Source organism: Perca fluviatilis, chromosome 20, assembly GCF_010015445.1.
Source record: "Perca fluviatilis chromosome 20, GENO_Pfluv_1.0, whole genome shotgun sequence".
NCBI lineage: Eukaryota > Metazoa > Chordata > Actinopteri > Perciformes > Percidae > Perca > Perca fluviatilis.
In genome coordinates this window covers 987304-1059392 of record NC_053131.1, presented here as the reverse complement: position 1 = coordinate 1059392, position 72089 = coordinate 987304, and the positions used below count along the sequence as shown (strand labels likewise).

Sequence of the window (72089 nt, the reverse complement as noted above, 5' to 3'; positions counted from 1 at the left end):
TTGTCAATCATGAGAAATTTTGCGCAGATACGACAACGTACACTCAAGTTATAAGAACTTCTTTGTTCATCGCTAAACACTCAAAATGGCCGCCACGCTACGCCCACACCGTCTGACGAAAAGTTTTTCTTTTAAGGCGAGACACTACAGGTGAATAGGGTAAAAATTTAAAATAATAGATATCACCATGAAACTTCCTCAGTTGATTACTTACATAAGTATATATAAAAAATGTATTACAAGTTATGCAAATTAGGCATTATCTCATTAAATATGCATGATTTTGCATATATTTTCGGTAGATGGATCTGAACATATGATAAAGCCAGGTGCAAAATTATTTTTTCATTTTGTTTCAACACAAGATGAAAACAAAATTACAGAGGGATTTCAAGATATCTGCTTTCATTACCTAGAAAATCCAAATATACTGTCCATAGCCTTAAAAAATCGATTTTTTGCTTAAAATGTCACATAAATCAGGCCAGGAATGATTTATTAACAAATCCCTCTGTAAATATCTTCAGAATACTGCTAAGTGTATAACTGGAAAGTTTGGTGTACATAGGTGCTACATAGGCTGAGATGTTTATACTGGAAAATGACAAAAAACTCATTTTGAGAAAACGGCATTTAAAGATTTAAATAGGGAAATTTAATACATTTCTATTGGAAAAATTGCTCATAAACAGAATAAATGCCCATGCCCTTAGTAATAATAATAATATAGAATATTTCAAGCTCATGAAAATTGACTACTTAATAAAATGACAGGCATATAAGGCCTACAACTGCAGTAACTCAATGAATTAACATTGGCGTATCATGCACAAAGTTGCCGACAAAACCCACGCTAGACAGTTGTATGGACACAGAACAAGACCAACAGTAGATGTCACAGCTTTCTAAAGTCTAATTGTCCATTTCAGCACCATATGTAGGCTATTTTAGCTATTCTTAGACTCTTGTGGCTGTGTTTTACACTGGCAGTTGTGACAGCTTTCGAGATCCTGAGCATATCAGTTTCTCTTATTGAATTGACCATCACAACTGTGCTCTGAAGCCACAACTTCTCCATAACAGAACGCATGGCAGAGGCACCTTCATCAAGATGAAGATGGCCATATTGCTGCTGCCTCAAGCTTACTTTCCCCACAAAACAGTCCCCTCAATCAGCTAATGGTGAAACTAACTAACCAGTCCCTTCAGTCAGCTGATGGTGAAGCTAACTAACCAGGCTCCCATCAGCACTGGTTCATAACAACACAACAGAACAACACTAATTATGAATCATTCAAAAGATCAATATTTAGAACATTGGAGAAAGCAAACAAAGTAGACTAAATTGTTATTTGAACACCAACTAAGTCAGACAGACCGGTCAGTGAGAGAGAAAAAGAGAGAGAGAGAGAGAGACAAAGAGAGAGAGATTTTTTTTAGATTTTTACAAAACACTTTATTTACATAATTATAATTTGTGCAGGTTCACAATTAAATAAAGTGCTAATGCATTAAAATCTCAGTAGTTGTATTTAAAAGAAAATATTATCCGATAAAAACTTGTGTAAAAACCAGCTTATCATCAACCACAGAACAAACAATAAAAAACAATTAAAAGCATCCATGTCTCCGATATGTTTGTAGAACCTGAACTCTAACCAGAGTCTGGCCCTGATGTTACACTCTCAGAAATAAAGGTACAGTGAGGGTACAATTAAGTACTTGCAGGTACAAATTTCACAAATGTGCCAGCAAAGGTACAAACATGTCTCCAGCTGAGTACCAAAAAGTACCTTTCCAAAGAAAAGGGTACACAATGAAATATGCATGCTGAAAGGTACATATAGGTACCCTTTGAAAAGGTACATTGTCATAAATAAAGTAATAGTAAAGGTACAATCTAGTTCTTTAAGGTACAACATTCACAAATGTACCATTAAAGGTCCTATCGTGTTCCCATGGGGTACTAAGAAGTACCTTTCGGGTACACATCCTGTAGGGTACAAAAAAGTACCTTATTCAAGTCAAAGGGTACACTTCCTGTGGAGTACTCAGAAGTACCTTTCAAGTGACAGGGTACACAATCCTCTGGGGTAGCAGCTACTTATACATGCCTTTTCTAAGACTAAATACTAAATCCAATGTATATAGGCTAGATTAGATTTAGATAGAGCCTATGTCATAATTTGTAAACAAGTCTGCCGAATCGAAACGGGTATCTCTCTCCCCTGCCTGTGTGTGTGTGTGTGTGTGTGTGTGTGTGTGTGTGTGTGTGTGTGTGTGTGTGTGTGTGATCGGCCAGCTTGTGGAGTTTAATATAACTCCGAAAAGACAGTTACCCACAGGTTCCCATTAATCTTATGATGGACATGTGTTGTGATATTGAAACAAATGAACCATCAACGGCGAAATAAAATACTCTTATTAACGAGAGCGGTCTGAGAGACCTCCGGCCTACAGCGGTATCTCTGAGCAGGACATGGCCGAGTGACAAGCTAGCGGCCCCGGCATGCGCCTGCCGGCTGTCCCCTCACGTCATGGAGCTTCTCAACTCCGAAAACTTTGAAGCAAATTGTCAATTCGGCATCAATTTTCACAAGACTGCCTATATTCGAAATCTAAACAGTTCATTTCTCGCCTAAAACGTTGTCAGAAGTGAATTTGGTGATGAATAAGATGGCGAAAATTGTTAAAATTGTCCCGTTGTTGGTCTGTCTAATATTACAGACCAATATTATATTGTTTTTTCGCGCCGGTATTCGCGTTCTAGGTCAGTGGCCACGCCTCTTTCTTTCATTCGGATTGGCGGCAGTCTCTGGAACCTGCAGGACGCTTGGCAGCTCAACAATGTCCCTGCCAACTTTACCCTCAGATGAGCGGATCCAAACGTTGATAGAAGGTGGTTTAACTATGACAGATGGAGAAGCGCAGAAATTCAGAGGTGAGTAATACTGTCGTTAGCTAATGTACATTTGAAAGTGACACTTGCGGCCGCTGATTAAAGTTGGCTGATCAGCATTTGCTAACGTATTAGCTTACGCTTTACGCCGGCCGTTACTTAACGTTAACGTTACGCTAACGCTAATTACGCTAACGTTAGCTACAGTTAGATCAAGCTAACATTATATCGGGACTCATTTGTAAGTTACCACTAACGTTCGTTACATGTAGCTAGTTGGAAAGATTGTAAAGAAGAAAGCTTAACATTAGCTGACCTTAGCTAGCTAACGTTTGCCAGTCAATTCGGCTAGCTAGCTAGCTAGCTTACAGTTGGCTACAGCTATCGTTGGCTAGCTCGTGTCCTTCGTACAGCCAACGTACTCAACTGAAAAGTTGAGTTAAAGTTAAGTTGATGCCCAAATAGTGCTGCAGCTATGTAGATAATACATTATGTAAGTGTTTAGTGTACGGGTGTTGTATATTTATAAGTTGAAGATGTTAGATGATGTTCGATTCCATTTGTGCACGTGGAGCTGTGTAACACAGTTTAAGTTAGAAGATGGCGTCTGTGTTGTGTGGAATTCCCGCGTCTTGTTCTCTATGGCAGTGTTTCTCAAACCTTTTTTTAATATTGTACCCCCTTTGAATTGCTTTCTAAGCCAAGTACCCCTGACCAGCGCAAAACATTTTTGGTAGCAAAAAAAGTCTCTATAAAGAGGAAGAATACAGCGGCAGTGATAGATTCCCTAAACTACAACCTTATTTCAACAAACATTTAAATGCTACATTTCAATTGTTTAGAATATATCGCTTAATGTATTCATTACTATAGTATAATTATTTTAGGAATTATTCATGACATTTTTAAATTAGCATTTTTGCTAAAAAGTCATGTACTCCCTGCAGTACTCCAAAGTACCCCTAATGGTACACGTACCCCCATTTGAGAAACACTGCTCTATGGTACCAATTAAATCTGTGGGAATTTATAAATGTGGACAACCAATTACTGTTTATATACCCATAATGCATGTGTAATGATCAAATTCAATGTGCTATTTATTCCATAGAAAATGAAGTGGATGGAGAGACGGTACACCTGGGCTTAACTGACTCAATGCTAGACCATCTATTCAAAGACTCGTTCAAAAAGCTGGCCAAGTTCCTTCAAATAGTACGACAGATGCAGGAGCCTGGACACGGAGAGGCCTGTTCCACTCAAAGCAACACACAACCCAACACAGGTAGGTCTGTCGCACTCACATCCATCTACACACTGTCCCGCGCGCGGCTACTCACCGCACAGGTAGTCTTAGGTCTCCCACCTTCCTTCCACCTTGTTACCCTCTCCTTCACCATGTCACTAGCTGATATGTGCTGTGACCATTAGTGCCCTGTAGTTGCTAAATACTCTGTAATCCCTCTTTCCCTCCGGGGTCAATTCCTTAATTGTCTTTCTGCAGCTGTTGGAGGAGGTGGGTCGTGTACACTCCACAGCGAGCATTGGTGTCACTGATGGCTTTAACCAGATAGTTCCCAGTGTTTGCCCTGGCTCAAGGAAAATCTCCACTAGCTAAACAGTACTTGGAGGCCAGAGAAGAAGCGCTCACCGAGGATCTACCAGGTACTTACAAAAAGCTTATTATAAGAGTACTCACACTTTGATAAGCGCATGCAAGGAAAAATCAGACAATTCAAAGTGCATAATCAGATTTTTTTTGTGTGTGTGTAAACTACTGGATGCCTAAAATTTCCTTCTGGGTGAATTAAGTATCTATCTTGATTCTCTTCTAGGAATGGACTTCAGAGCGGTGTTCATCCTCCGTTCAATCAATTTTAAAATGTGTGGATCATCACATCATGATGGGAGAGGTATGCATCTCTAGCACTCTAGTGTTTCGATTTCTTTTTTTTTGGGGGTGTCTGTCGACTATCTCTCTCTTTTTTGACCAAACGTGTTTGCATCCCTGTCTGCTTTGTTGTATTCTTCAGGGTGAACCCAACACACCATAACCAATTGTCCAGGTGACCCAAGAAGACTGGAAGTCCATATTTGGGGGACGTAGCTCTTGTTCCCTGAAGGTAGACGGGGTCGAGGTGTATGAAGGTAGAGGAAGCAACGATCTCATTGTTTTATTCATATTTTGTTTTCAATCTTGAATACCAACCCAAAAACAAGAACACTCTGACCTTCCTTCAGCGATGTATTGCGGGAGTGTATTTCACTTTGAAAAACGAGGAATTCTCACCATGCAACACATCCACAACAAAAACATCTTGTGTGGCATACTTGACATTGTTAACGGTTACTTCTGAAACACGTATAACTTTATCTTCACTTAAAGAAACATCAGTGAAATATTGAGGAAGCACATTAAATGGACAACTACACTGTACCCCATAGGTTGCTCTACTGTCAGGATTTTGCCAGATACATTCCAGGTGATACTGGTGAACGTCAGATGTTCTTAAAACATAACTATCTTCCTGAAATGTGTCTTTAATATCTGTATATGTTCCCATACAATGTCTACAAACTCTTCCTGAGTTAAATGACATACTGAATCCACCAATCATGTGAGCTGAAAGGTTATCCCCTGAAATGGTAGCTAGGGCTGCATGGACATTCTGATCAACCCCACCAACAGTGAGAGTGAGCCTATCTGTTGAGAGCACTTTAAGATCATCTAGCAGTGGCTTTAGGATAACTTCTAAGCCACACTCCTTTAAATAGGAATAGCGCACCAGTAACGCTAAATGAATATGCTTCACTTGAGACCTGTACTTTCCATGTACATTACCTACAGTTTAGTAGAAGGCGCACAGTTTGTTTTGTTTGAACCCAAAGGACTTACTACCTCAAATTCATCCTCATAAAAATGCAGTCATAATGCATTTGGATATTCTCTGAAGAAAGGATGCTCTTTATAGTACAATCCATCACAAAAGTCAGTTAAGACCTGTTCATCTTCAATATTTACAGAGACTGTCATCCCATACATCCTCATGGGAACAATATTTTTTTTTAAACCTCAGAAATGGGAACATAGGAGAAGCTACCTATTTTATGTCCTGTAGACCCTCTTAAAGTGTATTGAACTGGTTCAGTCAAGTCTAACCTCGACTTACAGTATTCTTTCAATTTGAACTGAGAAGAGAACTCTTTTGATGCTTCCTCAAAAAAATCATTGGACTGTAAAACCTGCTGAAGTTCAGGACATCCTTTGACATTAAAACCATTTTCTTTAAGATGATAAGATAAAAACTCATCGTAATTCTCCTTAAAAAAACAAAATAGAAAGTTTACATCACTAAGTATTTCTTGCTGAACAGATTCTGGTAAATTGTTTTTTCCCCTGCATTTTAGGATGAAGCTACAAAGATTATTTTTAAAGTTATATAAAAGTGTATCCATACAAGGGGGGGTTGGACATCTGCATCATTATCGCACATAACACGCTCATGTTCATCTTCAGAAGCAGGTTCCTCACTAGCAGGATCACCAGTAGGTAAAATGCAAGCTCTGTTTTTTATAAACGTGACATCTGAAAGATGGGTAATTGGAAAAAGTGGATTGGCAGTCATTGAGTCCACATGTGATCGAGAAGCCTGCCTCAGGGGCACGAGTTAGTCCCACATGTTGGACCAACTTCATGAGAGTTCAAGTTTTTCTTTGGCACTTGGGTCACTGTTATACACGAGGGTGTAAACAAGGCATTTAGAAAAAAAGATTTAGTAGATGAGGTTTATCGCTCTGGTTACAGTCGTCGGCAGATGTTTTTGTTGATGTGTTGCATGGTGAGAGAATTCCTCTTTTATTTTTTTTATTTTTTTCCAGAGTGAAATACATTTTTAATGTGGACACTACGTGGGTTCTCTGTGGAAAACTGATATTTCCAAAGTATTTTAGCCAGCACTTTTATGCTTATTCAGTCAAATATTACCAGGAATGGACTGATACGGCCTGGGGCAGAGCTAGATTGTAATGCTCTTGATATACAGTGCCTTGCGAAAGTATTCGGCCCCCTTGAACGTTTCGACCTTTTGCCACATTTCAGGCCTCAAACATAAAGATATAAAACTGTAATTTTTTGTGAAGAATCAACAACAAGTGGGTCCCAATTATGAAGTGGAACGAAATTCATTGGCTATTTCAAACTTTTTTAACAAATAAAAAACTGAAAAAGTGGGCGTGCAAAATTATTCAGCCCCTTTACTTTCAGTGCAGCAAACTCTCTCCAGAAGTTCAGTGAGGATCTCTGAATGATCCAATGTTGACCTAAATGACTAATAATGATAAATAGAATCCACCTGTGTGTAATCAAGTCTCCGTATAAATGCACCTGCTCTGTGATAGTCTCAGAGGTCCGTGTAAAGCGCAGAGAGCATCATGAAGAACAAGGAACATACCAGGCAGGTCCGAGATACTGTTGTGGAGAAGTTTAAAGCCGGATTTGGATACAAAAAGATTTCCCAAGCTTTAAACATCCCAAGGAGCACTGTGCAAGCGATAATATTGAAATGGAAGGAGTATCAGAAACAAAACTAAAAAGACGCCCGGCCGTCCCTCTAAACTTTCAGCTCATACAATGAGAAGACTGATCAGAGATGCAGCCAAGAGGCCCATGATCACTCTGGATGAACTGCAGAGATCTACAGCTGAGGTGGGAGACTCTGTCCATAGGACAACAATCAGTCGTATACTGCACAAATCTGGCCTTTATGGAAGAGTGGCAAGAAGAAAGCCATTTCTTAAAGATATCCATAAAAGTGTCGTTTAAAGTTTGCCAAAAGCCACCTGGGAGACACACCAAACATGTGGAAGAAGGTGCTGTGGTCAGATGAAACCAAAATCGAACTTTTTGGCAACAATGCAAAACGTTATGTTTGGCGTAAAAGCAACACAGCTCATCACCCTGAACCCACCATCCCCACTGTCAAACATGGTGGTGGCAGCATCATGGTTTGGGCTTGGCGTTCTTCTTCAGCAGGGACAGGGAAGATGGTTAAAAATTGATGGGAAGATGGATGGAGCCAAATACAGGACCATTCTGGAAGAAAACCTGATGGAGTCTGCAAAAGACCTGAGACTGGGACGGAGATTTGTCTTCCAACAAGACAATGATCCAAAACATAAAAGCAAAATCTACAATGGAATGGTTCACAAATAAACATATCCAGGTGTTAGAATGGCCAAGTCAAAGTCCAGACCTGAATCCAATCGAGAATCTGTGGAAAGAACGGAAAACTGCTGTTCACAAACGCTCTCCATCCAACCTCACTGAGCTCGAGCTGTTTTGCAAGGAGGAATGGGCAAAAATGTCAGTCTCCGATGTGCCAAAACTGATAGAGACATACCTGCGCCTTACAGCTGTAATCGCAGCAAAAGGTGGCGCTACAAAGTATTAACTTAAGGGGGCTGAATAATTTTGCACGCCCAATATTTCAGTTTTTTATTTGTTTAAAAGGTTTGAAATATCCAATAAATTTCGTTCCACTTCATGATTGTGTCCCACTTGTTGTTGATTCTTCACAAAAAATTACAGTTTTATATCTTTATGTTTGAGGCCTGAAATGTGGCAAAAGGTCGAAACGTTCAAGGGGGCGGAATACTTTCGCAAGGCACTGTATATACAATTGATGGTGATGTCTTTGTGACAATGAAATACTGTGTGTAAGAATATTTAAAAATTACACTTTCAGATTGTACAAATATTTTAGCACTGGTGTGTATCAACTAATCTTTAGATGTTGTATCTTTCTTTCTAACTTTGGTCATTAAAGTGTATTGCAAATGAAGATTGTGGTGTGCGGGAGTTATTCACTTTCTAGTATTTGAATTTGTACAATTTAACTTCTTTTAAATCATTGATTGTGGGGAAAGAACAAAACATTGCCTCCTTTTGCTCTCATTCTTTTCTATTTAACAAGGACATTTTTGCCACTTAATAGGTACAATGGCATCGTTGGCGGGGATGTCCTAACGAGAACAAATTGGTACCATCTAATGGGGTACGTTTTTGTACCAGTGGATTAAGGTACAAATGTATTGCTAAGGTACAAAATTGTCTCTCAAAGGGTACAGTATAAAAGGGTACAACTCTGTACCTATGGTAAGGGTACAATTGCTGTACCTCGGGGGGTACCACCCCAGCGACGAGCCATTTGTACCTTTGAAGGAACATATTCAAGGGTACATATTTGTACCTAAAAGGCACAAACTGTAGGGGTACTTCTTTGTACCCATTAATATGGTACAAGTTTGTTCCCCTTGGGGGTACTGCCCCAGCGACGAGCATTTGTACCTTTTTTTTAACTTTTCTGTACCTTTATTTCTGAGAGTGTACAGAGCCAGACTGCCCTGGTCTCCTGCCCCTCTCTGTTCTCCACCCTGTTATTTCTGCTGATATAAATCGCCATTTTGGCTTCACCTGAAAGGCAATTCAGGAGCTGCCATTTTTCTTTTTGTGCTCCCATAATAAAAACCCTCTCAGTAAAAACTACGTTAAAAAGACTAAAAACCAATGTTAAAAGAGAGAAGAAACCAGTGAGTCTCTTACACCCAGTAAACATGTGGTACACAGTCTCTCGGAGGTTACAGAACAGGCACTGGCTAAGAACAGCTGGGTTAAGAACAGAGATAAAAGCATTGGAGGCGACAGCACCATGTAAAGTCCTCCACTGGAGGTCAGCGGTCCGTTTTTTGAGGGGAGGCTTGTATAAAACCCTCCACTGGGGACAAGGATGTCCCCACCTGTCATTCCAGACAGTGGGGGGTCTGCCACTCAGTCCTTTTTTATTGATGGCTTTCACACAGTTCTGGTAGAGTGTCACTTTGTCTGCTCCGTGCAGGGTAAGCTTGCCCGGGCTACTGACAGCTAGCAGGGGGCCGGTCTCCTCTCCAAACTCTGGGCTCATGTAGACTAGGGAACGGGTCTGTGGGGTCTGGCATAGTCTCTCCCCGGCTGTACTCTATGAGGAGCATCCTCTCTCTCCCACTCAGCTTCTGGGTCCATAGGTTGAGGATTCTTGTGTGACCCGGATGGAGGTCAGACCCAGGAGAGAGCCCAGAGCCCCGGCCCCCGATAGTCCAGGCCCTACTGCCTCCACCAGCTGCTGCAGGCTCAGGGTCCTGGATCGGTTCAGGGCTGCCAGCAGCCCGGGCACCCAGCTGCAGATGTCCAGTCTGCTCCCGTTGACCAGCGGCTCCTTCAACAACCAGTGCAGAGAGTCAGACCTATCATTCAACGTACAGTTAAAAAGGGCCCACGATTTAAAAACGCCCTGATAAAAAGGAGGAAACCTACTTAACTTTAAAAATGTAGGATCAGTTAAGAACAGAGCAGCATCCAGCCCCAGTTTACTCACATGTCTGAGGGTACAGCTGGTCACGTTCCTCCACACCAAGTCAGGCGGCTGTCCCCCCTCCTCTCTTGGTAAAAACAGCACCCCCTGTGGCACCCAGTGTAGACCTCCCCAAAAAAAATCTACCATTTTTCGCTGTATCTGAGCTAGTAGACCTGACGGGGGGTCCACACAAGCTAAACGGTGCCACAACAGGGATGCAACCAGATTATTTAAAACCAAAACTCTACCTGTATAAGACATCTGAGGGAGTAGCCACTTCCATTTGTTCATTTTATTTTCAATTTTTTCCATGACGGTCTCCCAGTTTCTCCGCACCATGACCTCATTTCTGAGGAATAGACCGAGGTACTTCAGGCCGTCTCGTTTCCAGACCAGGTTTTGGGGGAGAACCGGTAGACCGTCATGCCATTCACCAACAGCGAGGGCTTCACTTTTTTGCCAGTTCACCCTCGCTGCAGATAAAATATTAAAACCGGAAACAGTGTTTTCTAAAATATCCAACTCATGCTGGCTCTTAATAAAAACAATGACGTCATCAGCATAAGCCGATAAAACCATGTTCCCACTAAAACCAGGTAAAATCAGACCTTCAATGTAGTGGCGTAGTCTGCAGAGGAGAGGTTCTAGGGAGAGTGTGTAGAGCATCCCGGACAGAGCACAGCCCTGCCGGACGCCTCTACACACTCTAAAAGGAGCACACAGACTGCCGTTAAACTTCAGCACACTCTCAACCTCACTGTACAACACCTGGATCTTGGCTATGAAACCAGCGCTGAACCCAAACTTCCCCATTACTTTCCAGAGGAAGTTGTGTTCAACGCGGTCAAAAGCCTTTTCCTGGTCCAGAGAAATCAGACCAGTGTTAAACCCCAACGAGCTGGAGACCTCCAAAACATCCCGAATGAGGTGGACATTGTCCACCATGGACCTGCCGGGCACACAGTAGGTCTGGTCCCGATGGATGACCTGCTCCATAGCTCTCCCCAGCCTGGAGGCAAAGACTTTGGACAGAAGCTTGTAATCCACACACAGCAAAGACACAGGGCGCCAGTTTTTTATGTCCTGCAGGTTTCCTTTTTTTGGTAGCAGCGTAACAACTGCCCTGCGGCAGGACATGGGCATGGAGCCCGAGGCCAGACTTTCATTAAAAACTTCTAAAATATAGTGTGAAAAGATGTCCCAGAAGGCTTTAAAAAAGTCAACAGTGAGGCCATCAATGGGGCACGTGTCCCCTGCATACTCTGCAGGGCAGTGTGGACCTCCTGCAGTTGTATGGGCGCCTCAAGACAGGAGTTGGTCTCCGCAGAGACCTGAGGTAGCCCACTCAGGAACTCCTCGTGTAGAGCCTCCTGCTCCTCGTACTCACTAGAGTACAGAGAGGAGTAAAACTCTACAGCTCACCTTCTTATCTGCCTCGGCTCCTGATCTCCTGCCCTGTGTCTGAGAGCAGCGTGTGGATTACCCGCCCCTGCCCATTCTTCCTCTCCAGGCCGAAGAAGAAGCTAGAGGGTGCATCCATCTCCGAGATGGTCTGGAATCGGGACCTGACCAGTGCACCCTGTACTTTAACGTCCAGCAGGTCTGCTAAAGCTAGCTTTTTGATTTTGAGGACTTCAGAATGTCCTCGATCTCCTGTGGACTCACTTAACTTCTCTAGTTCCACTATATCACTCTCCAGGTCCTGCATAGATCTGGTGATGTCACGTGTGACGTTGAGGGTGTGCTGTTGACATAAAAGTTTGATTTCTGTCTTACCATGGTCCCACCACTGCCTAAGCCTGCTAAAATCACCCTTTCTCTGTCTAAAAATATTTCAAAAAAATAAATAAGGACCTCTCTAAAATTTTTGTCAAAAGTTAAAACCGAGTTAAAATGCCAATAGGCACTTTTCAGTTTCACATCTCTTATAAAAACATGACATAAAACCAAAGAGTGATCAGTAAAAACAGCAGGAACAGTATTACACACTTTAAAAATATTAAAATGTTGTTTAAAACAATAAATACGATCAAGTCTGGCTGAGGAGATCCTACTCTCTCTGAGGTGGGACCATGTGTACTGTCGGCAGTCTGCATGCATCCTTCTCCATACATCCACCAGGCCATGGGCGGAGACCAGCCGCCCCAGAGCATGCTGGGAAGCTGGATGCGGCTCTGCATGGTTACGATCTAAAAGAGCATTTGCAGTACAGTTAAAATCCCCACCCAAGAATAAAAAAAAACCCACCTACCTTTTCTAAAAAGATCTTTCTCTCTGCACCAGTTGTTGGGGCATACAGGTTAATAAAAACAGCCGTAAAATGATCAAACTGAGCTTTGACTAAAAGCAGCCTCCCCTCGATAAAATGCTTGACCTCCAGTGAGACCGGAGAGAAAGCACTGGAGAAGAGGAAGCCCACTCCTCCACTCAGAGAGGAGCCATGGCTCAGGATGGCTTCCCCTTCCCATTCTCTCCTCCAGTCGGCCTCGTTGCTGCTGTCAGTATGAGTTTCTTGTAAAAATAAAACATCAATGTGCTTCATTCTCATGGTTTCATAAATGCTGGCTCTTTTTGTTACACTCCTTGAATTTACATTCAAACTCCCAACTTTAAAAACATCCAGAGATGTTAAAAGCAACAACAATAAACAATAAATTAATCAACATTGGAGCGTATTTCATCATCTAGACGTATTTGTTTTTTTACTTTAAGCACATGTTTTTTCAATCTAAAACCCTCTTGGACTGTGATTTCAGAAACCTCCTTTCGGCTGTTGTGAAATCTAACAGAGGAGCAGAAAAGAACCAAGTCGGGAAAAAACTCTTCAATTTTTACACCTTGCTGATTTTTTGTTTGTTTTAGGAAACATTTAATTTCATCAGCAGCATATAACTTCCTCTGTTGACTGTTACTGTAATAGGGAACTTCACTCTCATCAGACACACATTCATCACTCTCACTACCATCCGTACAAACCTTCCTCACACTCTCCTCACTCACTCGGCTCGCCTTAGGCCAGTTACACACTGCACGCGTCTCGCGAGCGTGGCGTTTCTGTTGCGTCTCAGCTGTGTCCTACATACCAGAAGCGTGTCTGACGCGGCGCTGCTCCTGCTGCTAGGTACAGGGAGGGCTGATCTCGGGACATAGCGCCGACAGATTCAAACTCTGATAAATGGGTAAGTGGGCTGTCTGAACAACTTAGTGTAGCTGTAAAGAGCCTATATAGCCTATCTGATGTTGGACCGTCACTCAGAACACACACTACGTTGTTATCGTAGCCTATCCTACCATTTATATATCGTAGCCTATCCTACCATTTATATATAGACTACTGATTTGATTACAGCAAGACAACGTCGGCAGTATTGACTGCAAAATATGTTACAGAATATTTCGTTCTGTATGACAGGTGCAATATTTGAAAATCTTTTCTCTGAAATTTTGTATTACATTTATATCTACATTGATGTCAAAACCTAGACTTTCAAACATCAATATGTCATTTATTAATATGCATTTGTGTCTAAATGACATATAAACATATTTTCCTATTCTATTTTGCCTGGAAACGCTTCCAACACACTCGCGTCTCGCGTGAAAAATAGGCGTCGGTTCTATTTCTAGCAGGCACGCGTCTCAGGCCGGCAGTGTGTAAGCTCTAACCTGTTACCATGGCAGCCGAAATATAAACGGACACGCCACGCAGCTGACACGCTCGCGTGACGCTTCCAGTGTGTAACCGGCCTTAGCGTCACTGGAGGCACTGTTTGTTTTCCGTCTGCGTTTAGCAGGTAGTTTGGATTTAACTGCAGCCTTTACCTCCTCCATCACCACCTCCTCCATCCCCACCTCCTCTACCTGTTCACTCTACCTAACACTTTGCTCACCTACCGTTTCATTTCCCTCCTCAGTCTGTACCTCCCAGATCTCCCCAGACTGTCCCCCCTGTGTGTCCCTGAGCTCACCTGTCCGTTCCCCAGACACCCCTTCACCTCTTTGTTTTTTGTCTTTTTCTTTTTCTTTCTCCTCACCCACCAAACTACTCTCATCTTCACGCACACTCTCACTCACAACATTCACACTAACACCCGGTGTATTTACAATACTACTCACCCGGTGCATCCGGTCAGACACGGCATCGCCACGCCGCTGTGCAGTGACAAAACCACCCAAATAAACCTAAACTAACCACCAAAAAGTACTACAAATGAAAGATAAAGTGACCTACACCGTTAAACTAAACAATACTAAATTAAATTATCAACAAAGGAAAAAAAAAGAAAAGTAAGAAAAACGTACAAATCCCTACAGCTCACTCACACACGCTCTCAACTCAGAGAGAGAGAGAGTGAGACAAGACATGTTTTATTGAAGCTCCTACAGAAATGACAATAAAATAATTTTTAACTGAGATAAACCTACTAAAGTCTCAAATGGGTGCTCACAGGCACAAGCCCTTTAAAAAAAAAGTAGTCAAAAATTGTTTGTATTTCAGAACCTTAGGAAACGGACAGCGTCCGATGCACACACATGCCTATTAAAGTTGATCACATTAGTGTAAGTGGTCAATCTAGACTTGGGTCCCCTTGGGTCCAATACGCCCACTTTGACCCCTCAGTACCCCATTCTAGGGTGTGCCTCAGGATTGGCCCTAGATGGTACCCATCAAATTTTGTATGAATCGGATGAGCCGTTCATGAGATATAAACGCGTGGGGGACCTCCAGAGGGTCATGGCAAAGAAGAATTTAAGTTTGGCGTTGATAGCATTTGTTTTGGCCGAGATAAGGCAAAGTTGGCGTTTTCATAGTTTCATAGTTAGCTACACAAATTAGTTTATGCACAATTTTTATCGTATAAAAATTCTTTTTGCACCTTTTTTCAGGTCCATCTGCAGATGCTACGGTCCAAGTTTTGTGCAGATCGGTCGCACGGTCTAGGAGGAGTTCGAAAAAGTAGGTTTAAATCGCGATTTTTCACGCATAAAGGTCTAGGCGGAAATGGGCGTGGCCTATATCACGTGATTCAGCTGGATCCAGGGAACGCGTAGATGTATGGTTTTTGAATGTCGGGTGTACGGTGTGGGAGTTATAGGGCCAACCCTTTTTTTCTGCTATAGCGCCACCTAGTGGTGGAAGTGGGTCAATTTTTGCGCCTGAGGTCCTTGCGGAGTTTTGGACCAGTCCTCAAAATACTAACCCACTGCCATGTACAGTTTAGGCTGTAGTCGGAGTTTTAGGCGGAGAAGAATAACACGTGGATGTAACAATTTCTAATGTGGGATGTGTATTGTGGGAGTTACTGACATAAAACCATTATAGCGCCACCTAGTGGTCCACATGTGTAATTTTTGGTAGGTGTGGTCCATGGCCCATTGTCCATCTACCCTGTAAATTTAAAGTTGTTAACATTAGTTTAAGTGGTAAATTTAGACATGGGTCCCATAGGCCAGGCCCACTTTGACCCTTCAGTACCCCACTCTAGGGTTGGCCTCAAGATTGGCCCTAGATGGTACCCATCGAATTTTCTATAAATCGGATGAGCCGTTCATGAGATATAAACTTTATGTACTTGTAGCGCCCCCTAGTGGCCAAATTTCATAAAACGCGCGGGGGCCCTCCAGAGGGTCATGGCAAAAAATAATCTAAAGTTTTGCGTTGATAGCATTTATTTTGGCCAAGATATGGCAAAGTTGCTGTTTTCAAAGTTAGCTTCACAAATTAGTTTGTGCGTTTATATGCGCAATTTTTATAAAAATTATTTTTACAACTTTTTGTCAGGTCAATCTGGAGATGCAACGGTCCACGTTTCGTGCAGTTCGGTCGCACGGTCTAGGAGGAGTTCGAAAAAGTAGGTTTTTGATAAATCACGATTTTTCACGCATAAAAGTCAGGTATACGGTGTGGGAGTTATAGGGCCAAACACGTTTTTTCTGCTATAGCGCCACCTAGTGGTGGAAGTCTGTAGATTTTTGCGCCTGAGGTCCTTGCGGAGTTTGGGACCAGTCCTGAAAACCGCAACCCCCGACCATGTACGGTTTAGGCTGTAGTCAGAGTTTTAGCCGGAGAAAAATAGAAAAACAATAGGGTTCCACAGCCCTGCTGTGCAAACAGCGTAGCCTTGCTACCGGCGGTTCTTACAGACTCGGGCTTGGACCCCTAATTAAAGCTGCAAGCAGCGATGGACGGGTCCTCGCACCTCTGTGCACATCGGGGTTACTGGCGGACTCCGCTCCTTGCGACTGTGCATTTGCGGGGCACTCAGACACCGCAAATCGTCAACAATGAAAAGGGAACTCCCTGCCAAGTTCAACGATACCTCACACAAGACTCTACGTCATACGGTTCATTAGCTGTGAAAATGGGCGTGGCTAATACATAGGGGGCGGTCCAAACCATCACCAATGAAGAAGGAAGTCTGTGCTGAGTTCAATGACAAATCACACAAGGGTCTACCTTAAACAGTTCAAATGTTGGGGCGTAGCCTGATGAAGTGGGCATGGTTAAAGCATAGGGGCCGGCTCAGTATCACATGTAGACCACACATTCTAAGTTTCAAGTAAATCGGATGATGTTTGTCATATAAGGCGCATTTCCTGTTGCCAGCGGGTGGCGCTATGACCAAAAGTCAATTTTTGTCCTCAGGCCTGGACCCTTGTCAAGAAATTCCGGGCAGATACGACAATGTACACTCAAGTTACAACAACTTCTTTGTTCATCGCTAAACACTCAAAATGGCCGCCACACCACACCAACACCGTCTAACAAAAAGTTTTTCTTTTAATAACTTTTCATCGTTAAGGTGTTGGGATGGTACAGACCAAGTTTGAAGTCCATCGGATGAAATCTCTAGGAGGAGTTCGTTAAAGTATAGCACCTTGACTTTTAGGCCTACTTCCTGTTGCCACTAGGGGGCGCTATGACTTTATTTGTCCTCAGGGTTGGACTCTTATGAATCCCGAAAAGTTTCGAGCCAGTTGGACACATAGAAAGTATATAATGGACCAACAGACCCTGTGTCTCTGGACGGAGACCAGTGAAGGCTATTAGAAGCACTTTTCCGGTGACTGTGTTAGGTTGTAAAAAGTTAAAACCATGCTTATTTTTAGAAAACAATGTTTAATGGGGCCTGCAGCTTAATCTAATCAAGTAACTACACTAATCAGCATTTGTCTGGCTCACACCTTCTCTAGCTTCTAGAGAATCATCAGGTCATATCAGTCATTTAGCATACAGGAGAAAGCTCCTTGTCTCCACACATGGAGATCTATTGTTTCTGCTTTTGGGGGGCCACTCCCTGCTAGGCCAGACGTGATTAGAACAAAGAATGTGTATTCCTATAGTTTGGATTGATTGGGAACGTACACCTTTTCTTTTGAGAGATATCGGACCAATAGGGGAAGATTTCATTTGAGGAAACACCCAGGTGTAGGGAATATAATTCGGATCCTGAGAAAGATTCGGAGCTTCAATCTGTGACCCCGCAAGGGGAAGCATTTTGAAGACCGCTGTTTACAGTGTATTGTTTTGTCATGTCGCATGGCTGCTAACTGTGACCCGACAGAGGAAGCATATTTGCAGTCTGCTGCTGGCAGTGTTTCATGTTTTATGTTTAATTGTGTTTTGACTGTCGTTTTCATCGTGTTGTTTTATTAAACCTTTTTGCTTAATCTTTCAATTCGACCCAGCCTCTCCTTCCTCCTTAGAAATCAAACGAACACGTCTTTTAGAGAATTTCCTACAATGGCCAGCTTTACTGCACAGCCTCCAACTGACCGGCAATTTCCACTGTATGCGGAACGTCTCCGGAGTCATTAGGTTTCCATTAAAGTCAATCTGTGTGTTTCCACAGACTGCGGAACGTCTGCGTCCCGACTCCGTCCCAGTTCCGTCAGTCCCCAGCCCTCCGCAGCAGATACGCAGAGCTTCTATTTTTGACGGACGACGGAGAGCTCCGCAGCAATTCAGCACACGGCAGATAGTGCGGGACAGGAAGTCGAGCACAGAAACAAAATAAATATCCGGTTAATTTTCAAAATAAAATACACTGTGCTCATGGCGGATCATATTTCCCTGCACTACACCTCTATAACACAGCACATAGTTGTTTCCCCTCTACTCCTCTGAATGGAAACAATCTGTTGTTGGTTTTGTGATTCTATTCTACCTGAATTCACGAGAACTTGTGGGTCCTCCTGACTACAGCTGTCAGTCACGGCCGCAGCCATTCCGCAACAAATCCGGACCTGGTGGGTATTGACGGACGGCGGAGCACGCAGTGGAGCCGGTCCGCAGCCGTTACGCATCCAGTGGAAATCCAGTGGAAATCCCCGGTGAGAGAGACAACGTAAATGTGACGTGAGCAACGTGTCTGAAAGTGTGAAGTCTTCTGGTAGCTGTGCCAAGAGAAATCTCAATCATTCCCAATCTTACAGAGAAGGAGAGCATAGGTATATGTAAGGACATAACATAGACACAGGATAATTACTGCTAACTAACATGCTAGTTAGGCCCCGAGCGCCGAAAGCGAAACTGAAGGAATTATTATTTTCTGCAAGTAAATTGGCTTTTTGAGGGGCTTAACATATTCAAAAACTCACCACAATTGGCAGTCGCATCAAGGCTGGTGAAAATGTATGTATTTTAAGGGTTTCGGGAATAGGCGCACAAAAATGGCTCGCTAGCGCCCCCTAGAAAGTTAATAAAATTGAGCCCCTGCAGTGCGTTTAACGTAGACTCACAAAACTTGGTAGACATATGTAGCATGTCAGGACGTACAATAAACTTCATTAGAGCCATACCCTAAACCCAACAGGACGTCAGCCATTTTGATTTCAAAGTTCGAAATTAGTGCGATTTTGGCCATTTCCACATGATTTGATCAACTTCAAACTCGGTCTGTGCCATCTTAAGGCGAGACACGGCAGGCAAAAACATCGTTTTTTTTCACTGGTCAATTTTGCGATTTTTGGCTATTTGTCTTCAATAACATATATTCTTTCAGACTTGTGGTGAAAAAACGTCAAAAATACACATTTAGGTCTTTATTTTACTACACTTTTTTTGCGTCGGTAGATTTCTCCTAAATTCAACAAAAGTTGGCGTTCTAAATCATCCCGCTGCTCCGCGATCGCTGTCTGCACCCTGTCATCTCATATACCGTTGGAAAGCTCGCTCTCTCCTCCACAATGCTGTCGGATCCAAATATGGTCATTTCCTTTTCATCAGCAACCAATCGTGAAAGTAAAAGGGGGGATTTAACTCTAAGTGCGCAATCTCATTGGCTGATGTCAATTTCTGACAACGTGATACGCTTAGTATCGTCACGTGACGCGCTCTGACATTTCCACGGTAGTTCAGAATGTCGAAAGAAGTGCGTCGAAAACGGTCGAAAATCACCTCAGAGAAGACGAAACAGTTGTTATCAGCAAGAAGACCCAGCAGGGGATTACACACTAAGACAGCAGAGGATGAAATGTCTTCACATAGTACGCCGATGTTTAAACTGTCGTTCAGAAAACAGGAGTTTTCAGACAGCGGAGGTAATCAGACTGACTCTCTCTCCCTCTCTCAGCAGTTTACGGATATTCATGGCCGACAATATATATATATATTAAATATGTAGGTGTCACATATATACTATTCTAATATAATTACTATACAATACTAAACAAATCTGTAATTTTGGGATCCTAAAGTGGTTGTGAGTCCCTCAGGCTGTGGCAGGCAGATCCATATGTAGCTGTCAGTAGAGCTGCTGTCCCCTCTCCTAGGAGAACTACCAGCTTCTTCTCTGGTGTTAACTTTGGGAAGGCTTTGGCTATTTTTCCAAGGTGTAAATCTCTTAGTGAAGATATGTTTTCCCAGTGGAGGAGGAAGAGTATCTCTGTCTGACCCAGTTGGTGGTCACTGAGCCTGTATTTAGTCAGGATCTGTCTCTTCTTCATATCTCTGACAGTGTGAAGATGATTGTTCTAAATATTGGTCTTTTGAATGATCACCATAAGAAGCTCATCCCTGTGTATCACCGGATGTCCAGTGACAGTGCAGCATGGAGGCACTCAGAATGCCAACGCATGCGTCAACTTGGTCATATGGGCCCAATGTCCAAAAACTGCAGCCATGAAGGCTATTTCTACATTCAATGAGGATGCCTCTGCCATGCTGGCTGTGATGGAGAAATTGTGGCTTCAGAGCACAGACTGTTAATGCAATGAAGGATGACGACATGGTTAGGATCTCAAAAGCCAATAGTGTCCATTCCACCAGTGCAAAGTGGAGCCTTAAAAGTGTAAGCACAGCCAAACAAATGAAAAGACACCAGCAGGAGATGGAGCAGGGCCCTACATATGGTGCTGGCATGGATATGTAGACTGTAAACTAACTTGGGGGAACTAGGCTGTGTAATGGTTGTGTTGTGGCCATGTTGATGTGTTGTTTTGGATGTTATGATCAGTGATGGATGAAGCAATAATGAGTTTTGGATGTTAAACACTGTAATACATGGATTTTACTTGGACCTAAAGTATATGTTGTCTGTAATTCATGGCTTTCAATAGAAATTAGTGGAATTTTGCCATAAAAATCTTTAAAGGCCGTTTTCTCAAAATTAGTTTTTTCTCACACTCGGCGTGACGTTTTTTCACTTCTGTAGCACCTATATACACCAAACTTTACAGTTGTATTCCTAACTATATTGTGAAGGTTTGTCCAGAGGGATTTGTTGATATGTCATTCTTGGCCTGATTTATGTGACATTTTATGCCTAAAAATAGGGCGAAAATCATTTTTTTAAGGCTATTAGCAGTATTTTGTGATTTACTGGGTAACAAAAGGAGATATTCATAATCCCCTCTGGTTAAGTCTTTTCATTGAGTATATCAACAAAATGCAAAAATACTTTTGAACCTAGTTTTTTTCAATGGTCAAATTCATCACGTCAAAATATATGCAAATTAGTGCATATTTAATTATATATAGCCTGATTAGCATATTTAAACATAAAATTACAGAAAACTTGCAATACATATTTTTCTCCTATTCATGTGAGTAATCAACTGGTAAAGTTTCATGGTGATATCTGTTAGTTAAAAATGTTACCCTATTCACCTGTAGTGTCTCGCCTTAAGACGTTAAAGATAAAACATTGTTAAAAGAAAAACTTTTCGTCAAAGGGCGTGGCCGTGGCGGGGCGGCCATTTTGTGCGTTTCGCCACCGAAACAGGAAGTGGGTGTAACTTTAGTGTACATTGTCCAATTGGCTCAAAACTTTTCAGGATTCATAAGAGTCCAACCCTGAGGACAAATAAAGGCCGATATTTACTTAAAGTCATAGCGTCCCCTAGTGGCAACAGGAAGTAGGCCTAAAAGTCAAGGTGCTATACTTTAACGAACTCCTCCTAGAGATTTCATCCGATGGACTTCAAACTTGGTCTGTACCATCCCAACACCTTAACGATGAAAAGTTATTAAAAGAAAAACTTTTCGTCAGACGGTGTGGGCGTGGCGTGGCGGCCATTTTGAGTGTTTAGCGATGACCAAAGAAGTTGTTGTAACTTGAGTGTACGTTGTCGTATCTGCCCGAAATTTCTCATGATTGACAAGGGTCCAGGCCTGAGGACACCTACAGGCCAAAATTGACTTTTGGTCATAGGGCCCCCCTGCTAAGGAAAAGTGCCTTATATGACAAACATCATCCGATTTGCATGAAACTCAGAATGTGTGGTCTACATGTGATACTGAGCTGACCCTTATAATATGACCACGCCCACTTACTCAGGCCACGCCCCCTTTCATAACATTTGAAACATTTAAGGTAGAGTCTTGTGTGAGGTGTCATTGAACTCAGCATAGACTGCCTTATTCATTGATGATGGTTTGGCCCGCCCCCTATGCATAACCCACGCCCCCTTTCATAACATTTCAACCGTTTAAGGTATACCCTTGTGTGAGGTATCATTGAACTCAGCAAAGAATTCATTCTTTTATGGGTGATGGTTTGACCGGCCCCCTAAGTTTTAGCCACGCCCCCTTTTATAACTAATGACCCGTTTGATGTAGACCCTTGTGTGAGGTATCATTGAACTCAGCAGAGACTTCCTTCTTCTTTGGTGATGGTTTGGCCCGCCCCCTATGTTTAAGCCACGCCCCCTTTTATAATTAATGATCCGTTTGATGTAGACCCATGTGTGAGATATCATTGAACTCAGCAGAGACTTGCTTCTTCATTGGGGATGGTTTGGCACGCCCCCTATGTTTAAGCCACGCCCCCTTTCATAAATGCTGACCCATCCAAGGTAGAGTATTGTGGATGATATCATTGAACTCAGCAGAGTTTCTTTTTAGTTGGTGATTGTTTGACCCACCCCCTATACTTTAGCCACGCCCCTTTTCACAGCTAATGAACTGTATGAGTCTTCAGTGAGGGAGTTCCCTTATCATTGGTGACGATTTGCGGTGTCTGAGTGCCGCGCAAATGCACGGTTGCAAGGAGCGGCATCTGCCGGTAACCCCGACTTGCGCAGAGGCGCGTGGGCCCGTCCATCGCTGCTCGCAGCTTTAATTAACATTAGTAATTAAACTTAAGCAGCTCATGTAAGTCGAAAATGCCTGCAAGCTTATCCTGTACTATACGGTATTTTGTCTACTATGTGACACAATCGTTAGCCTATTTTTACAAAAGCGTCTGCTACGGAGCCATAATGTGAGGTACAAGGTAATGGAGCCTTTTATACATTGTTGTGTTTCTTTAGAACTAAACAATGGACAAATAGAGTCTTTAAACGCTTCAGATGTAAAGTTATTCGCTGTCAAGTGACGTCAATAGGAGGTTCGAGTTCTGAAGCGAAGCTTACCCCCTTGGTTGGACAATGTACACTCAAGTTACACCCACTTCCTGTTTCGGCGGCGAAACACACAAAACAGCCACGCCCTACGACGAAAAGTTTTTCTTTTAACAACTTTTCATCTTTAACATCTTAAGTTACATATGTATACCAAGTTTCGTGAGTCTACAATAAACGCACTGCAGGGACTACATTTTTTAAGTTTTGTAGGGGGCGCTAGCGAGCCATTTTTGTGCGCCTATTCCCGAAACCCTGAAAATACGTATATTTTCACCAGACTTGATGTGCCTGCCAATTTTGGTGAGTTTTTGAATATGTTAAGCCCCTCAAAAAGCCAATTTACTTGCATGAAATAATTCCTTCAGTTTCAATAGGGCCTTCGCCGCTGTCGGCGCTCGGGCCATAATAAAAATAAAAATCCTTAGAAAAACAATAGGGTTCCACGCTCCGCTGGAGATGTGAACCGCGATGCCTTGCATTACGAGGTTCCCATTAGGGGTGGTACGGTTCACAAAACCCACGGTTCGGTTTGTATCACGGTTTTAGGGTCACGGTTTTCGGTTCTGTACGGTTCTTGTTATTTTTTCTTTTAATCTTTAACGCTCCAGAATATACTTCAGCATATGATATATAGCTAAAATTAGCATATTGAATGCATGTTGCACAAAACATGCACACAGTGGCAGTTCTATATATTGTTTTATTTCATCATAGGTACCATGAAATCCAAAATGTTCCCACACACCAGACTATAAACGACGCTGGCGCATCCTCCAGCTCTGGGCAGCCTCTCTCCCACTTGACATTTCTGCACGTGACGTGACCTGCAGCGGCACCCCACTCCACTTGAGGAGCGGTCGGCTCGGTGTCTCTCAAAATCTGACGAAAATCTTTTAAACTGACCTTTGTCGATCTGAAATGAAGACAGATTCAGCAACTGCATGGCCTATTTCTCGCTTAAAATGTTTTCAGAAACACGTTTCGGTGAACTATTTTAGTACAATATGAGATCGTATTCTGAACGAGCCGCCATGACAGTCTATTTTGAAATTAGGGACCAGCCAGACCCATGTGACGCGATCGTCCAATCAGCTGCCATGGGTTGCGTTTGTCACGCCCATCCCGCTCGTCATTTCCAGTTAGTGTTTTAACATAGGTGTATAAAGTGGGCACTACGGCAGTAAGAGGTTAGTGCAGCTTAACAGTGTACTGACCAACCGGGCGGTACACACACGCTCCGAACCGAGACTAGCGAACCGAGCGGTTCGGGTGTTTTTTCATGAACCGTACCACCCCTAGTTCCCATGCCACCTCGGGCTTGGACCCCTAAAAAACAAAACAATTACTGGATGAATTGTGTGTGTGCGTGCGTGCGTGCGTGCGTGCGTGCGTGCGTGCGTGCGTGCTTGCGTGTGTGTGTGGTGGGGGATTGGGGGGGCTTATGGATGTTCGGATCTGGCCACAAGACCTTGTCAACATCACAGGCAATGTCTCTTCCACGTCCGACTCCTCTCTCTCTCTTTGTCCTCCTCTTACTCTGACTGTCATTTTCTAAGTGTTTTCAGGTCTGTGTGTAAGTGCCTACAATTGCCAGATGAGTTTTTCATTTTGAACAGTGTTTTCACAATGACAACAGGAGATTTTGTTTTTGAACAAAGTGTCTAATGTAAGAAAATGTGTGTAGTGTTTCGCAATAAGTGTGTTATAGAATTGACCTCTCGCCGGCCCCTCCCCCAAAACGTCCATTGTCCAATCACACATCATAGCAACCGTTACTATGTGAGCAGGTCAAACATTGACTCCAAGCAAGTGGTGAAGCGGTGCGCCCACGGCGTTTGTAAATCGGACACTAGATACCCCCTCTTAATACATCCATGGATACCCCGAGAGATTGTCTGGAGGAGTTGTGTTTAAATATCACGCCCCAATATATTCTGGGTTTTGAGGCCTCGCCCCTACAGTTTACGACATGGCGAGACGTAATCCGGCTGAGAAGCGGCACTTTTCAAAGGTGGAGATTGAAACCCTGATGTCTCAGGTTCATTTGTACTAACGTGTGTACTATTTGGCAGCCTGAAAACTGTTATTAAAGACTGTAGAAAGAATGCGGAATGGAAAGAGATCACTGATGCGGTCAACAGTGTTGCCGTAGTAAATCGGACTCCAGCTGAAGTTTATTTAATTTATAGCCTACATCCTTGACACATGTATTCTATAGTCCTAATAGTAATATACAGACTTATATTGCAATCTCTTAGGCCTACATGAAGGTGTACTTATATTTAAATAAACACACAGTAGCAGAGTTTATGCAGTGTCTTTTATTTTACTCATGTTTTTTTTCATGAGTCAGAACGAGGCAACAGCTGAGGGAGAGCTGGTGTCCTCCGCCCCCCATGCTGGACCACCACCCCGACCCTGTTTTCTGACAGCAGAGGGGCTGGAAAAACAAGCCGAAATAACTCGGTCAATGGCAGAAATAAATCGTTCACGTTCAAGAGAAAACGTTTCATAAATGAGGGCCAACCAGTCTATGGGGCCAACGTGAGTGGTGCCTACAGTGGATCAAACAGTGTGGACGGCCCCACTCCCAGTTAAATGTGTTGAACATTATGAAGCATAAATACGTCTGCTCAAAGCTAAGGCTAACAGCTAACTAGTTACCGTGTTGTCTAGATCTACTAACTAGAGGCAAGAACACAAATTGGACCAAAGTTATGATTACCATGGATATCATTGCCAGAATGTTAACCTCCTCTCTAAGCTAAGTTTAACGAGCCCTTTAGCTTTAGCCAACATTAGTTAACATGTTAGCTAACGCTAGCTACATTAGCTGCTGTTGTGTTGGGTCTTTGAGCTCCCCAACTTTATTTTTCGTCAGTTTACAACAAAGTCGAACATTTGAATACATCCCTCCACTGCGTACTGTAACCCCTTTTGCCTCGATCTGGAGGATATCGCGGAGGTATTGCTCCAAAAAAGGTCACTGACACGCACGGGTATACCTCATCCCGTCATGGCAATCTGTCGCACTGGTCGTGTTTGACCATTTGTTTGTCGGGCGTAGCAACAGTAACTAAGGGGGGCGGGGCTTGGCGAAAGGCTAATTGCAAACAAAGTGCAAAGTTGACAATGTGTTTAAGCTATGGTTACACTGTGTTTAAGGTATGGTTACACTGTGTTTAAGCTATGGTTACACTGTGTTTAAGGTATGGTTACACTGTGTTTAAGCTATGGTTACACTGTGTTTAAGCTATGGTTACACTGTGTTTAAGGTATGGTTACACTGTGTTTAAGCTATGGTTACACTGTGTTTAAGCTATGGTTACACTGTGTTTAAGGTATGGTTACACTGTGTTTAAGCTATGGTTACACTGTGTTTAAGCTATGGTTACACTGTGTTTAAGGTATGGTTACACTGTGTTTAAGGTATGGTTACACTGTGTTTAAGCTATGGTTACACTGTGTTTAAGCTATGGTTACACTGTGTTTAAGGTATGGTTACACTGTGTTTAAGCTATGGTTACACTGTGTTTAAGGTATGGTTACACTGTGTTTAAGGTATGGTTACACTGTGTTTAAGGTATGGTTACACTGTGTTTAAGGTATGGTTACACTGTGTTTAAGGTATGGTTACACTGTGTTTAAGCTATGGTTACACTGTGTTTAAGCTATGCTACAAGAACTTTAGGTTTTGAGACTTTGGTCTAAACAAATTTTTATTGTGTAAGGAAGGGGCAAAACCTGTAATGTCTGTGGTGTGTGTAGTGTGTTTGTGAGATACACACTTTGTGTATGTGTTTTTTTTTGTAATCTAATTTCTGATTTTATGTGTGTTTCTGTGTCTCTGTGATGTGGGTGCTGTGTGTGCACTTTGTGTATCTTGTTTGGGGGTGTGTGCCTGGTTGTGTGTTGTGTATGTCTATGTATGTGATGCTATGTGTGTATGTTTCAACGTGTGTGTGTCACTGTCTCTTTGTGTGTATGTCTGTGTGTTGCTATGTGTGTGTCGCTGTGTTAGTGTGTCAGGCTATGTGGCTGTGTATGTGTGTTGTTATGTGTGTACCACTGTGTGTATATGAATGTGTCTGACTTACTGACAAGGGTGTTAATCCCAGGGGGGTCAAGTGGGTCTGGATGCCCCCCATGTAAGGGTTGCCCCCTCTTAGAAATATCATTAAAACACAGCTGTGTATTGTAATGACATAATTATGAATACTTAAAATATATGTGTAAATAGTAAAACAATTCAAACCCCAAAAAATGCTTATTCATTTTATAAATATTTTGAGTCCCCCCCTCCCTTGCTTCACAGTGGTTTGGTCCACTGTTTGTGTATGTTAGACTCAAAGTCACATCGGTAGTGACCATTGACATATATAAACGGTAGTGACAGACATGTAGTAAGTAGTCGGTTCAAGGCTATGTTATTCACATTAAACATCACATGGAGTTTTTCCTTTCCCAAATAGAAATTATGCTTAGTAATTAATGAATTAGTCATGTTAAAAATGTTTGCTATGTTAGTGTAATATAATGTAACGTTACCTAGCTTGTTTATTAGCTTGTTGGATAGAAATGCAACCACTACAACTAACGTTACCACAGTAATACGTGTGTGAACTGATATTAGGGTTAATATTGAAGATCTACAGTTATGTTTGAAGTGGCTGATCAGTAGGTTTGCTGCTGTTAAATATATAACCTCTGTCCCAGATGAAACCTAATATTTATGTGGAGAACGCAAGATAATTTTATAGGCCTAATTAAAATATGACCGCATGGTGAAGCTATCAACCTAACTCATATTTAGACATCTGACATTAAAAATGTGTGTTGTTGTTGTCCAGACAAAATCTTTAAATGAATAATTAGTTGGCCTACATGAAAACGCCAAGGAAGTATGTCCATATTTATTTATAGAGTTTATTGTAGATTACCTATAGTAATTTGAATGTAGTGGTATTTTTCCCAGTTAGGTGTTTTATCGTCGTACCACACCTCTGCTGTGTGAATGTGTGTGTGTGTGTGTGTGTGTGTATGTGTGTGTGCGTGTGCGTGTTTTAAAACGCTGTTTTCTGGCAAAAAGTCACGTTGTGAGATTTTGCACATATTGTTAATAATTTGCAATAGTGAGATCAATACATGTTATTAACTTAAAGTATATTTATTCTTCATAAATTAGATGTGTAGCGGATATCTCACGTTTGTTTCGTCATTTGACGTTTCTTTGTGGTGGCCATTTATTACCGGTGTAAAGACATTACTTGTTATCGCACTAGCCTACAGAGACATCTCACTATTAACACAGTAAGATTTTTCGTGTTTATTGTTGTGTTTGTGCCTATAAAGTGCTTTACTTTGTAACTTATTCTATTTAAGCAGTGTTTTTCCTTGTTAGAGATTATTTGTATTTGTATAGACATTGTCAATATAATTACGTTAGTACTGTATGTAAGCTGTTTTAAACGGGTAATTTAATGTGCAAAGTGGTGCCTTGATGACCAGTGGTGGTTTTTGGCACAGGCGAACAGGGCAGCCGCCCGGGGCAGCATTTTTTCAAGATTCATGTGGGGTGGCACGAATCCTCTGCACCGCAAAGTGGTTATTTGTTATCTATCATTTCACTGTGTGGGGAATTGGCAGTATTTTTATTCTTTTTTTTTGTGATACATTTTTTATTGAAAAATGTTCTCAATATATACAATCACATCATATACATAATTTTTCTTTTCTTTTCCTAACCATCAATGTAACAGAAAGAAAGTCCTTTGCAAATCCTTATGAAAAAAACAGTATTAGAACCCCTACAACACCCCCCACCCCAAGGCGACTCCCTATAATCCCCCCCCCCCACCCAGAATCTCTCCCAAATAAAAATATAACAGAAAGATCAAGGTCGGCCATGCTGCACCCTTTCTTTAACTAACTTGTATGCTGCCTCCCATGCCTGCAGAGTCTCATGGCTGGCCTCATGCATACGGGCAACGGACCACTCCATCAGTACAATTTCAAGAAATGAATTGGCCCAGTGCTGCCAAGCCAAGGAATGTGGCAGCTGCCATCTGAGGGCCAGCATCCTCTTGGCTGCTGTGAGACCGGCCCATAGAATATGTTTATGCTGCAGGGACAGATTTAAAGAAGAGTCATCATTAAGCAGAAGTAAGCCTGGGGAGACTGGGATCCTGATCTTAAGAATGTCACTTAAAGTGAGAGACATTTCCTTCCAGAATCTAACCACACCGGGGCACTCCCAATAAACATGCAAGAAAGACCCCTGGACATTAAGTGGGCAGAGATCGCAGTTTGGAGACGTGGTGATCTTCATAGAATAGCGCCTTCTGGGGGTGAGGTACATCCTATGAACATACTTATAGTGTATTAATTGATGGTTGGGTTTTTTTGATGTACCACTAAGATTTTCCCACACTGTGTTCCACCAGACCTCTCTATCATGTACTTCATTTAAATCTCTATTCCAGATACCCTCTACTGGTAAGGGTTTATAGGGTCCAGAAATGAATTTGCAAAGTTTAGAAATCATCCCCCGTGTAGGTCCTAAGTAACTTACTTAGGGGATGTGTAGGAAGAGCTGTTCCCCACGGGACACCGTATGCCCTCATAGCTGATCTTAATAACCCTCAGGAACCTAAGGCCATTTTTACAATTACTTTTCCGTCTGGTTTTATTTTCTAAAAAAGCTTGTAAAACATCAACCCTGTTGTCCACAGTCAATCAATGTACATCATTTTTTTCAGGAAAAACTGGGCTTTTATAATATTTGTGCTGTAGTGAGGTCAATTGAATGTAAAAAAAGGTTGTATGACCTTAAAAACAAATAAATAAATAAAACGGAAAATGAATCTCACAGATATTTATTGATATCACACACAGAACAATAAAAGCTAAGCCAATCTCCTGTCTAAATCAGTTCCCATATGTCTTGGGTGTCAAACTGTGAAGAAATAAACATTATAACTTATAAAGTTGACAAAATATATACATTTTTTCAAAAAAAGTCCAGACGTGTTGGGGACCAAGAGTCTGGTTAAACCCGATTTTAACCAAAAGGCCTCAGATTAAACTGACCTCTGGATACAAGACACGTATGTGCTCAGAGACAAGGGGACATGTGGCCAAGACAAAGGAATTGGCCTGTATGTAAACTTCAAAGCCTGGTTAATTCACACCTCTATGTGGAAATGCCAGCCAGAAGGGAAACGCCTCACAACTGGCAGGAAGTCAAAGGACTACAGAACTGTAGTTTTTCACCCTGTCAAGAGTTTCGAGAGTCTTCCTATTGGTTCAGCGGGACCCTAAAAACAGCGGGGGCCTTAACCTATAAATAACCTGACCCTAACCGAAATCTTCGTCTTCCATTGCAACTCCCGTTGCTGAGGGTAGCACGAAGCGCTTGTGCTCAACTTTCATTTTCTGGAGAAAGTGGATTTTATTTCGTTGGATGCCGCCTGAAAACGCGCGCCGTGTTTTTCATAACTGCAGTGAGAAGGAAACAACGTTTTCTTCTCAAAGTCGACCAAACTTTCCCCCCCCTCGCTGCCTTTCTTGGAGGGAAGTTTCTCAGTGGCTCTGACGAGAGCCCGAGACCCGCGCTGTTTCATTTCTGTGGAATCTATGGACAGGAATAAATGGACTGAACACACCCGTAAAAAGGCTGACGTCTGGGCAGAGATAAGTAGTGTGTTTATTAATGAGCAAAAGGGTTGGCTACCACTTGTTGCCATTAATGTGATCTGATTTAATCATGTACTGATCCATATGTGATTATTAATCTGTTCTGTGAATGTATAAATTGATCATTATACTCGTTGATTTATGTCGTGTTAAGTAGCTGGGTTAAAACCGTAATTGCTATCTGCTAACTCCTTTCAGGAATTTTAATTACTGTCTGCGATAGAATCGCGAAAATCAGCTGTGAGCTACTGGAGTGGGTATAGTGACGTTTTCCTCAGCAAAACCAGAAGTCTCAGTCTGTCCTAACTAAACGTTAGCCCAGACCTGAGTAGCTGAGGGGAACTGGGTCATTATCGATTACTGAGATCATAGTGCCTCTTTTCTTTACTCTCCTTCTCTTCCTTCCTTTACTAACACACACACACACACACACACACACGACACAGGCTAGCCGCGCAATTACCAAGCTAACGCTGTAGCTTCACACGCGGGATCTCCCTACATTCGTACAGAGCTAAAACAGGAACCAGCTACCAGATCGGCTAAGCGTTCTCGTTGCCTAGCAACCCCCCCCCCGGCTTCTTCAGCCCTCTCCGCGCACACCACTACCGCCCTCTTGAGGCTAAATAGTTTTGTGCAGCTCACAGGAGTAGCCATCTTTGGAGTTGTTTTGGTGTTTAGAACTACACTCCGACACCGCCCCCCTCCTTTGTCACTCTCTCTCTCTCACACACACTCACACACACACAGACACAGACGTGTCCATGACACATGCTGCTTTGTTTTTGCTTTGTTTTTGGTTGTGATATTATAAAAAGATATATGAGTTTATTGTTGAAAAATTATTGATAAGCTACTGATAATTGTGAAGTTAATAAACCTTATTATACTTAATTAGCAGTTGCTTGTGATTATTTGTGTACTTGTTGTAATAATTGCTGGTCAATCAGGTCCGTGCTTGGATTCACCCCTTCCTTTATTTCCTTTTGAAAGGATTTACACAGAAATGAGACTGTTCCACAGTTTGATTATTGGTCCCTGACTAGCAGGGTGGTGCCCCGTTTTGATTGTTTGTCGATTTGATAAAGTTATTAATAACCATATTCATAACTTTATTAATATTGATAAAACATCTTTGATAATTTGCCAATGATCAAATCTGTACCCTAAGGGAATCCTACAGACGCTTTTGCCAATAATCAAAATAATAATGTCAAATGTATTGATATCACACACAGAGAAATGGTACACAAGAATTTGTGTTGTCTAAAACAGTTCTCCTATATATTTGGAGTCATCCAGTGCAAAAATAAACATAATGAACGTTATAACTCATATAAATGACAAACTATTTACATTTCTTCAGAAAAAGGCCCAAATGTATCCCAAATATCTAAATAGTGACGCCATTATCTCTCTTTTTCACTTTACTGTTTGTTCTCGCTTGGTTTTCGCATTTCCTACGGTCAGTGAACTCACCTTTCCACTTTGTGTGACGGACGGACCTGAAAAACGTAAACACACTTGCAAAGCATCATGGGAGATTTATGCTAGACGGCAGCCCCCTGTAGCACAGACCTAGCGGAGGAAATGACCGAAAACGTGATAAATTATGGACATCGAGTGGATAAATCTTGGATATAAGTGTTTGGATTTATTGCTGAACAACTACGAAAAGACGCATGAGTTCCAGGCTGGATGTAAAACCTTCTGTAAAGGCTACAAAGACACCAACGACACGCCCGTGATGGCTAACTCGTTAGCTTTCGGCTGGAAAAAACGGTAAGATAATCGATTAAACTTTCATTAAATAATATAAATATTTATCGGAGGTGCCGAGTGGGATCGTGGATGATCCCGTCGTGCTCTGCTGCATATAAAAGAAAAAAGATGAACCTGGAAGATCAAATTCAGCTCGTAGGTCGTTAAAAGCTCGTAAACCATGGACACCATACAAATCTTTTAATACATTCACTCCTCTATTTTTCCAATGTGGAAATGAAAAGGGTACGTTACTATGGAGGACTAAAAGTGCCACAATTAAATAAATAAACACACCATTAAATAATTACTTAAATGTGTCATTAATTAATTAAAATTTGAATTAAATACATAAATGTGTTACTAAATGTGTCATTAATTAATTCAAAAACCGATTCGTTTTATGTAAAATACATATATAATTATTTGTCACAATTAAATAAATAAATACACCATTAAATAATTACTTAAATGTGTCATTAATTCATTAAAATTAGAATTAAATACATAAATGTGTTATTAAATGTGTCATTAATTAATTCAAATACCGATTCATTTTATGTAAAATACATATATAATAATTTCACTATTTACATTTACATTTCATGATCCAGCGTTGCAGTGCTTCATGAATTACTTAAAACTGTCAAACTGACGCATCAAAAGTTGGTAGGCGGAACCTAACGCCTGATTGGTTACCCTGTGCATCAAGCCAAGACAAATCAATTCCAGATAATGGATTGATGCAGAGCTACTGAACACATTCCAATACACTGGGTGGCGCTATTCACCTCTACGTTGGTTTAGATACTCGGTTAAACAGAACTTTCATTGCAACGGCTAAAAATCAAGGAGAAGACTCGGTCCTGCTAGCCCCAATGTTGAGACGCCGTGTGAGGTGCAGGACAAAATGTCTAAAAGTTGCCCGGAGCTGCTGAGAGAAGCAGCGAATTTGATTGAGGAAGCTCTGAGCAGAAGTCCAACGGCTCCCGCGGCTCCGGTGGCTCCGGCGGCTCAGTCACAGCAGATACCGGCCACTCAATCACGTACACCTGTCCAAGGTAAGCTAAGTAATTTCATGTTAGCCAGGTGTGCTACTAATTAATGATTCGGGACACACGTGTAAGTTAAATTAAATTGACTCGAACATGTATTTGTATGCGGTATTATGATGCTTCGTGCGTGACACGTTTATTGTTAATGGGGGGGAGCATAAAACTAGTTCGCTAATCGGCTAAATGGTGTTAGGTGGCTTGAGCATCCCAAGATAGAAGTAGAGGCTGTTTTAGCTGACTGGTGACCATTGAGCTGTGATGTTTTTCTGTGTTGCAGCGGAGGTAGCAAGGCTCTTTGCGCCATATAACATTGGAGCCAGAAGGAATATGACGAGACGACCAGCACAAGTCCAAGTTAGCCGAAGAAGCTACACACACACTGTCTGTTGTTTGGCTGACCACAATGCGGATAAAATTCCAAGCGTACTGTTTAAAGCTGAACTTCTTACTTCAGGACTTGGAGAGCAAAAAGTAACATTTTCAGGTCAGTGCGAAACTAGGCATTTACCAAAACTAAAAAAAGTTTGTACTGTCTGTGGCTTGTTGAAATTATTTGCATTTCTTTTTATAGTGACTCAAACTTAATTGATTAGTTATCACAGGCTTATTTGCTTAATTTAAGGTGAGGTGAGTTATGATTTTGTTTTGGTTTTTTTTCTCCAGGGAATGACCACGATCCCATGGTTATAACAAATAAACTGATGGAAGTGTTTCCGAAGCTCCAACAAGGGGGAGGCTTTGAATTTCTGAAACTTGTAGGATCTACTCGCAGTCGAAATCTTGCATTGCTTCAGTGTCCCAGCACTGGATACACCCTTGCCTATCTGAAAGATCCATCGACGATGATTGGACAGGCTACAATCTACATACGTCCACTTCAACAGGATCTACCCTTAGATTGTGTACATAAATTTACAGAGACCTAGTTTAATACATAATCAAAACAAAGATTACTGGTGACTTTTAATCATTAATTAAAAGCCATTTGTTGTTGTTAGGAGAGCTCACGTCCTGCGTCTGGTCCAGTCATCCCCTGCATCACTTGTCAGAAGGAAGTTCCCTTTTCAGAGATGAAGCTGCACAGATTGAGCTGCAATGGGTATGTACTTCTTAAAGCAATGCAAGGGTAGCATATTCATTTTCTTTGGGAATATGTCTCTCTTAGAGTGTTGTGCACACAAATAAGCGAGTATGACCATCATTTCAATTGTGTTAACTTCAAGGACACCCATGCAGGAATCAGAAAGAGAACAAGAGGGAGGCCAAAGTGAAGAAAATGATAGTGAGACAGCCCTAGTCAGTGACAGTGTTCCAGTGAGGCCTGAAACATCAGCTGAGAGTGCAGTAGTACCGACAGTGATTGTCAACGAGGAGTTGGATTGCACAGAAACAGACAGTGGTTTGTGTCATCACAATAGTGTTGCTATAAGATTGTGTGTAACTGAAACTGAAAAGTTAATAGAAAGATAACACCTGTAGGATATAATTAGATAAGATAATACAGTTACAGACAATTAATAACATGCAACTGGGTTTTTCTATTTTTCTAATATTTAGTTTTTGTTCAGAGTGCTGTTTTTATGTCAACTCAGCGTTGTGACAGGTTCTGAAGATGTTGGGTGTCACATTTGTCAGTGAAATGAACAGAATTTTCCTCCTGTTCTGTAGAGTGAGATGATATCTGTATATGCAGGTAACATGCCAACTCACAATATGTCTCTCTGGAATAGATAACTTTTATTGTTGTTGTTTGTTTAGAATGTAAGCTTATTAAAGAACCCACTCAAGCTGCCAAAGTTTTCAAAGAGAATCTGCTAAGGGAACATGCAACTGGGAAACCACTTAGAATGAAGATGGATGTAAGGGACTCTGAAGAGGACAGGGAACGGGAGCTTCTCTTATTCTATAAACAGCAGCAAGAATGGGCATGTCCACTTCATTGTACTCTGGTTGGTAAGTAATATAAAGTTTATAATATAAATACATCAGTACAGTTTATACCACTCAAGTAGCTTATATGGAATTGTTAAATGGGAGAATGGAATGCACAAAATTATATAATTGATAAAAATGTTATATGTATGTATGTGAATATTGTGCACAATATACTCTTGTTATCTGGAATAATCAATATTAAGGATGCTATTCTAGAATTACAGCCAATAGAATTTTGACTGTTTTTCTCCCTTGCTTGTTAAATGTTACCTAATCCAGTTACCTGTATTAGTCCGCCACTTTTTTTCCACTGTGTTATTATCAGTATTTCATTTCAGGTGATGTTGCTATCGGAGAGGGAGTGATGCGATACTTTATGACAACAATCATATCCAAACTCCAGTTTGGATTCAGTCTAGATCTTGGTAAGTATCTTACTAATTTTTTGAAGGTTAATCCATCTATAAATTGCAGGAATGTCTGTCTGTAGCGCATGTCTCTCAAACAGTTAGTCCGATGGATTTCAAACTTGACAGGTGTCTTGCTATGGGCACGAGTAAGTGCAGTGCCAAGTTTGACGTTGTTTGGATAAACGCAAAAGATAGCGTTACATATATAGGTAAAAGAAGCACACATTGGCTCTTGCCGCTTGCAATTCTCACACTGCATGCAACGCTGACTGAGCACCGGTTTGTGTCGTGACTCACTCTACACCGCCTCTCTCTATGCGCGCGCACACACACACGTACACGTACGTTCTGGTGGTTGATGAACGCAGATATGTGCTGTTTAGCGGAGGGCCGGTGGGCAATGTTTTGTGTCAGGTAAATCAGTAAGTCGGTAGTAGGGTATACAGGGGAGTTGCATTTGAAGGGTCCTTCTGTAGGTCATTTTGGAGTAGGCTACAATTTGGTTTAAGTGAATTCTACAAGCAGCAATACCACATTGTATTAATTAATGTATTTAAGAGGTTAATTGTTGTGACTTTATTCCCTGCTCTCTTTACTTTACAGGAGGAATGGGCCGAACACTGCTATTTGAGGGTGAACCTGACCATCTTGTTCCAGCAGCATCAGAGGCACTTATTGAAAGCAACCTCTTCCGGGTTGCAGGAAGGATGTTGGCCCACACCTTTCTGCATGACGGTCCCCATGTCACAGGACTAAGTCCTGCTGTAATTCATGTACTGTTCAATGGGGACCCTGAAATGGCAACTGTTGTTACAGAAGACTGTCCTGATCTGCACATCAGGAGCATCATAGAACTGGTATGTAACCTAAAAGAAACTTTGCCATGTAAAACATATTGCTTGGGCAGATATAATAACTTGTATGGTCTTAATTCTAGCTTGAACATGAAGAACTTACACCGGAACAGAAGGACACAGTTTCAGATCTTTCCATGTCTTGGGATCTTCCGGCAGTCACCAAAACAAATCAGAGATGGCTACATAACAAACTTCTACTCCATGCAGTGAGTTCCTGCTGGTTAAGTGACAGAATTCATTGCTAAATTATAGAATGTGTTGTGAACCCTGGCTTGTTATGTTAACACGAGAGTTTAAGTACTAGAGTTTTAATGGATTTTTATAAAGCACTTTATTGTGCTTTTATTAACCTTTTCCCTACTGTGCCAACTTTTGTCAAATTTGGGTTAAGGATTTGGGCTGTAATATGGGTCGGTCTGTCTCTTAGGTCATTGGGAGGACCATGCGCCAAATTAAACAGTTGAGAAAGGGACTGAAAGATGTGATGGTATGGCCCCTGCTGGCATCTAGGCCAGATGTTGTACCACTTCTTTTCCCCAAAATGGCTGAAATGCAGTTCACACCCCAGGTAAGTCAGTAATTTAGTTATATTTGTGACTTAACTTGATGAATTTTACGTGTATTTTCAATGACTGAGCTAGTTATTTTTCCATTTTCCATGAATGTGATCTGCATAGTCCTCCACCAAAATAAGTTCTCCCTTTTTAAAATTACAATTTTTGTTTTCTTTAAGATGCTCCTAGAAAAAATCACATGGCCAGTTGAGGACAGTGATGATGAAGACTTTGACTTAGACACCACCTGCCGCATCACTGGCTTTCTAAGGATGTTCATTGAAACAGGTATAAACCTTATTTTCTCTCTTTACAAATGCTTCTATGTCTCATGGATAGATATGATCAATTAAAGTTGAACTAAATGTCTTTAATCCATTTTATGACTTTTAGCTTCATCAGGTACCCTGGCCCAGCTGCTGACATTCTGGGTTGGCTGGGAGATGCTTCCTCCTGAACTGAGAGTGGAGATTTCTGGGGGAACACTTCCTACGTCCTCCACATGCTTTGAAACACTAAAGCTGCCAGCTCATTTCAAAATCTACATGGACTTTGAGAAAGCACTTGTCGCTGCCATAAAAAGTACTGGATTTGGGCTTGTTTAAGTTTTTTCAGACAGATGTCAATTAGGGCTGGGCAATATTTTAATATATCTATCGTGATATAAGACTAGATATCATCTTAGATTTTGAAGAAGTGTAATATCGTTACATGGTAAGTTTAGTCTTTTCCTGGTTTCAAAGGCTGCATTACAGTAAAGTGATGTCATTTTCTGAATTTACCAGACTGTTCTAGCTGTTCTATTATTTGCCTTTAACCACTTAGTCATTATATCCACATTATGATGGTTATTTATCCGAAATCTAAATGTGGAAGATATTTTGTGAATGCACCAATTCGTGAGCTTAGAATTATAAGGTTCTATCTCCGTTTAGGGTAGTTCTGAGATATTGAGTATCAAAGTTTTTACATCCCAGCTGGCAAAACTGTATGTAGTATAATATCCTATTAATAACTAGCGAACACAATATTTTTTTTACAAAAATAACATCACAAAGACATTAATAAACACCTAATGGATCAGATTATGTCAAAAACTCAATTTCGACCAAAAGTGGAGATAGAACCTTATAATTCTAAGCTCACGAATTGTCAACCTTACAATATCGTTGCAATATCGACATCGAGGTGTTTGGTCAAAATTTTGTGATATTTGATTTTCTCCATATTGCCCAGCCCTAATGTCAATGCATACACAGTTCAGATGAATTTACACAAGTTCAGTGTCTTTGAAAACATTAGTAGTATAAAGATGGCGGTTTTGCGCGTGCATGTGTGACGTCATCTCACACGCACACGCAAACCTGCCATGCCAACTGATGATATGTGCGTGCGTGATGACGGCGCGGCCGCACGTCGTTACTCGCGATCGCCATCTAGTGGCTGAATATGTTAGTGCATCTAATCGTCGAAGCTGCGCACGCATCTAGCGGATGTGATGACGTCGCGGTCGAACGTCGGCCTCCATCTAGTGGCCGAATATGGTAGTGCATCTAATCGTCGAAGCTGCGCACACATCTAGCGGATGTGATGACGTCGCGGTCGACGTCGGCACCCCGCGGCGCCATCTAGTGGCCGAATATGGTAGTGCATCTAATGCTCGAAGCTGCGCGCGCATCTAGCCGATGTGATGACGTCGGTGTACGCGGCGTGATCGCCTCCCTGCAACAAGGGTCTTGTGGCCTTGAGCTGGCGGCCTCTCACACCGCGCGAATGAGGTCACTCTGTGCGTACTACCTGGGGGTCTGCACACTTTTTAGCTTTTCTGCTAGCTAGCTAGCTTACTACACGCGTTTTCCACAATCAATACCAGTGAGTTGTTCTTTTTTTTGTGAGAAAAAAAAAGGGATCCTTTTCAGCAGTGCACTGTTTAGCCTTTTGTTTCATGCTAGCTGTCTCTTTTTTAGATGCTTTTTCTAGCTAGTCTGGTAGCTAGCTAGATAGCTACCACGTTTTTCCTCATCAAAAAAAAAAAAACCTCTGGAGTTTCACTTTTAATTCTTCTTGGTGAAAGCAACCGCAGGTGTTTTCGTTTTTTCAGCAATACCTACTAGTGGTAAGTAAATTTAAAAGCACCTCTTGTGTTTAAGGATGTTCAAAGATATTTAATTCATTCAGTCATTCATGAATTAGCTAAAACTTTTGACCGTGTGTTCGTAATCGCGGTGTGGTTGTACCATATGACGATAGTAAAAAACACCGATGTTAGCCCAGTGGTTAGCTTGTAAATGTGAGGTCTATTGTTGTGGGTGTTAAATCGTCATAAAGGGGTGGTTTGTGGTGTTTAAAACCCCCTTGTTTTCAAGGCTGACTGCTCACTTTTTACATGCAGTTTTTAGCTAAGGTGCTAGCTAAAAATTTTCCCTCGTTTTCTCAGGCTTCCTCAACAAAGACCTCTGAAGAAAAGAGGATTCGTTTCTACAGAAATGGCTGCGTTTGGTGAGTAAATTTAAAAAAAGCTTATTGTAAGGTGTTTAATTCATTCAGTCATTTGTGACTTAAAAGTTTTTTTGTTGTATAATGCAGTTTGCGTCATTAGGTGATTTTACAAAGAGCTGGGACAATGTGGCTGTGTTAGTTGATGAAACACTTATACCACAAGGTAAAAACCTATAAATATATTATACACTACAGCATTAATTGATTTAGTACTGTGTTTTCATTAATTTTTTTTTTTTAAAAAGAGCTGTGTAGCCCGATCCTACAGACCCCAACACACCAGAACATAAAACAAAAGGTCCTTCTAATAAGGAATAAGAACGTTGGAAACAGGTATTTATGGGGCTATTTATCTCTTTCAGGCTGTAATATTTATTACTATTTAATTTATCACCGTGTTTCTAGTCCTCTAATATATATATATATATATATTCTGTGTCTAGACAATCCATTCCTGAACAAAGGATCCGTAGGGTGATGGCTACTCGATAGCACATAGGGCTGAAATCAACCATGATAAAAGGCCGTGGGCTTGCCTCCCTCTCTGTGAAAGCTGCTACCCCTAAAAACGTTCACCATCGTAAGCCTAAGAAGCAATTTATTGAGGTGAGTTGAAAAGAAAAACGGTAAAATGCTGTGTTGTATAAAAAAAATAATCTAATGCATCTAATCTAATGCTTATTACAGACTGAGCCATACCAGAAAGGCTCCCGCTTCAAAAGACGAAACCATTCCTTTGTTCCGGTTTTATCTTACCAGGCCACTGTATCTTATGATCCTAACACAGTTGCAGGGGTGAAACCCCTTTGTATCTAGCAGAATATATTTACATGTGTTATAAAAGCTTTTTAAATAAAATGTATATGTTGTTAAAAAGACCTTTCCTTTGTTTTAGCAACTAAAGGGTACGGAAGACTTAGTTTCATTGTATTTGGCGCCTGAGGACGATTTCACACAGCCACCCCATGGAGCGGACACGGATGTCTACACAAGCCTAAGAAGGGATCTAAGAAGAGATCTATTGAGGTGAATTGAAAAGAAAAACATGAAAATAGAGTGTTGTATTTAAAAAAATAAAAAAAAAAAATAAAAAAAAATTCTAATCTAATGCTTATTACAGCCTGTGCCATACCAGAAAGGCTTCCCGCCCAAAAGACGCAACCATTCCTTTGTTCCGGTCTCATCTTACCCGGCCACTGTATCTTATGATCCTAACACAGTTGCAGAGGTGAGAAACCCTTTTGTATCTAGCAGAATATATTTACATAGTGTTATAAAAGCTTTTTAAATAAAATGTATATATTGTTAAAAAGGCATTTCTTTTGTTTTAGCAAGTAACGACGACCGAAGACTTAGAGTCGTTGCATTTGTTGGCGTCTAAGTGTGATTTCACACATAGTACACAAAGCCCTACCACCCCGCAGTGACTCCATTGAGAGGGGACAAAAGGACACCCTTTACAAAAGACATCTGATGAGGTGTGTGGGTGTGTGTCTGTGTTGTGTGTGCGTGTGTGTTGTGTGTGTGTGTGTGTGTGTGTGTGTGTGTGTGTGCGCGCGTGTCTTTATTTAACCAGAAAAATATGTTGTTATACCTCTAGACAATCCATGCCGTAGAAGCCGGAGAAGGGTCTGAAGACACAGGACTAACAGCGGCAGCTCCTACACCCCCTCAACCAAATCGGCTAGCTACAGCAGAAGGGTCTGAAGACGCCGGAATAGCAGAGACACCACTTACAGCCCATCAATCGAGTCAGGCATCTTTGCAGGTGTTCCCTGAATATAATGTAGGTGCATACCTCTTTAACTGTATCTATAGCACAGAGGAAGGATCCGACCATGTCAGCTGTATACCACACACCTCTGTCATAACGGTGTCAGATAAAAAGTGTAACAGGGGGAATACATCAGTAACCAATCCTGTAAATGTATTAGAGGTTAACGTTCCATTCCTTGATAAGCAAGCAGTGCCTAATTATAATACTTACAACCAGTTTGAACACTGTGGGGCACTAGGAGGTCCTGAGCAGGTGACATTGCTTCAGGGTGAAGAGCTTTTTGAGTATTGTGTCAACACTACACCTCAACAACCTCGTCAGATGGCAATTATAAACAAATACAATCAGAATTAGCCGAATTACGAAAACAAAAGCGATGCTCTTATGAATAAATTAGATGTCTTGCAAACAGCTAACACACAATTGACTGGTTTGGTCACAGACTTGCAACAACGCTGGCCAGCCAGGTCAGAGCTAACACGCATTTGGTTGATTTGGTCACAGGTTTTTGGCACCACGCTGGCCAATCAGGTCAGCTCTCTCAATACGCTGATTGTACCTATGATAGTATGCCTTAAAAAGACTATGAATATGCCCCCACAGTAAAAAAACAGGCTATAGTCTGTGTACAATATAAAAAAAATTTAAAAAAATTAAAAGAAAATGCGCCACGCGCCACCCACCCAAAAAACAAAAAATCTGAACCCTTAGGTGTGTGTGACGATAGTAGTGACGAGGAACTAGAATGGCCATGCGAAGGACGATTACACAAGAGCAGTAAGCAATCCTCAGGATTTTGCACGTTTGTGTGCTATACATGCCAAAATATTCGAAGCCTGGGCCCAATCTATGCCTAGTGCTGCGCTAGTGAAAGCAACAGTGAGAAAACACAAGAATTAGATAGTCCGTCCCCTGAACAGTTGTCACATAATGGTCCTTCAGGCGTGTATTCAACAGCAATACACCGTCCAATACAGACGCTACACAATCATCAAATACAGACCCCCAGACATAGATCAGAGTAATAAGAGAACCTGCATGTTTTCGCGGTGTTCAACCCGTCAAAAGCGATCCTGTACAGATGAACAGACCGGTCCCCAACCGTCCAAAAGCGTTATAGTACCCCTCCATCACCCACAGAAAATCCTCAGGGTAGTGTGCTGCGTGTGGTGCGGTCGCGTTCTAAGGTAACATCCGAAATAGCATCCAGACAGATACCCCTTTTTAATGCTGCTGAATTTCGTCAAGATGTCGACCTGCGAAATATTGATTTGACTGATATCGGTAGTGTTCCTGAAAGGGTGTATAGCACCTTAACAGATTTAATAGCGAGGGCTTTGGGCAATGCAACACAGGACAGCGTTTTAAATGTTGAGTTAAGGGGGCCAGCCGTAGATGTCCCTATCCAAACAATGTTGAACTCAGGCGATGGCTATAACACAGACACATTTCTGGAGCAAGTCGCACAAGCGATGCAGAGTAACGATAATTCACTGACCGATGACTCTTTAGAATTAATTGTGACAATAGCGCGCAATATGTCGGGAGGGGGTGTCGGGAGACGTCGAAAACTAGGAAGCATTGGTTACGATCAAATATTGTCAGAAAAAGGTAATGCTTTGTATAACCCCAAGAATAACGCTGGTAACGACAATCTCTGCTTTTCTCTCTGCCTGGCACATTATGTGAATAGCAGATGGTCGCATGATGAGAAGATGAATTATGCTAAGCATCTGCATAGTGATTTGGGTTTTGACTACACACATAAGGTTTCGTTCTCTGATGTTGACAGATTTCAGAAACATTTGAAAATGAAAATTGTGATATTCCATCATGTAGCCGGATGTAAAAAACCCACGATCTTCAAAACGCACGACCAACCAGATGTGAAAACAGCATGGTTGTATTTGCATGACGAACATTATTATCTCATCGTAAATAAAACGGCTTTTTTTGGGGCGTCGTACGTTTGCGATGGGTGTTACAAGACCTACCAGAACCCTCTGGGGCACCTTTGTAGTTGGCTTTGTAATGTGTGTTACACTGATTGTATACCTGACAAGACCATTAAATGCACAGGCTGTGGACGCACATGCAAATCGCAACAGTGTTTTAAAGAAACCATAAAAAAACCCGGCGTGAACACGGGCTTATACCCTGCAATAAAATCAAATATTGCGAGTCCTGTCCACGCACATATGCGTGTGTCGAAAAATCCACACAGCTGTAAAAACCTAAATGCCTACATTGTAGAGAGCCTTTAGGGGCTACCTACGCACTCTTGCTATATACAGCCCGTCGGTAGCGCAAAGAAAGTAGTGATAAGTATATCTTTACGATTTGAAACCCGTTATCAATGTGGGCGCCATGAAGCTAATTTTGTATGCGTTATGGATATGGGCCGGTCAAAAAAAACTGTACTGAAACAACAAACTGTGTCGCATCATTCATTAAGAACTACAGACAGGAGAAATACAGAGGCTATACTTTTATAGCACACAATGCATCAGGTTTTGACAGTTATATAGTTTTAGAGTATCTGGTGAGTCAGAAACTTTGTCCAACTATTACTATGCGCGGTTCTAGGGTGCTTCTGATGATCGATTCTACTTTCAATCAACGTTGGATCGATTCGTTCAGTTTTATCCCTATGGCTCTATCTAAAACACCGGCAGCCATGGGGTTCTCCGATCTTCTCAAAGGCTTCTTCCCACCGAATTTAACAAGCGAGAGAATGAGAATTATATTGGTCCGTATCCTGCACCAGCTCTATATGGTTATGATGCTATGAGTGACGGCCTCTAAAAGCGTTCATGGAGTGGTACGTTACGGTCCGCGACACCACTTTTGACTTTCGAAAAGAGCTGCTCAGCTATTGTGTTAACGATGTAACGGTTTTGATTAAAGCATGCAAAATATACAGAGAGGCCTTCCACGAGTGCACAGGCCTAGACCCGTTTGCATACGCTACATTGGCGTCCTCATGTATGGGTGTATTTAAAACGTTGTTCCTCCCCAAAGATTCTGTTGCTCTGACATACGAAGGGGCCTACCTTAGGCAAAACAAGACATGTTCTGATGTTTCAATACAGTGGCTTGAGTATGTTGCAGACAGAGAGGGCCTTGACATACAGCACGCTCTGAACAGAGGTGAAAAGTCATTTGGTCAGTTCTTTGTAGATGGCTATTGTGAAGACACACACACGTGTTATGAATTTAATGGCTGCTTCTTTCACGGCTGTGATAAGTGCTATGCGTCAGGTGAAATCAATCCTCTCACCAAAAACAAAAAAAAAACACAGGGTGAACTGCTATCGGAGTTCCATAACAGAGTGTCTGCTCTAAAAAATAAGCATCAGCTGAAAGTTGTGGTGATGTGGGAATGTGATTGGAGACAGGCTGTGGACAATGACCCAGACGTTAAGGAGTTCATGTTAACATATGAAAAGCCAGGGCGTCTCAATCCGCGAGAATCCCTCTTTGGAGGCCGCACAAATGCAATGAAACTGTACCACAAGGTAGAAAATGATGAAAAGATCAGATACTATGATTTCACAAGTTTGTACCCAACTGTTCAGTCTAAAAGAGATTATCCAATAGGACACCCCCAAATAATACACAAGGATTTTGATGACATAAACAAATACTTTGGCATTGTGAAATGTACAGTAGCACCGCAGAGGCCTGTATCACCCTGTGTTGCCCTACCACTGTAACGGTAAACTGATGTTCCCCCTATGTGCGGCGTGTGCCGTTCAGATGAATCAAACAACACCATGCACACATAGCGATCAAGAGAGGTGGTTGTCTGGCGTTTGGGTGACGTTTGAATTACAGAAAGCCATAGAGAAAGGGTATAAGATTGTTTCCATTGCTGAGGTTTGGCATTTCCCAGAAAAAACTGATCAGCTTTTTAAAGCCTATGTTAAAACATTTCTTAAACGTAAGCAAGAAGCTTCAGGATACCCTGGGCATATCAAAACGGAAGACGAAAAACAAAAGTACATAGATGACTATTATGCACACGAAGGCATTCGTCTTGATCCGACCAAGATATGTTTTAACAAAGCTGTCAGGCATACAAATAAATTGCTTCTGAATAGTCTTTGGGGCAAATTTGCCATGCGTAGCAACATGACTACTGCTGAGCTCATAACCGAACCATCCCGCTTCACACAGCTCATGTTCAAGCGACACTTTTGATGTTACGCCAGTTCTCATTCATCTCACCAGAAGTAGCGATTGTCCAATGGCGATACACAGAGGGGGTCGCATCCAGAGTAAAAGATGTGAATGTTTTTATAGGGGCCATGACCACAGCCTATGCTCGCATGGAGCTATATGATTTGTTGGATAAACTGCAGGAGCAGTATTTTATATGTTGACACTGACAGCATTCTGTTCACAAGCAGAGAGCGGCGAGTGGATCCCACCTCTAGGTCCTTACCTTGGCGATTTAACGGATGAACTAAAAAAGCCCCCAAGTCTGTGGGGCTCCTACCGAAGATTATATAACTGAGTTTGTTTCGGGGTCCTAAATGCTATGCTTATAGGACCGCTCAAAAATACACAGGTTAAATGCAAAGGGTGTAACCCTCAATGCCACAAATGCCAAAGTGGTTACACATGAATCGTTAATTGGGCTTGTTCAATCCTTTGTGACCAAGCAGCCGCGGCCTCTAACCATCTGACCACAACGGCCTTCACAATAACACGCGACAAAAAACAGTTCCATCTCAAAAACGACACACTCACCAGGAAAGTACAGGTCGTTTACAATAAACGACGCGTGCTCCAAGACTATACAACTGTACCTTATGGCTACTAGGGATGTTTCAGGATTTGATGGTAGGCTTCAACACCCTTTCAGCCTTGTTATCAGTGGTCCCTCTAATTGTGGAAAAACATACTTTGTCAAAGACATTATTGAAAACATGTCGTGCGTTATTTCACAAAAAATCGATAACATTGTATACATCTATTCATGCTGGCAACCAATATACGATCAATTACTTAAAACGTTGAATATAAACTTTGTACAAGGTCTCCCGGAATCGTTCTGCGACGAAACACTCTTGCCTACTACTAAGAATAATTTGCTCATTATAGACGATTTAATGAATCAAGCCAGTGATAATTTGGAAGTTCAAAAAGTTTTCACCCAGTATGTCCATCGCATAGGCGTCTTAGTTGTATATATCAAGTGCAGAATCTGTTTATTCAAGGTAAAGCTAGTCGTACAATCAGTTTGAATACAAACTATATGATTATTTTTCAAAATGCTAGAGATCAACATCAGATAAGCTTACTGTACGCCAAATGTTCCCCGGTAATAGTAAATATTTTTTAGAGGCTTTTAACGATGCAACTAGTTACACCTTTGGCTATCTATTGATAGATTATAAAACCACAACCCCGATATTTTAAGACTCAGAACCGCTCTGATATCCCCACAGCAGGTTGTATACGTTCCTAGAAAAAGGTGTAATAATGTCAAACCCGAATGGAGAGGAATTTTACATTGTTAGACATGCTACATAAGGCATCACCCGAGGCAAGGTGTCATTGTGAGCAACGCTAGTCAGACTTTATTAATGCCCTTTGTGAAATATCTTTGAATGTCTTACAAGGTCACATACCGTTGTCTAATATTCAGTACAAGCTGTTAAAGAAAAGAAGAAAGTTATTAGACTGATAGCTGATAAAAAAGTTAAACATTTAAAAAAAAAGACAATCAATCAAACAGGAGGGTTTCTACTGCCTCTACTGGGGGCTGCTATCCCATTCATAGCAAGTCTTATCAACAGGAGTTGAGATGGAACACACTCAGAAAATGTTTTTGGTTCCACAAAATCAATTAGCAGCATTACAGCATCCTCAAACATCGGACTCCTCAAATGTATCTCGCGACAGTCTGTACAAAGTGAATTGGACCGAGCCATGAGTGATATATTGAAACAGCAGGACATTGATGTATATGAAAAAGCTAAAAGATATTCAAGTATTCTACAGAGGTACCTGGTCATGATAAAAACAGGGTGAACGCTGAAACGTGTGATTACATTATCAATGCCTGAAGTTGATTCAAAGGATTCAAAGATGAAGAAGAAAATATGTTAAAACAGAAGTGTTGAAACATATGCCTATAAGAAACAAAAGAAGTCACGGAATACATATTGGATTCATTATCCCGACACAATGACCAGATATCTTGGACAGATCAAGGGGAAATAGTTGTTGGAAATAAGAATGTGCCAGGTAGTCATCTGTATGATCTGCTGAAAAGTGTCACAGCCCATAATAATGTTGCAGACCGCTCTAGACCAAAAGGGTGGAACATATTTTTAAAACGTTAGCTAGTTTAAATGTGCCAATATCCGTAATCCCAAACACAAAGTGCGCGCCCCGTTCTATTGAGGCTTTTAAAACAGATACATCATCTGGAAGTAATACACAAGCGCCTATGATGGCTTTACGAGACCGCGCCTCCTAGAGCATTAAGAATGGCCCCTGTATTTAATACACAAAACGGCATCTGATTCTGCGCTAAGTACGAGTACTCCTAGAACCTTTAGTATTACACCAGCCATTACTAAGACTTCGTTGGGCTAGTTTTTAATCTTTTCTATTATTACACTAATTTTTATATTTTACTTTTAAACCTATTTTTATTATTTTTTTATTATTACACTAATTTTTATATTTTACTTTTAAACCTATTTTTATTATTATTTTTCTATTGAGATATGTGTTTTCCTGACCGGTGTGACACTTCAACTATAAAATTGGTGTTGTATGTAAACTAGTGACATTAAATGAATGTTTACATAAATTTATTTTATTTTTTTTTTTTTTTAAATCTGTTTTATTATTATTTTTTCTATTCAGGTGTTTTTATTCAACTATGTGAAAATGTACTTTTGTGTTGTATGTTAACTTGTGACATACATTTTATATTTTATTATTAAATTTTTTTTTTCTCCATTGAGTGGGTAATTTCTTCAGGCATATGAAAATGCTGTGTTGTATGTAAACACCAGGCATTAAATGGAATGTTTTACATTAAATTTTATCTATTAGATACATTTTTTTCCTGTATAATTTGTTTAAAAAATAAAAAGGAATACAAAAAGAATTGAGACATCATTAAGACACATGTATATTCCACATTCTTTATTTTTGAAAAAAAAAGCATCATTACATTTTACACAATTTTTTTTTACCTATAGGTGGTAGCATGAACATTGTACACATTTAAATTTCTGATCATGACAGCACACATCTGGATGTATTCTGCTAACAATGACTAACCATTGTATGGTGCATACAAGATTATTTTATACATGCTCAATACTTTTGTATAAGGAATACTTTTTCTGAATGTGACATAAAGAAACACAGTGCTGTCCACATGTTGTAGAATAATTATTTTTGAACTTGTTATTGTTTTGCTGAATGGCACATCTCCACATGCCAAAGATATTAACTCCTTAAAATCTTCCACCCCAAAAGATCTTAGTTCCATACTTTCACCCACAACTTTAAACAAAACCACAAACATTCAGCCTATCCAAACGATCTTCAGTTTTGACATCTTTACAGCCTTTTGAAAAGGTTTATGATCTTTCTGTGAAATTCCATCGACAAAACAAGAGTGGCTGGTTGAGTGATGATGCTCATCGCCGAAGCTCAAAAAATCTATCTTTTGTCCTTCTCAAATTACCTATACTCATTAAATATCTACTTGTCATACACAATTTTATACATCAAGACGTATTTTTGTTCAGTTTCGAAATCTGCCTGCTCTTTGTGATACTTTTACTTTATTGCTGATTCCAAACGTTGTCCATATCGCTCTCCATTGTCTACGATCAAACCGTGATACTCTGTTTAAACACCGAATCCAACTGCCACTTCTTTAAATCGCTGATATGCCCACATTTTAAGTTTATCCATAATTTTATAACCGGACACGCTCATTGCCGTGGTGCCCACGATCACGCCATTTGACCGATAGTTAAGCGTTTGAGCCCGCCTGTCTCAATATTGCACAGCACAGCTGACAGGATCCAGCAGGTGATGTTCGCATTTGATTGCCAGCAAGCCGAGAACATTCCCAGGCTATGGTTACTTTATGACAACACTTTCACAGACACCTGGCGACAGTAATATGAACAGTAGTCTGTGGTCCCCCACTTCTCTGATCACTGTCTCTCCCCCCTCTATCTCTCTGTTTCTCTCTCTCTCTCCCCTGTTTCTCCCTCTGTCCCTCTCTCCATCCCTCCTCCCTCTCTCTGTCTCTCTCTCTCTTTTCCCTCTCCTTTCTTTCTCCATCCCCCCTTCTCCCTCACCTCTATCTCTGTTTCCTCTCTCTCCTTTTTCTCTCTCTTTTTCTCTCTCTGTCCTCTCCATCCCCCTCCATCCTCTCCCTCCCTCTCTCTCTCTCTCCCTCTCTCATCCCACTCCTCCCTCCCCCTCTCCCTGTCTCTCTCTCCCTCTCTCCTTCTTTCTCCATCCCACCTTTCTCCTCCCCTCTATCTCTCTCTGTTTCTTTCTCTCTCTCCCCCTGTTTCTCTCTTTCTCTCCATCCCCCTCTCCCTCCCTCTCTGTCCTCTCTTCTCCCCTCTCTCTCTCCTTTCTCCATCCCGCCTCCCTCCCTCCCCTCTCTGTTTCTCTTCTCTCCCTGTTTCTCCTCTTTTTCTCTCTCTCTCTGTCCCTCTCCATCCCTCCTCCTCCCTCCCTCTCTGTTCTCTCTCTCCATCCTCCTTCTCCTCCATCTCTCTCTGTCTCTCTCTTTCTCTCCTCTCTCATCCCGCCTCCCTCTCTCCCTGTCTCTCTCTCCTCTTTCTCCATCCTCCCTCCCTTCTACCTTCTTTAACTTATTGAACCAACTTCACTTTTTCAACTATTCTTCAGCTTCAGCTAAAGACTTCAACAAGTTCTTAATATTTTGTCATTTTTCAGCTTTAAAGCCAACACAACTATTTTAACGATTTCCACTTTTTCAACTATTCCCTCACTATTTCAACTTCTTACACAGATTTCAGCTTATTCAACCAGTTAGCTTTAGCAGTTCAGCTATGCAGCATTCTCCCACGCATTTTCCCGCAGGAAATGCATTTGGGAAATGCTGTTCTACAGCATTCCACCTATTATTATTCGTTTTATTTATTATTCCCCTTCCCGTACGTTTTTTGGCCCTCTGTAACTTCTGCTTACTTTCACCTATTAAACCATTCAACTCCTTCCAAATGTTCAGCTCTTTCAGCTAATGATGGGACTTCTTCAACTTTTTCTACTATTTATCTTTTTCAAATTTTAAGCTTTTAACACTTTTTTAACATAAAGCAATGAGAGACTTCAAACCTTTCAAATCCTCTTCTGCTCAAAATGTATCTCCTCCTACATTCTTCCACCTACAGACGTGATCCAAAATTTAAAATGTTCACAAAATATTCAGCTATCTGGTCTACTCTTCAGGTTGATATCTTTTACAGTTTTTGTGAAAAAGCCTTTTAAGTTTAGTAATCTTTTCAGGATTTTTATCGATTAAACAGGGTGTGTATTGCATTTGCTAGAGTGGATGACATCACAGCTAGAGGTGAAGCTTCAAAAAATTATCTTAGTTCCCTTTGTCTGTAAACTGCCTCACGCCCACAATATCTACTTGTCATACACAATTTATACATCAAAACGTAGGTATTTTTGTCTAGTTTCAGAAAATCTGCTCAGTCATGCGATACGTCCCATACTTTGGCTCAGCGAAGCTTCCAAATGAACAGATCAACAAATTTCTGTCCATCCGCCCAATGATGAAAAGGCGGCCCATATTTTCCAGCTAAGAGCAGAACGAACCACTTTTTAAATCGCTGATATGCCCACATTTTTACATTTATCCATATAAATTTTTACACGATACGCTCACAAAGGCCTTGTGTCTCTAACGGTCAAGTCGCTGTTTCGATAGCATGTACTGTTGTGGATTTATTAAGGATTGTTTGAAGGGTTCTCTCACACTGTCTCTCACTAATCAGGTGTGGGATTAATGATCAAAGAGATGCTTTATAAATACTAAAGGAAAAATGTTTGTCTGTTCTGAAGATGGCGCAGTGGTTATGGCAATATGGCGAGGGGGGGGCCCGGTTCAAATCCCACTGTGGCATATCACATCAGTGTGTCCCTGGCTAAGGTGTTATTTGACTTTTCAACTACTCTCACTACTTAAACTTATTTTTCGAAGAATTTATCCAAGCATACTATAGAAAACGTAAAACACACACATGCAAACACACACACACACACAAACACACACACACAAAGACAGACACACACAAACACACACACAAACACACACACAAAACACACACACACCTACCAAAACACACACATTCCCCACACACACACACACACACACACACACACACACACACAGACTACACACACACACCTTACACTTCTTTATTCTCTCCCTCCCTTCTCTCTTCTCCCCTCTTTTCCCCTCTTCTTCTTCCTTTTCAGCCCTCCATTCTTCACCTAATATATTTCACATCTCATCTCAGCTAGATTTGATGTGCCGCTCTGCATATATCTGATAATAATGAAAATATTTCTTCTGCTCCTCTGTCGAAGTGCTGGCGTGTACTACAGACATATTAAGAGCAGGTGCTATCGTATCAGATCAAAGAGATGTTTATAAACATTGCCCAGGCCCTTAGTAACCATGACAACACTTTCACAGACAGTCTACTGATTACTCCAGGCTTGCTGTAGGAGTCAACTAACTAGACTAACTATGATCATCAGTCTATATCATTTACGCTCCACTTCTGTCTGTCTGTCTGAAAAATCTGGGGAAAATCTGCTCAGTTTTGTGATACCTTTTACTTTTGGCTGGTTGAGCTTCCAAATGACAAGATGTCCATTTCGCTTCTCCATTTGCTTCAATGATCAAACTCCTGATATTTCCCAGCGAAACACTGAACAAACCACTTTTGAAATCGCGATATGACCACACATTTTACGTTATCCATATAAATTTTATACCGATATCGCTCACAAAGGCCTTGTGGTGCCTAGATCACGTCTTTGACTGATAGCAGTTGCATGGTGTTGCCACAGTGAGGCTTTGTCGATCCGTCAAAACTCCATCTCACGCGTGTTCGATCCGCTGGTGCTCTTGAGCCTTTCTCCCTCATCCTAACCATTACCTTAACCATTATGCTCACTATTTAACTTCTTCTTACAGATTTCAGCTTATTCAACCAGTTCGCTTTAGAAATCAGCTATTCAGCATTCCCACGCATTTTCCGTAAGAAATGCATTTTCTAGTTTTTCTTATTATTCCCTCTTCCTCGTACGCTTGTTGTGCTCTCTGTAACTTCTGCATACTTTCACCTATTTAAACCATTCAACTTTTCAAATGTTCAGCTCTTTCAGCTAATGATGGGACTTCTTCAACTTTTTTCTACTATTTATACTTTATAAATAAAAAAAAAAAATAAATTTTTTTAACACTTTTACAAAAGTCAATGAGAGCAGCCTTCAAATCCTTCAAATCCTCTTCTGCTTCAAAATGTATCTCCTCCTACATTCTTCCACCTACAGACGTGATTCAAAATTTAAAATGTTCACAAAATATTCAGCTATTCGGGTCTACTCTTTCAGGTTGATATCTTTACAGTTTTTGTGAAAAAGCCTTTAAGTTTAGTAATCTTTTTAGGATTTTTTATCGATTAAACAGGGGTGTATTGCATTTGCTAGAGTGGATGACATCACAGCTAGAGGCAGTGAAGCTTCAAAAAATTATCTTAGTTCCTTGTCTGTAAACTGCTCTCACGCCCACAATATCTACTTGTCATACACAATTTATACATCAAAACGTAGGTATTTTTGTCTAGTTTCAGAAAATCTGCTCGGTTTTGCGGATACGTCTCATACTTTTGGCTCAGCGAGGCTTCCAAATGACGAAAAAACAAATTTCTCTCAATCCGCAGCAATGATAAAAGGCGCCCATATTTTCCCAGCCAAGAGCAGAACGAACCAACTTTTTAAATTCGCTGACATGCCCACATTTTTATGTTTATCCATATAAATTTTATACCGATATCGCTCACAAAGGCCGTGGTGCCCCTAACGGTCAAGTCGCTGTTTCGATAGCATTAACTGTTGTGGATTTATTAAGGCTTGTTTGTAGGGCTCCCTACACCGTCTCTCACCCATTAGGTGTGGCGATTAATGATCAAAGGAGGCTTTATAAATACTCAAAGGGAAAGACATTTGTCTGTTCTGAAGATGGCGCAGTGGTTATGGCATATGGCTAGGTGTGGAGCCCGGTTCAAATCCCACTGTGGCATATCCATCATTGTGTCCCTAGCGAAGTGTTATTTGACTTTTCAACTACTCTCACTACTTAAACTTATTTTTACGGTTTTAGCTATTCATCCAGTTTAGCTTTTAGCAATTCAGCTATTCATGTTTTATTTTGTAAACACACACATGCACGCACGCAAACACACACACACATATACACACACACAGACACACAAACAGACACATAAACACACACACACACACACACAAACACACACACACAAAGACAGACACACATGCAAACACACACACAAACACACACACACAACACACACACACTACCTAAAACACACACACACACTCCCACCCCCACACACACACACAAACACACTCCCCAAATACACAACACATCGCTCGCCGTGACACACACCACACTCTCTCTTCTCATTCTCTTCTGCTCTCCTTTCTTCTCTCTTTCTCCCTCTCTTTCCTCTTTCTTTCCTTGTTCAGCCCCATTCTTTTCACCTAATATATTTCCACATCTCATCTCAGCTAGATTGATGCTTTTTCGTTCTATGCAGTATATATCTGATAATAATGAAAATATTTCTTCTGCTCTCAGTGTCTGAAGTGTTGGCGGTACTACAGGAGACATATTAGGACAGGTGCTATCGCTTAGATCAAAGAGATGTTTATAAACATTGCCCAGGCCCTTAGTAACCATGACAACACTTTCACAGACAGTCTACTGATTACCCAGGCTTGCTGTAAGACCAACTAACTAGACTAACTATGATCATCAGTCTATATCATTTTATGCTCCACTTCTGTCTGTCTGTCTGAAAATCTGGGGAAAATCTGCTCAGTTTTGTGATACGCCCTTTTACTTTTGGCTGGTTGAGCTTCCAAATGACAAGATGTCCATTTCGTTTCTCCATTTGCTTCAATGATCAAACTCCTGGATATTTCCCAGCGAAACACTGAACAAACCACTTTTTGAAATCGCTGATATGACCACATTTTTACGCTTATCCATATAAATTTTATAACCATACGCTCACAAAGGCCTTGTGGTGCCAGGGATCACGTCATTTGACTGATAGCAGTTATGGTGTTGCCACAGTGAGGCTTTTGTTTGAGAGCTTGCTCTCAGGGACTCTGAATAGCTGCAGCACAGCACAGTGGTCTTCCACTTCTCTCTGAATGTCTTCTCTCTCCCCCTCTCTTTGTCTGTTTCTCTCTCTTTTCTCTCTCCATCCCTCCTTCTCCCTCTCTCTCTGTCCTCTCTCCATCCCTCCCTCTCTCTCTCTGTCTCTCTCTTTCCCTCTTTCTCCATCCCGCTTTCTCCTCCCTCTCTCTCTTCTTTTTCTTTCTCTCTCTCCCTGTTTCTCTCTCTTTTTTCTCTCTGTCCTCTCCATCCCTCCTCCTCCTTCTCCTCCCTCTCTGTCCTCTCCATCCCTCCTTCCTCCTCCATCTCCTCTCTCTCTCTCTCTCTCTTTTTCTCTCTCTCTCCTTCTCTCTCATCCCGCCTTCTCCCTCCCTCTCTCCCCTGTTCCTCTCTCTCTTTTCTCTCTCTCTCCTTCTTTCTCCATCCCTCCTCCCTCCCTCTCTTACTTTCTTTAACTTATTGAACCAATTTCCACTTTTTTCAACTATTCTTCAGCTTCAGCTAAAGACTCTCACAATGTTCTACATATTTTGTCATTTTTCAGCTTTTAAAGCCAACTTTTTAACGATTTCCACTTTTTCAACTATTCTCACTATTTCAACTTCTTCTTACAGATTTCAGCTATTCAACCAGTTAGCTTTAGCAGTTCAGCTATTCAGCATTCTTAACGCATTTTCCGGAGGAAATGCATTTTCTATGAATGCTGTTCACACATTCACCTATTGTTATTCGGTTCTTTATTTTTAACTTTAATTTTATTATTCCGTACGTTTTTGGCTCTCTGTAACTTCTGCATACTTTCACCTATTTAAACCATTCAACTTTTCAAATGTTCAGCTCTTTCAGCTAATGATGGGACTTCTTCAACTTTTTTTCTACTATTTATACTTTTTAAAATTTTAAGCTTTTTAACACTTTTTTTTAACATTAAAGTCAATGAGAGCAGGGTTCAACCCTTAAAATCTTCTTCTGCTTCCAAAATGTATCTCCTCCTACATTCTTCCACCTACAGACGTGATTCAAACTTTAAAATGTTCACAAAATATTCAGCTATCTGGGTGTACTCAGTGTTTTGATATCTTTTACAGTTTTTGTGAAAAATCTGTTAGTTTAGTGATTATTTCAGGAAATTTTATCGATAAACAGGGTGTGTAGCTAAGGATGACATCACAGCAGTGAAGCAAAAATTATACCCTAAACCCACCACATACAGTTTAAGTTTAGTGATTATTTCAGGAAATTTTATCGATTAAACAGGGTGTGTATTGCGTTTGCTAGAGTGGATGACATCACAGCTAGAGGGTGAAGCTTGAGAAAAATTATCTTAGTTCCTTGTCTGTAAACTGCTCTCACCCCACAATATCTACTTGTCATACACAATTTATACATCAAAACGTAGGTATTTTTGTCTAGTTTCAGAAAATCTGCTCAGTTTATTGATACGTCTCATACTTTTGGCTCAGCGAGCTTCCAAATGACGAGATAAACAAATTTCTGTCCATCCGCTCCAATGATAAAAGGCGTCCATATTTTCCAGCGAAGAGCAGAACGAACCACTTTTTTAAATCGCTGACATGCCCACATTTTTATGTTTATCCATATAAATTTTATACCGATACGTTCACAAAGGCCGTGTGCCTCTAACGGTCAAGTCGCTGTTTCGATAGCATTTACTGTTGTGGATTTATTAAGGCTTGTTTGAAGGGTTCTCTCACACTGTCTCTCACTCATTAGGTGTGGCGATTAATGATCAAAGGGAGGCTTTATAAATAACGAAGGACCATTGCTTGCCTCATCTAAAGATAGCCCAGTGGTTATGCTGCAGTCCACAAGCTGGGGAACAATAGTCTGTCAGGGGGGGAAGAAAGGAAAAGGAGGGGGGAAAAAGGGGAAGAAAAAAGGAAAGAAGAAAAGAGGGAAAAAGAGAAGAAAAGAAGAAAAAAGGAAAGAATTTGAAGGCATGAAGGTATTTCAGCCCCCCATGAACACTTAAAGAATTTTTTTGATGTTTTTAAATTGTTTGGGCAAGCCGCGGGTGGGATTCGAACCGTCAAACTGTGGAACTTTAAGTCTACCACCAGTCTAGACGTTTTACTGCCCTCTACGGTTTGTTAAAAGGAACAGTTATTTTGTATTTTGTTATATAGTCCAATACAGGGCAGATATTCCATCAGTTTCTTTATTTTAGTCCTGTTATCCAGGTTAAAAACAGTTTATTGCCTTATTTGGAAATCAATCCCAGAATTGGGGGTATCCCTCAGTTATAAAGCTGGGCTGGGGTATAAATACAATAAATTATAAATGCAAATAAATCATTCTTGTGAAGTTCTTCCCTACATCTTACATAAAGGCTTCGTTTTGATCTATTATCCATTATTTACTCATATAATATAATCTAGTGATAATATTTGTGAGTGCATGTTTATATAGAATACATTGACAAATTAATGACATTAATTTCAATGTAATGAAGAAGCCTACTTGTCAAATACGTTAAATAAACTATGCAGCTATTAAAAGCAAATAGTTGTTTTTATCCAAATATAGGTCACAATAAATATAAATTTGGTTTTACATCTAAAAATTAAAAGTAAAATCATGCCATTATTTTTTTAAAGCATCCTTACAGCAGCTTTTTTCACATTTGCCTACAATATATACCCAGCGCTGTAATTAGCAGAAACTAATCATAACACACAAAAAACAGTGAAGCATGTTTTTTTTATTTAACCAAACTTTTATTGTGGGGTAACAATATTAAAAGTATTATAAATATATCATGAACAGGGATATTATAAAATTATTATAAATGTTATCATTTTTTTTTAATGTTCTCCAGCCACTGTTCTTTGGGGACAGTCTCAACTGAAGGGCAGTACACAGTCCCTTTGTACTGGCTGTGTCCTGTCTCAGCTGTCCTGAACTGCCCGCATTTCTTGCACGTGTTGTGCAATACTTTGCGGGTCAGTTTTCGGACTGGAGCAGGAGGAGCAGGAGGAGCTGACATTAGGCTGAAACCCCGGGCCTGTGGGGCAGCCATCAGGACAGGCACCTGTGTACTCATTGGAGCCAGCATCACCAGCTGTGGAGCTGACGTGGGAGGTGGAAGCTGGGGAGGCGCAGCAGGGAAGAGCTGCCGCTGAGTGCGTGGTCTCACAGACACAGGTGTCGCAAATGCATATACGGCCTTCCTCTTAACCTGCGCTTGGCCCACGGTACTGCTGGGCAGGAGGTACTGGTGAGCTGGGCCGGGTTGGGGGGGTGCAGATAGGGGGCGCATATTTGCACTGAGGAGAGGGTCAGCCGCCACAGACAGGCGGCTTGGCAGGTCCAGTCCCTGCTTCACCACTGCGATGTCCTGCCTCTTCACCCTCTTATTGTGCCACTTCACCAGGGTGGTATGGCTCACGTCCACCAGCTGCATGGTGGTCTGCTGCATAACGTCCCCATTGGCCAGAATGCGCTGCCTGATTCGCCTATAGTCCTCCAGGATAAGGTCCCATCTGGATCTCTTCTTGGGACTGCGGTGGATGGCACAGAGCCGGATGAAGATGCTTTCCACCAGGCGGCAGCAATTTGGACATTGGGCAAGCGGGGCAGTGGTGGTAAGCGCATGCCGCTTTACACTCTCCACCCCTGGAGTGAACTCCTGCCTGTTCTTTTGAGTCCTGAACCTCCCTGTGACCAGCCTGGTCTGGTGTCTGGCAGAAAAGACAATCCGCTGCTTGTCAAAGTCTAGCAGGTTCTGCCACAGAATGACAATATCGCTCACCTGAGAAAGACAACATAGAGAGAACAGCACATTAAACAAAAACATTCAAGTGTGGACATGTGTGACAGAGAACAGAGGAGAAATAAACAAGACAATAAAAGTCCCTGACCTGCTGGTTGGTGAGGACTAGTGAGGGCTTGTTGCGCAGCTCCACTAGATATTCTGCCAAGCTGTCCACTCTGTCCATGCCTGGCACACCGGACTCATCCACAGCCTGGTAAAAACAGTGATGAGAATTTTGAGATCAGTGAAGCTGGGACAAAACAAAGTAACAGTGATGTTATTTATTATCAAATAAATATGCTTTTACATACCCAAGATGCTTCCGCAGCCAGGGTGGAGGCAGCAGGCTGGATGGGAGCAGCCAGTGAGGAGGCAGAAGGCATGGAGGATGCAGCAGGCTGGATGGGAGCAGCCATGGTGGAGGCAGCAGGCTGGATGGGAGCAGCCAGGGTGGAGGCAGCAGGCTGGATGGGAGCAGCCATGGTGGAGGCAGCAGGCTGGATGGGGAGCAGCCAGTGAGGAGGCAGCAGGCAGGATAGGAGCAGCCAGTGAGGAGGCAGAAGGCATGGAGGAGGCAGCAGGCTGGATGGGAGCAGCCATGGTGGAGGCAGCAGGCTGGATGGGAGCAGCCATGGTGGAGGCAGCAGGCTGGATGGGAGCAGCCAGTGAGGAGGCAGAAGGCATGGAGGAGGCAGTCAGGGAGGAGCAGATAGGCTGTGTTGAGACGCTAAGATCATCAAGGAGACCTGACACCGTGAGGTCAGGTGGTTGGTCTTCCTCGAAGCCCTCATCCTCTTCCTCGCCCCCATCCACATCCTCCAGCATGTCCTCCGTCTCCTCTGAGTCAGGGCTGACCTGTAAGGGCTGCCCAGTCTGACTTAACAGATAGTCAACACCAAGCAGCTCTCCTATGAAAAAGAACAGATAAACAAGCATGCACACATAATTAATAAGTTAATGGCATGTATCATGTTAAGTACATAGTTTGCTTTTGCCACTGGGAATAAAAAGTCTCACTGAATTTCAGTTTAAACACTTAAAAGCCAACGAACCAAAAATACTAGGTAGACAGTTATCATTACATTAGCATACCGGTGTATTTGGAGGGTGGCCTGAAGTTTGGCACAAATGCCCGGCAAACACCTTCAAGCTGCTGCTGTTGACACACTGGGTCACATCCCCGGAGTAGGTGAGCAAAGATGATGGCCTGCTGGTCACCGCCGCAGTCCCCCGGTCCTGGTTCCACCTGTTCAGGCCTTCCAGGAGGTACAGCTGAAAATTCAGTGCATTTGCACTGGTGCCTGAGAAAACAATAAAATATTAATAGTCCATTAAAAAGGTCTAGCTTTCCAATCTAATGAATGCTTTCATAAAAGAGTATACTGAAGAGTATACTGAGTGTTTATCATACATAAGGGAGACACCAACCTGGAATGAACCTTTTCAGGTGGCAATGAAAAGATTCCAGAGATGTGGACCCTCTGGCACAGCGATACCTGGTTAGGACAACACCCCCCTTCTTGACGGTGCCTGTCTCTGTATAGAGATGCACACCAGGCAGGTCCTGGATGCACTTGACGTGGCGTTGCTGCACACGCCAGATGTGTTCAATGCGCACCTGGTCCAGCAGTGGCACCCCCATAAGGTCTCTCCCGTTTGCCCCTCCCAGTTCCTGCAGCAGCCGCTCAATGAGGCTGATGGTGGCCTCCTCGCCGCGTGTCCTCCTGCGACAGTACTGGCTCAGCTCATTCTTAGTGATCCTGGCATCCACCGCAGGATCACTCAAGGCTGGCACACCCTCCTGCCTGAGCTGCTCTTTCTTTGCCCGCCGCAACAGAGAGAGGTCCCCTGCGTCCCACTCAAATATGCAGGCAGAGAGACAGCCCATGAAGGTGGGGTAGAGGGGATGAGCGTCAGTGGTACATCCGACGGCCAGCCTCCGCATGAAGTGCCAGATGTCCAGCCGTATGTGAAGGTCTGGCCACTCCCCAAACCTGGTCTGCAGCTTGCTGGACCCCTCACTGATGCAGCAGCCACAGTCCACATACAGCAGCACTGGGGGTGCTATAGCTGCCTGGCGGTACCGCTCCATCACCCCTGCCACCATCCTGTCCAATCCTGGCCCCTCCTGCACTGTCACCACACTGGTCACGATCTGGCCAACCTCGTTCCCAATGGAGGTGACCCAGAGACCAGTCCCCTTGGCGTGACCAGCCAGCTTCTTTGTGATCTGTAATTTGACAATAGTGATGTTAAAAAAATCTGTAATTTACAGCAGCAAGTGTATATATGTTAATTACACTGTACACATTTAAATTACGTACCAATGTGATATTATGATTGACAATAGCATTAATGTGTATTATGGCATATTTTAAGCACATGGATATCTATTACACAGATAATTTATTACCTGTTTGGTTGAGTCCATCTTTAAGATGGAGCCAAATGTGGAGGTGATGCTGGCCTTGATATGGTCCAATCGGGAGAGGATGTCCCTGCCATAAACGGACAGCAGCCAGCGACTGGTGGGCACATCAATGGGCTCAGGGGGCTCCTGGCACACCACTGGGAAGAGGCTTGGCCGATCAACAAAGTCAGCACACTCTCCAAAATAGTGTGCCAACCTGTTCAGCCATTCCTCCCCATGGTTTTCCTTAAGCTGCTTTACCAGACGTGCTGGACTGTTGCCCAGAGTCCGGTCACGAATGACACGGATGTCACAGGCATACCTGAAATGTAGCTGTGATTAGTTACACATTAATAGAAGGGTCATTATAGTCGTGTAAAAGCTATCGCACACAGCCGGCGATGCGACGCGACAGTTGCTGTATTACACGCGACAAATTTTTTCAAAACTGTTTTACTCACTTGCGGGTCAGGATCAGCCGGAACATGTTCTGGTGCGGCAGGTCAAGCTGGTTGCGGACAGTCTGAGAGGTAGACAGGTAGTTAAGAGAGCACACAGTGCACCTGAGTGTCTCTGTCACCATCAGGTAATACCTGTCAATGTCCAGGACCTTCCGAGCTCTCTTGTGGACACCGTAGCCCGTCAGCTGCTTCCCACACTCAGGGCAGTTTACCCTCACCTTCCACAGGTGGTAGGGCATCCACACCATCAGCCGATGGGTAAAAAAGCGATCTGGTGTTGGTGTCTGGTGATATATGAGAGCTGGGACAGGGGGTTCGTACCACAGCTTCAAATCTTGTCGCAGTTTGCCAGAGTGGAAAATGGCGTTAGAAATCCACCTCTGGTCTTGGATGGGGATGTTTTTCCGCATCTCTGCTGGCAACCAGAAAGAACATGCAGCCCCAGCACTGGCCAGCTGAACTCCTCCAGGTTCATCCTGTTTAGAAGACAACAACAAATTATTAATGTATGGAATAAATAAAGGCTACACTAAGCATAACTTACACAACAGGCAGGCCAATGAACAGACAATGCTGTACTTACACAGGCTTCTGCCATGCTGGTGTTCACAGCATGGCTCGGAGTCCTCACAGAGGATGGAGAGGGGCTGGGGGTCCTCCCAGAAGACGGGGCATGGCTCGGGGTCCTCACAGAGGATGGAGAGGGGCTGGGGGTCCTCACAGAGGATGGAGAGGGGCTGGGGGTCCTCCCAGAAGACGGGGCATGGCTGGGGGTCCTCCCAGAGGATGGAGAGGGGCTGGGGGTCCTCACAGAGGATGGAGAGGGGCTGGGAGTCCTCACAGGGGAGGAAGAGGGGCTGGGGCTCCTCCTAGCCACTAAATTAGGCTTTAGTGTGGCAGACTGTGACCCACCAAAGCGTGATTTAGTGAACTGAAAAGACAAACAATATTAATTTGATAATGTTAACAATACAAAAGCACTATTAATTAAATATGAGTTATTTAATATAATTTTCACCATTGACAAAGTTGGAGGGGGCGCCAGAAAGATGGTGGCACAGCAGCCGGCGTGCACCAGGGTCGGAGACCAGAGCTGCAGACTGCGAGGGCTGCGGCAGGAGGCTGAGTGGTGGGCTGCTAAATCAACAGCATTTTGATGTAACAACTACAGCATTGCAGCAGACATGAGATGTAAGATTAATCATAATGACACATCATTTTAAAACAGATCACCTTAGCACCGTGAAATCCACAATTACAGGCCACTGACCCACCAAACAGAGTGGTCTGTCCACGGGCCTGCATGGGGCATTTCTCAATCTGAAACAATCATAAACCTGTTTAGCCTGGGGTATACAGTCTTACTATCGCATGGTATATTTTTCAAGTGATCATTATATAATGCTATATTTTACCTTCTGATAGAGGTCATGCCACTTCCGCTGCTTAGGGGCTGGTCTGTTGCCTCCAGAAGGCCAAACCCCTGAGCTGGCATATGCCCTCAGCCTTGCCATCCACTCTCCTTCCCCCATGGACTTGTGGCTTTTAGGCTTATTGCTCATCTAAAGGCAACATGAATATGGACAACAATATACAATGAGCATTCTCTGGACAATACACTGTGACACTGCAGCACAAACACACACCTAATATGACAGCATGAAAGCTGCATTATCAAATCAATTTAAGTTACAGTAATGTAGCTAATGTTGGGTGTATGATCAGACTTTTTAAATGGGTAGCAATCTACCTAGATGATTAGCAAAGACTAGGCTATGTCATAGTAAGTTAGTTACATATGATTTTCTATTCATAGTAATATTGAAGGTATTATATGTAGCAAACTAGCCATAATATAGTAGTTAACCTACAGCTTGCAATATACCCAGGTGCAGGTGGTTAGCTAAGAACAGTTATATCATAGTAGTAGTAACATGGCTTTTTCTACTCATATTAATATTGAGCCTATTAACGTTACATTTATCGATAGTAACCTTAACGTTAGTTTGTTTACATTTCACATGAGACACGAACGACCCATATTTGATAGCGCTAGCTACAGTTAGCATTGGCGATTGTTAGCTATGACGCTACGGCCATATAACATAATGTAACACGTAGCAAAATGATCAGATAACTTCGTGTGAAGGATTGAAATAAACTGTATATGTGCCTATTTAAGAAGGAAACACATATTTAAATGGTAACTTGCCATTAAATTGAATGATATCCTATCGCTCGCTGACAGCTTCAGTGCGTTGACGGCAAACCGTTACTAGGCACGCTGGGGACGGGACGCGAGCCGTCATGTACGTGATTACGGCATTCAATCTACATTGGAAAGAAGCGTTATGATTTGCTACGTCCAATGTCACCCCGCTATGTGATTGGACGCGGGGGAATCTCACATTGGAAATGAACGAACGTGATTAGCTGTTTGGAACAGACGATCTTGAGCCAGGTAGGACTTTGGTGTGGAGGACCAGGGTTCGAATCCTGCTGTGGTACATCAATCAATGTGTCCCAGTGTAGGATGTTGTTATACTTTTTCAACCACTCTCGCTACTTCAACTTATTCTTACGTATTTAAGCTATTCATCCAGTTTAGTAGACACACACACAAAGACACACACAGACACACACCTATACACACACACACGCAAAGACACACACACACAGACACACACCTATACACACACACGCACAGACACACACACAGATACACACACACACACAGACAGACAGACACACACAGATACACACACACACACAGACAGACAGACAGACACACAGATACACACACACAGACAGACAGACAGACACACACCTACACACACACACACACACAGACACACACCTATACACACACACACACACACACACACACACACACAGACAGACACACACACACACACACACACACACACACACACAAAGACACACAGAGACACAGACACACAAACACACACACAGACAGACACACAGACACACACACACGCAAACACACACAGATACACACACACACACAAGCACACACAGACAGACACACACCTACACACACACACACACGCACACACAAAGACACACACAGAGACACAGACACACAAACACACACACAGACAGACACACAGACACACACACACGCAAGCACACACAGATACACACACACACGCAAGCACACACAGACAGACACACACCTACACACACACACACACGCACACACAAAGACACACACAGAGACACACACACAAACACACACACAGACAGACACACAGACACACAAACACACACACGCAAGCACACACAGACACACACACACATGCAGACATACACAGACACACATACACAAAGCATGTTTATAAACACGTCACAGACACTTAGTAGCCATGACAACCCTTTCACAGACAGTCAAACTTTAAGCCTTTTTAGTCAATTTTAGTCAAAGTTGCTCTCTTTCTAATTTTTTCTATCTTTCCTCTCTTTTTTCTCTCTTTCCTCTTTCCTCTCTCTCTCCTCTTTATTCTTTCTCTCCTCTCTTTATTCTCTTTCTCTCCTCTCTCTTCTCTTCTCTCCTGCTCTTCTTTCTTCTCTCTTTCTCTCCTTGTCTCTTTCCTCTCTTTCTTCTTGTTTAGCCCCAGTTTTTTCACCTAATATATTTCACATCTCATCTCAGCTAGATTGATGCTTTTTCGTTCTATGCAGTGATTATATCTGATAATAATAAAAATATTTCTTCTTTCAGCCTTTTCAACTTTCATCTTTAACAGTATTACAGTATTAATTTGTTTCATATTTCTGCATATGAGAGTCATTATCAGTTAGAAAATCTACTCACACCTCACAATGTTCTACACATTTTGTCATTATCCAACATTTAAAGCAAACAGTTCAGTTTAGCATAAAGTTTTAACTTTTTAATGAAATTCATACTTTAATTAAAACGATTTCGGCTTTTTCAACTATTTTGACTACTTCAACTTCTTACAGATTTAAGCTATTCGACCAGTTTAGCTTTAGCAATTCAGCTGTTCAGCATTCCCACGCATTTTCTGCAGGAAATGCATTTTCTTTAGTCATCTATTGTTATTCTTCTTTATTTATTAATTTTAACTTTATTCCGTGACGTTTTTGGCTCTCTGTAACTTCTGCATACTTTCAGCTATTTAAACCATTCAACTTTTCAAATGTTCAGCTCTTTCAGCTAATGATGGGACTTCTTCAACTTTTTTTCTACTATTTATACTTTTTAAAATTTTTAAGCTTTTTAACACTTTTTTTTACATTGAAGTCAATGAGAGCAGACTTTCAACCCCTTAAAATCTTCTTCTGCTCCCAAAATGTTTCAACTCCTCTTCATACTTTCACCTACAGACTGCGCAAACAAACTTTAAAATGTTCACAAAATATTCAGCTATCCGGGGTCTACTTTTCAGTTTGATATCTTTTACAGTTTTTGTGAAAAAGCTGTTTAAGTTTAGTGATTATTTCAGGAAATTTTATCGATTAAACAGGGTGTGTATTGCTGCTGCTTAGAGTGGATGACATCACAGCACAGAGGGTGAAGCTTCGAAAAAATTATCTTAGTTCCTTGTCTGTAAACTGCTCTCACGCCCACAATATCTACTTGTCATACACAATTTATACATCAAAACGTAGGTATTTTTGTCTAGTTTCAGAAAATCTTGCTCGGTTAAGCAATATGTCTTATACTTTTGGCTGCGGGAAGCTTCCAAATGACGAGATCAACAAATTTCTCCTCAATCCGGCGCAATGATAAAAGGCGGCCCATATTTTCCAGCGAAGAGCAGAACGAACCACTTTTTAAATCGCTGACATGCCCACATTTTTATGTTTATCCATATAAATTTTATACCGATACCGTTCATTAAAGCAGCGCGGTGCCTCTAACGGTCAAGTCGCTGTTTCGATAGCATTTACTGTTGTGGATTTATTAAGGCTTGTTTGAAGGGTTCTCTCACACTGTCTCTCACCCATTAGGTGTGGCGATTAATGATCAAAGGGAGGCTTTATAAATAAAGAAGGACCACTGCTTGCCTCATCTAAAGATAGTCCAGTGGTTATGTTGCAGGACTTTGGTGTGTGGAGGACCAGGGTTCAATCCTGCTGTGGTATATCAATCAATGTGTCCCAGTGTAGGATGTTGTTATACTTTTTTCAACCACTTTGCACTTCAACTTATTCTTACGTATTTTAAGCTATTCATCCAGTTTAGCAGACACACACACAAAGACACACAGAGACACACACCTATACACACACACACAAGCAAGACACCACACACAGCACACACCTATACACACACACACGCGCACACACACACAGATACACACACACACACAGACAGCACACACAGATACACACACACACACAGACAGACGACACACACGATACCACGACAGACAGGACACACACCTACACACACACACACACAGACACACACCTATACACACACACACGCAACACACACACACACACACACACAGACAGACCCAACACACACACACACACACACACACACAGACACACAGAGACACAGACACAAACACACACACACAAAGACACACAGACACACAGACACACAAACACACACACACGCAAGCACACACAGACAGACACACACCTACACACACACACACACACAGACACACACCTATACACACACAGAGACACAGACACACACATAGATACACACACAAACACAGACAGACAGACACACACAGATACACACACACACAGACAGACACACACACACAGACAGACACACACCTACACACACACACAGACACACACCTATACACACACACACGCACAGACACACACATAGATACACACACACACACAGACAGACAGACACACACAGATACACACACACAAAGACAGACACACACACACACACACACAGACAGACACACACACACACACACACACACAGACACACACCTATACACACACACACACACACACAGACAGACAGACACACACCTACACACACACACACTCGCACACACAAAGACACACAGAGACACAAACACACAAACACACACACAGACACACACACACACGCAAGCACACACAGACACACACACACACGCAAGCACACACAGACAGACACACACCTACACACACACACACACACGCACACACAAAGACACACACAGAGACACACAAACACACACACGCAAGCACACACAGACACACACACACACATGCAGACATACACAGACACACATACACAAAGCATGTTTATAAACACGTCACAGACACTTAGTAGCCATGACAACCCTTTCACAGACAGTCAAACTTTAAGCCTTTTTAGTCAATTTTAGTCAAAGTTGCTCTCTTTCTAATTTTTTCTATCTTTCCTCTCTTTTTTCTCTCCTCTCTTCCTCCTTTTCCCTCCTCTCTCTCCTCTTTATTCTTCTCTCCTCTCTTATTCCTCTTTCCCTCTCCTCTCTCTCTCTCTTCTCTTCTCCTGCTCTTCTTTTTTCTCTTTCTCTCCTTTGTCTCTTTCCTCTCTTTCTTCCTTGTTTAGCCCCAGTTTTTTCCACCTAATATATTTCACACTCTCATCTCAGCTAGATTGATGCTTTTTCGTTCTATGCAGTGATTATATCTGATAATAATAAAAATTCTTCCTCTTTCAGCCTTTTCTAACTTTCATCTTTAACAGTATTACAGTATTAATTTGTTTCATATTTCTGCATATGTGAGTCATTATCAGTTAGAAAATCTACTCACACCTCACAATGTTCTACACATTTTGTCATTATCCAACATTTAAAGCAAACAGTTCAGTTTAGCATAAAGTTTTAACTTTTTAATGAAATTCATACTTTAATTAAAACGATTTCGCTTTTTCAACTATTTTGACTACTTCAACTTCTTTCTTACAGATTTATGCTTATTCAACCAGTTTAGCTTTAGCAATTCAGCTGTTCAGCATTCCTTAACGCATTTTCTGCAGGAAATGCATTTTCTATTTCTAATTTTAATTTTAACTTTTATTCCTCGCGACGCTTTTTGGCTCTCCTGTAACTTCTGCATACTTTCAGCTATTTAAACCATTCAACTTTTCAAATGTTCAGCTCTTTCAGCTAATGATGGGACTTCTTCAACTTTTTTTCTACTATTTATACTTTTTAAAATTTTAAGCTTTTTAACACTTTTTTTACATTAAAGTCAATGAGAGCAGGCTTCAACCCTTTTAAAATCTTCTTCTGCTCCCAAAAAGTATCAACCCCTTACATACTTTCACCTACAGACTGCCAAAACAAACTTTAAAATGTTCACAAAATATTCAGCTATCCGGGGTCTAACTTTTCAGTTTGATATCTTTTACAGTTTTTGTGAAAAAGCTGTTTAAGTTTAGTGATTATTTCCAGGAAATTTTATCGATAAAACAGGGTGTGTATTGCTGCTTAGAGTGGATGACATCACAGCTAGAGGGTGAAGCTTCAAAAAATTATCTTAGTTCCTTGTCTGTAAACTGCTCTCAACGCCCACAATATCTACTTGTCATACACAATTTATACATCAAAACGTAGGTATTTGTCTAGTTTCAGAAAATCTGCTCAGTTTTGTGATACGTCTCATACTTTTGGCTCAGCGAAGCTTCCAAATGACGAGATCAACAAATTTCTCTCAATCCGCTGCAATGATAAAAAGGGCCCATATTTTCCAGCGAAGAGCAGAACGAACCACTTTTTAAATCGCTGACATGCCCACATTTTTATGTTTATCCATATAAATTTTATACCGATACGTTCACAAAGGCCGTGTGTCTCTAACGGTCAAGTCGCTGTTTCGATAGCATTTACTGTTGTGGATTTATTAAGGCTTGTTTGAAGGGTTCTTCTCACACTGTCTCTCACTCATTAGGTGTTGCGATTAATGATCAAAGGGATGCTTTATAAATAACGAAGGACCACTGCTTGCCTTCATCTAAAGATAGCCCAGTGGTTATGCTGCTGGACTTTGGTGTGGAGGACCAGGGTTCGAATCCTGCTGTGGTACATCAATCAATGTGTCCAAGTGTAGGATGTTGTTATACTTTTTCAACCACTGCTACTTCAACTTATTTTACGTTATAGCTATTCATCCAGTTTAGCAGACACACACACAAAGACAAAACACACACCTATACACACACACACACACAGACACACACCTATACACTAACACACGCACAGACACACACACACACAGATACACACACACACAGACAGAAACACACACAGATACACACACACACACAACAAGACACCACACAGATACACACACAGACAGACCGCCACACCTACACACACACACACACACACACACACCCATACACACACACACGCACACCACACACACACACACACACACACACACAGACAGACACACACCTACACACACACACACACACAAAAGACACACTACAGACACACAAACACACACACAGACAGACACACACACAAATGCACGCACACAGATACACACACACACGCACATACACACAGACAATACACCAAGCATGTTTATAAACACGTCACAGACACTTAGTAGCCATGACAACCCCTTTCACAGACAGTCAAACTTTAAGCCTTTTTAGTCAATTTTAGTCAAAGTTGTGCTCTTTCTAATTTTTTCTATCTTTTCCCCTCTCTTTTTTCTCTCCTTCTCTTTCCTCTTTCCTCTCTCTCCTTCTCTTCTTCTCTTCTCTCCTCTCTCCTGCTCTTCTTTCTTCTCTCTTTCTCTCCTTGTCTCTTTCCTCTCTTTCTTCCTGTTCAGCCCCAGTTTTTTTCCCCTAATATATTTCACATCTCATCTCAGCTAGATTGATGCTTTTTTGTTCTATGCAGTGTATATATCTGATAATAATAAAAATATTTCTTCTTTCAGCCTTTTCAACTTTCATCTTTAACAGTATTACAGTATTAATTTGTTTCATATTTCTGCATATGTGAGTCATTATCAGTTAGAAAAACTACTCACACCTCACAATGTTCTACACATTTTGTCATTATTCAACATTTAAAGCAAACAGTTCAGTTTAGCATAAAGTTTAAACTTTTAATGAAATTCATACTTTAATTAAAACGATTTCGGCTTTTTCAACTATTTTGACACATTTCAACTTCTTCCTTACAGATTTATGCTATTCAACCAGTTTAGCTTTAGCAATTCAGCTGTTCAGCATTCCCAACATTTTCCGCAGGAAATGCATTTTATTGGAGAATGCTGTTCTACAGCATTCCACCTATTGTTATTCGGTTTTATTTATTATTATTCCGCTCTTCTCCTCAGACGCTGGTCTCTGTAACTTCTGCATACTTTCACCTATTTAAACCATTCAACTTTTCAAATGTTCAGCTCTTTCAGCTAATGATGGGACTTCTTCAACTTTTTTCTACTATTTATACTTTTTCAAATTTTAAGCTTTTTAACACTTTTTTTAACATTAAAGTCAATGAGAGCAGCCTTCAAATCCTTCAAAAACTCTTCTGCTTCAAAATGTATCTCCTCCTACATTCTTCCACCTACAGACGCGGATCCAAAACTTAAAATGTTCACAAAATATTCAGCTATTCGGGTCTACTTTTCAGGTTGATATCTTTTACAGTTTTTGTGAAAAAGCCTTTTTAGTTTAGTAAACTTTTCAGGAATTTTTATCGATTAAACAGGGTGTGTATTGCATTTGCTAGAGGGATGACATCACAGCTAAGAGGTGAAGCTTCAAAAAATTATCTTTAGTTCCTTGTCTGTAAACTGCTCTCACGCCCACAATATCTACTTGTCATACACAATTTATACATCAAAACTGGTATTTTTGTCTAGTTTCAGAAAATCTGCTCAGTCATGATACGTCTCATACTTTTGGCTCAGCGAGCTTCCAAATGACGGATCAACAAATTTCTGTCCATCCGCCTCAATGATGAAAGGCGTCCATATTTTCCAGCGACGAGCAGAACGAACCACTTTTTAAATCGCTGATATGCCCACATTTTTACATTTATCCATAGAAATTTTACAACCGATACGTTCACAAAGGCCTTGTGGCTCTAACGGTCAAGTCGCTGTTTCAATAGCATGTACTGTTGTGGATTTATTAAGGATTGTTTGAAGGGTTCTCTCACACCGTCTCTCACCTAATCAGGTGTGGGGATTAATGATCAAAGAGATGCTTTATAAATACCTAAAGGAAAGATGTTTGTCTGTTCTGAAGATGGCGCAGTGGTTATGGCACATAGGCTAGGTTTGGGGGCCCGGTTCAAATCCCACTGTGGC

The 72089-nt window shown here is 41.6% G+C and overlaps 1 protein-coding gene and 2 long non-coding RNA genes across 3 annotated transcripts; 2 read left to right on the top strand and 1 right to left on the bottom strand.

Annotated features, from left to right (window-relative positions):
• The first annotated feature begins 3906 nt into the window (after positions 1 to 3906).
• Positions 3907 to 4813, top strand: LOC120549750. The gene is made up of 3 exons (XR_005637428.1): positions 3907 to 4184; positions 4404 to 4564; positions 4735 to 4813. It is a non-coding gene; the product is annotated as an uncharacterized LOC120549750 (long non-coding RNA).
• Positions 4814 to 40872: 36059 nt separating this feature from the next.
• LOC120548657 lies at positions 40873 to 41303 on the top strand. The gene is made up of 3 exons (XR_005637233.1): positions 40873 to 40925; positions 41020 to 41127; positions 41231 to 41303. It is a non-coding gene; the product is annotated as an uncharacterized LOC120548657 (long non-coding RNA).
• Positions 41304 to 57968: 16665 nt separating this feature from the next.
• On the bottom strand, positions 57969 to 62772 carry LOC120548863. The gene is made up of 9 exons (XM_039785381.1): positions 62383 to 62772; positions 61800 to 62275; positions 61342 to 61660; positions 60357 to 61158; positions 60041 to 60229; positions 59680 to 59836; positions 59240 to 59576; positions 59035 to 59139; positions 57969 to 58925 (listed from the first exon to the last, which is right to left on the bottom strand). Exons 1-9 carry the CDS (start codon positions 62395 to 62397, stop codon positions 57969 to 57971), a joined length of 3357 nt encoding a protein of 1118 aa, XP_039641315.1. The 5' UTR covers positions 62398 to 62772.
• Between the last annotated feature and the right edge of the window lie 9317 nt (positions 62773 to 72089).

Excerpts from the sequence above, each read along its gene's own strand:
- LOC120548863 (XM_039785381.1), bottom strand. Across the intron at positions 61,661-61,799 it reads CGGCTGATCCTGACCCGCAA|GTATGCCTGTGACATCCGTG; the intron begins GTGAGTAAAACA and ends GCTACATTTCAG. Across the intron at positions 59,577-59,679 it reads CAACCACCTGACCTCACGGT|CCTGCTGCCTCCACCATGGC; the intron begins GTCAGGTCTCCT and ends GCTCCCATCCAG.